The sequence below is a fragment of the Phyllostomus discolor genome, chromosome X, assembly GCF_004126475.2.
Source record: "Phyllostomus discolor isolate MPI-MPIP mPhyDis1 chromosome X, mPhyDis1.pri.v3, whole genome shotgun sequence".
NCBI classification, from domain to species: Eukaryota; Metazoa; Chordata; class Mammalia; order Chiroptera; family Phyllostomidae; genus Phyllostomus; species Phyllostomus discolor.
Genome location: NC_050198.1, coordinates 24873815 through 24945903, shown reverse-complemented (window position 1 = coordinate 24945903; position 72089 = coordinate 24873815). Strand labels below are relative to the sequence as shown.

The 72089-nt window shown below is 38.8% G+C and overlaps 1 protein-coding gene and 1 long non-coding RNA gene across 2 annotated transcripts; both read left to right on the top strand.

The window, feature by feature from the left end:
- Positions 1-32563: 32563 nt before the first annotated feature.
- On the top strand, positions 32564-46034 carry LOC118498409. The gene is made up of 3 exons (XR_004900894.1): positions 32564-32575; positions 35136-35137; positions 45792-46034. It is a non-coding gene; the product is annotated as an uncharacterized LOC118498409 (long non-coding RNA).
- A 6256-nt stretch (positions 46035-52290) lies between these two features.
- On the top strand, positions 52291-53959 carry LOC114505675 (40S ribosomal protein S3a-like). Its single transcript, XM_036016414.1, has one exon. The coding sequence runs from the start codon at positions 52717-52719 to the stop codon at positions 53257-53259; it is 543 nt and encodes a 180-aa protein (XP_035872307.1). The 5' UTR covers positions 52291-52716; the 3' UTR covers positions 53260-53959.
- The last annotated feature ends 18130 nt before the right edge of the window (positions 53960-72089 follow it).

Genomic DNA, 72089 nt, shown 5'->3' with positions numbered 1-72089 from the left:
ACAACTCTTCACATACATAGTCTGCTAACGAAATAATGGCAGTTTTACTCCTTACTTGCTAGACATGATTTCTCATTTATTCTTTTTTACCTTACGTGCTGGCTACATTACAATGGTGATTAAATATTCAGAGTGGACATCTTTGTCTTCTTGCAGTTTCAAAGCCTTCAATATTTTATCACTGTGTATAATTTTTGCTGTAGGGTTTTAGTAGGTGTCACTTTAAGAAAGCCCATTTCTATTTGGAGCTTTCTAAGAATTTTTAGCATGAATGAATGTTACTACTATATTAAATGCTTTTCATGCACTTTGAGATACTCATAATTTTCTCCTTTATTAATAGAGTGAATAGCATTTATTTTCAAATTACACACCAATCCTGTATTTCTGAAATAGGCATATCTCTTTTCATAAAAACAAAAGGCAGCCTTTGCCATTTTACCCAGACTGCGTCATGATGACTCACAGTATCAGCCTCCTAGAGCTTTAAGTATTTTTGATGTTATGTGCTGAAATTTTGTGGAAAATGCATTCTCTAAAAGGTAATAACCTGAATAGGGAAAATCTGTAAAAAGGTTTACTGGTTTCTTGCATAAGGGAGTGTGTGTGTGCACGTGCATGTTTGTTTGCTTTAAAACAAGATTCATAACTATCCATCCTTATTAATGTAGGTATATTATCTATTTTGGTTATGCATTACTATATAACAAACTACAGTGAACTTAGTGACATAAAACAACTAGTATTTTATTATAGCTCACAAAGGAATTCACAAAGGACAGTGTGGGGTTGGCGTGTCCTATTCAATTATGTCTGGGAGACGGAACTGTCTGGGGATGACTTGAACAGCTTGGGAAAACAACCACTTGGAGGCTTTTTGTTTAAATGTCTGGTGCCTGGGATGTGGTTCTTTGAAGTCTAGGCTCAGCTGGGATTATCTTCCAGAGTGCCTACATTTGGGTCTCCTTGTGGCTTGGGTACCACAGCCTGGTAGCTTTAGGGTGGTTGAACTTCTTACATGGCAGCTCAGGGCTCAAAGAGAGAGTATTCTAGTGAGCAAGGTGGAAATTGCATGGTATTTTATGGCTTAGCCCACGAGTCAGCAAGTTGTTTCTGTAAAGGGTCAGATAGTAAATAGTTTAGCTTTGTAGGTCATATGATCCCTCTTGCAACTACCCAACTCTGCTGAAGCATGCAAGTGGCCATATCCATTACATAAATGAATAAGCTTGGTTGTATTGAAATACAAAATAAACTGTACCCATTAACAGTTTATTGATGGACACTGAAATTTGAATTTCATATAATGTGCACATGTTCTTTTTGAGTTTTTCAACCATTTAAGAAAAATAAATGTAAAAGACATTCTTAGCTCACTGACTATACAAAAATAGACTATCACTCAGATCTGGCCTATGGGGGTGTAGTTTGCCAATCTCCAATACAGAACATTTCTATCCTTCCAGAACTTCCCTTGTTCATTTATTGAGTTAATGCCTACCTTCACCTCTGGCCTCAGGTAACCATTGGCCTGCTTTCTGTCATTGTAAATCAGTTTTGCTCATTCTAGAATTTGATATGAATGGACTCAGAGCATGTCTGGCTTTTATTCCTCATAATGTTTCTGAGATTTGTCTATGTTGTATGTATAAATAGTTTGTCCTTTTTTATTGCTGAGTAGTAGTCTACCTTATGAATATACCATAGCTTGTCTATTTCTCTAATGATAGACTTTCATGTTGTTCCTAATTTTTGGCTACTATGAATAAAGTTGCTATGCACATTTGTGCACAAGTCTTTGTATGTTTTCATTTCCTTTTTTAGAAAAGATTTTATTTATTTATTTTTAGAGAGAGGGAGGAAGAGAGAGAGTAACATCAATGTGTGGTCATCTCTCACACACCCCCTACCAGGGACCTGGCCCACAACCCAGGCATGTGCCCCAACTAGGAATCAAACCGGCAACTCTTTAGTTTGTAGGCCAGCACTCAATCCACTGAGCCACACAAGCCAAGGGTATATGTTTTCATTTCTTTTGGGTAAGTACTTAAGAGTGGAATTGGAGGATTATATAGTAAGCATATGCTTAACTTTGTATCTGCAAAATTGTTTCCCAAAGCAGCTACACCATTTTTTAAATTCCCAATAGTGAGATATGAGGATTCTAGTTACTTCACATCCTTGTCAAATCTTAGGATTGTTAGTCTTTTAAAATTTTATCTATTATAGTGAGTGTGTGATAGCTTTAATTTGCATTTTCCCCATAAACTAATGACGTTGAACATTTTTTGATGCATTTATAGGCCATTTGTATATTTTTGAAAGTATATGTCTGAATTTTTTGCCTGTATTTTGTGAGATTGTCTTATTGTTTTAAGAGTTCTTTATGCATTCAGTGTACAAATCATTTGTCAGGTATATGTATTGAGAATATTTTCTCTCACCTTGGCCAGGTCGCTCAGTTGGTTAGAGCATCGTCCTGATATGCCAAGGTTATGTGTTCAATCCCTGGTCAGGGCACATGAAAGAATCAACCCTGGAATGCATAAATACGTAGAATAACAAATCTCTCCCTCTCAAATCAATAAATCAATGAAAAGAGAATATTTTCTTCAGTTTGTGGCTTGTTTTTTCATTTTCTCATTAGTGATTTGCAATGGGCAGTATTTTTAACTTTTATTACATGCAATGTATGGTATTAATTTTTCTTGTACAGTTCACATTTCTTGTGCCTTATCTAAGAAATCACCTCTTACTCCAATATCACAAAAATTTTCTCCTTTGTTTTCTTATAAAGGTTTTACATTTAGGTCTATCATCTATTTTAAGCTAATTTTTGTGCATTGTGTAAGGTAAGGTAAAACTGCATTTTTTTCCATATGGATATCCAGTGGTTTACCAAGTCTTGAAATCAGATAATGTAAATCTTGCAACATTATTCTTCTTTTTTAAAACTGTTTAGGCTATTCTAGTATTTTTTGCATTTCCATGTAAAGTTTAGAAATGGCTTGTCAATTTCTTTAAACAAGGTTGATAGGATTTTTATTTGGATTCCATTGAATATATAGATAAATTTGGGGAGAATCAGTATCTTAACAATGTTAGACCTTTCAATTCATGAATATGGTGTATCTCTCCATTTATTTATGTCTTCTTTAATTTCTTAATGCAATATTTTGAAGTTTTTGGTGTATAAGTCTTGAACATATTTTGTTAAATATATTCCTACTTCATATATTTGGATGCTATTGTAAATGGTATTTTAAAAGTTTTAATTTTCCATTGTTCATTACTTGTATATAAACATAATCAATTTTTGTATCTTATAAACTAGCTAAGTTCACTTATTAGTTGTAGTAGTTTTCTTGTAGATTCCTAAGGATAGTCTATGTACATGATTATATCATCTATAAATAAGTGTAATGTTATCTTTTACTTTCCAATCTGTATGCCATTTATTTTTTCTCCCTGACTTATTGCACTGGCTAGCACTTACAGTACAATATTAAATAGAAGTGGTGAGATTGACATTTTGGTCCTGTCCTTGGTCTCACTGGAAAAACCTTCATTCTTTACAATATGATGTTAGCTATAGGTTTAGCATCTTCTTTATCAAGTTAAGGAAGTTGTTTTTATTCCTAATTTTCTGAGAGATTTTATCATGAATGTGCACTGAATATTCTCTATTGTGTGGGGGTTTTTTCTTTTGTATTGAGGTGGTCATATGATTTTTAAAAGTCTATTAATATGATCAATTTTATTAATTGATTTTCAGATGGTAAACCAACCTATATTCCTTAGATAAATACCACTTGGTCATGTGTATTATCATACATATATGAGATGAGGTCTGTCCCGAAAGTTTCCAGCCATGCAATATACCATGTAATATGAAAAATAAAAACATTTATTGAAGAAGATACAAGATACAAGAAACATTACACACAGGACAATGACACCTCAAGTCCCCTTTGAAGTAGGCACCTTGGGAGTTCACATAGTTTTCCCAATCGCCATCAGCTGCCCCGTTGTACTTTCCTGAATATCATCGGCAGTCTGAAATCTCTTCCCTTTCAAAGGTGATTTTAGTTCTGGGAAAAGCCAGAAGTTGCAGGGTGCCAAATCTGGGCTGTAGAGGGGCTGAGTTAACTGGGTGATTTGATGTTTCATAAAAAAATCTCTATACTAGATGTGAAGCACAATGGGTACATTGTCATGATGAAGCTGCCAATCACCAGTTGCCCACAGCTGTGGCCTTCTGAATCATCTGGATAGTTTCCACGGAGGAATGTTCAAGCTTAACATAAAATTTGATGTAGATTCATTGCTCTACTTGCTCAATCATTTTGTTTTTTCCTTTTTTTAAATTATATTTTATTGATTATGCTACTACAGTTGTCCCAATTTTCCCCCCTTTGTCCACCCCCCCCAGCATTGCCAATTCCCTCAGGCAGTTCCCACACTATTGTTCATGTGCATGGTTCATGTGCATAGATCATATGTATAGGGTTTTTGGCTACTCCATTTCCTATTCTGTACTTTATTTACATCACCACAGCTACTCTGTAACTACCTACTTGTACTTATTAATCCCCTCACTTCTTCACCCATTCCCTCATACCCACCTCTCATCTGGCAACCATCAAAATACTCCCCATATCCTTGACTCTGTCTCTGTTCTTCTTGTTTGCTTAGTTTGTTTTTTAAATTAAATTGTTAATAGATATGTATTTTTTGCCATTTTATTGTTCATAATTTTGATCATCTTTTTCTTAAATGAGTGCCTTTAATATTTCATATAATAATGGTTTGATGATGATGAACTCCTTTAGCATTTTCTTGTCTGGGAAGCTCTTTATCTGCCCTTCAATTCTAAATGATAGCTTTGCTGGGTAGAGCAATCTTGGCTATAAGTCCCTGCTTTTCATGACTTTGAATATTTCTTGCCAATCTCTTCAAGCCTGCAAAGTTTCTTTTGAGAAATCAGCTGGCAGTCTTATGGGAACTCCTCTGTAAGTAACTAACTTCTTTTCACTTGCTGGTTTTAAGATTCTCTCTTTATCTTTAACCTTTGGCATTTTAATTATGATGTGTCTTGGAGTGGGTCTGTTTGCACCCATCTAGTTTGGAACTCTGTGCTTCCTGGACTTGCATGTCTATTTCCTTCACTAAATTAGGGAAGTTTTCTTTCATTATATTTTTCAAATAGATTTCTAGTTTCTTGCTCTTTCTCTTTTCCTCTTGGTACCCCTATGATGCAAATGTTGGAACACTTGAGGTTGTCTCACAGGCTGCTTACACTATCCTCAGTTTGGGGGGTTCTTTTTTCTTCTTTGATTGGTTGTTTTTTTTTTTTCTTCCTTATGTTCCATATCATTGATTTGATTCTCGGCTTCATCCACTCTATTGTTGTTTCTCAGTAAATTGTTCTTTATTTTGATTAGTGTATCCTTTATTTCTGACTGGGTCTTTTTTATGCTGTTGAGTTCCTCATTAAGTTCCTTGAGCATCCTAATAACCAGTGTTTTGAACTCTGCATCTGATAGGTTGCTTATCTTCATTTTGTTTAGTTCTTTTTCTAGAGTTTTGATCTATTGTTTCATTTGGGCCATGTTTCTTTGTCTCCTTGTTTTGGCAGCCTCCCTGTGTTTGTTTCTATATATTAGGTAGAGCTGCTATGACTCCCTGTCTTGATAGCATGGCCGAATGTAGTAGGTGTCCTGTAAGGCCCAGCGCCATAGTCTCCCCTATTACCCAAGCTGGGTACTCAAGGTGCATTCTTCATGTGGGCTGAGTATACCCTCTTCTTGTAGTTGAGCCTTGATTGGTGTTGTCAGGTCAATGGGAAGGATTTACCCAGGCCAGTCAGCTGCAAGGACTGGCTGTTTCCACTGACCACCAACCTCCACCCTCCATGGAGAATCAGCTGTGTAGGAGCAGGGGGGTGGTGCTCTGACATGGTTGTAGCTGTCCACTAGGTGCACAGGCCTTGGGGTTTCCTGGGTAGTGCAGGCCAAGTTTGGTCCCGACCTGTGTTTTGCTCAGGGCCACCCAGCTTGAGCTATAAAACAATCTGAGATGGTTGCTACTTGTGCTGGGCTTGGAGATTCCCAGGCAAAGCCAAGGTGTGAATCTAGGCTAGTTGCTGCTAGTACAGGCCTGGGGCCACTTAGCAAGATATACAGGAGCTGGTACTCTCTGAGGCTGGCTGTTGCTTGTTTGAGAGGATTTAGGAGGACATGAAGCATGAGCCAAGACAAGCCATTGATATGGAAAAGCTCACTTAGTCATTTTGAATGTGATGGGCACACAGTATACATACTCACTCAATGTCTACTACTCCCACTGACTAGTACAATGAAGTCATCATTTTCCCTGTGTGGGTATTCTAGTTCACTCTCCTTGGCTGTCAGGTTACACTGATGTTGTGCAAACTATTCTCATTACATTAATAATGGCTCAACTTTTTCCAGACAGACCACATATACAGCTGGATTTGATTTGTTAATATTTTATTAAGGATTTTTGTGTCTATATTTATGATAAATACTATTAGCCTGTAGTTTTATTTTCTTGTAATGTCTTTACTAGGTTTGGGTGTCAAGACATTGTTAGTCTCATGAAATGAGTTGGGGAGTGATTCTTTCTCTTTTCTGAAATTTGCATTTTTTGAGATGACTAATGGATTTTCGTTCATGAGGCATGAAAACAGAGTCATAGGATTGGTAATATTTAACTCTGTAACATATATTAATAGTACTGAATGAGTGCATTGAAAGATGTGAGTAGGATTAGTATTATGTCTTCTTTATGTGCTTGTTAGAATTCAGTGAAGCCATCTGGGCCTAGAGTTTTCTTTGTGGAATTTTTATTTGTGACTTTAATTTTGTAATTGATATAGGGCTTTTCCTCTTTTCTATTTCTTATTTAATCCATTTTTATAATTTTTGTTTTTCAAGGAATTTGTCCATTTCATCTAGTTGTTAAACTTATTAAGTTATATATAGTCTTTATATTCTAAATGATATATCCTCCTTTATTCCTGATATTGACAATATATGTCTTTTCTCTCTTCTTGACCAGTCTAGCTAGAGGTTTATCAATTTTATTGACTTTTTTTCAGAGAACCAGCTTTTGGTTTCATTAGTTTTCTTTATTTTTTGTTAATTTGTATTTTATTGATTTCTGTTCCTATCTTTACTTTTCCCTTGTTTCTAATTACTTTGGGCATAGTATGTTCTTTTTCTAGCTTTTTATGGTGGAAACTTACATCACTGGTTTTAGACTTTCCTTCTTTTCTAATGTAAGTATTTAAAGTTATAAAATTTCCTTATGATTTCTTCTTTGACTTACGCATTATTAAGTATGTTTTTGGACTTCCAGCAAGATGGAGGCATAGGTGGACGCACTGTACCTCCACGCACAACCAAGATTGGAACAACAACAATTTAGAGGCAGAATAATACCCAGAACTGACAGAAAATTTGTCTGAATGGAAGTCAGACAGCCAAGAAGTTGAAATAGACCTGTTTATCCAGACCGGTAGGAGGGGCGGAGACAAGCAACCGTGCTCAGGGTTGTGGCACGTGGAGATCAGGGAAAACTGGGTGCATAAGGCAGCTGGGAGCGCATGGGGCATCGGGGGCATGCAAGATCGCAGCGGGTGGACCCTGAGTGCACAAATGGCAGCTGGCAGACCCAGTGAGGCAGTGATTGTGGAGCAGGGCAGAGCACACAACCAGGGATCCCAGGGAAGGGACTGAGGTCCCAGGAGAACGGAGCTACTGCCATTGTTCCCTCTCAACCCCACCCGCACATACAGCATTACAATCTAGCGACTGGGGTGCCCAACCCTGGTGAACACCTAAGGCTCCGCCCCTCACCATAACAGGAGCAACCAAACCAAAAAAAAAAAAAAAGAGAGAGAGAGAGAGAGAGAGAGACAGAGAGAGAGATGGCTCAAATAGAAGAACAAATCAGTGCCCCAGAACTCATCCTTTTGAGCAACCAAGAAATAGCTAACCTATCAGATGCACAGTTCAAAACACTAGTGATCAGGAAGCTCACAGAATTGTTTGATTTTGGTCACAAATTAGGTGAAAAAATGCAGGTTACCATAAAAGAAATGAAGGAAAATGCACAGGGAACCAACAGTGATGGGAAGGAAACGGGGACTCAAAACAATAGAGTGGACCAGAAGGAAGAAAGAAACAACCAAACAGGAAAGAATGGAGAAATAAGAATTCAAAAAAAATGAGGAGAAGCTTAGGAACCTCCAGGACATCTTTACACGTTCCAACATCCAAATTATAGGGGTACCAGAAAGGGAAGAGGTAGAGCAACAGATTGAGCATGTATTTGAACAAATAATAAAGGAGAACTTCCCCACTCTGGCAAAGGAAATAGACTTCCAAGAAATCCAGGAAGCTCAGAGAGCCCTAAAGAAGTTGGACCCAAGAGGAAACACACCAAGGCACATCATAATGACATTAGCCAAGGTAAAAATGAAGAAGAGAATCCTAGAAGCAGCAAGAGATATGGGGACAGCAACCTACAAAGGAGTTCCCATCAGACTGTCAGCTGATTTCTCAAGAGACCTTACAGGCAAGAAGGGGCTGGAAAGAAATATTCCAAGTCATGAAAGACAAGGACCTACATCCCAGATTACTCTATCCAGCAAAGCTTTCATTTAGAATGGAAGGGCAGATAAAATGCTTCTCAGATGAGGTCAAGTTAAAGGAGTTCATCATCACCAAGCCCTTATTTTATGAAATGTTGAAGGGATTTATCTAAGAAAAGAAGATAAAAAAAAAGCATGTTTTTGAATTTCCAAATATTTGGGCATTTTCCAGACATCTTTCTCCTATTGGTTTGTAACTTAATTTTGATGTGGTTAAGGAGCATGTGCTATATAATTATAATCCTCTAAAATTTATTAAGACAAGGCTCTGACTGGTGTAGTTCTGTGGGTTAGGCATCATCCAGAAATTCGAGAGGTCACCAGTTCAATTCCTGATTCCTGGTCAGGGAGGCAAATAAATATTTCTCTCCTTCTCTTTCTCCCTTCCTCCCCCTCTCTTTGAAAACAAGTAAAGGGAATATTGAAAAAAAGAAATGACACTTAACCCCCTTCATTGTCTGTCAAGACCTGCTTTTATTAACCCTTTCATAGTTTCTGAAGGAAAGTCTACAGTGATTTTTTACTTTTATATATCTGGTGCTTTTAAGATTTCTCTCTCTCTCTCTCTCTCTCTCTCTCTCTCTCTCTCTCTCGGTACAAACAAACTTTACATAGACCTCACGAAGTGGAAAGTCTCCTTTCAGAGAACTGCCAAGCTTTTTACCACTGTTTTTTTTTTTTAACAATTTGATTTTGATTTGTCCTGATGTGCTTTTCTTTGTGTTTATAATGTTTGGGGTTTATTGTGCTATTTGGACCTGTGGGTTTATAGGATTTTTAAAAATACTTAATTTTTAGAAAAGTTTTAGGTTTACAATAAAATTGACAAGGAAGTCCAGAGATTTTCCATATTCTCCTTGCCCCCATATATTCACGGCCTCTCCCATTATCAACCTCCCTCACAAGAATGGTACATTTTTTACAAAGGAATAACCATAGTTTACATTGGAGTTCACTCTTGGCTTTGTACATTCAATGGGTTTGGACAAATGTACAATGATATATATCCATCATTATAATATGATACAAAGTATTTTCACCACTGTAAAAAATCCTCTGTGCTCTGCTTGTTCAACCCACCCTTCTTCCCATCCCTGCCTGGCAACTACTGGTCTTTTCAATGTCTCTGTAGTTTTTCCTTTTCCAGAATGTCATACAGGTAGAAGCATGCAGTATGTAGAAGTCTCAGATTTTACTTAGTAATATACATTTAAGATTTTTCTATATTTTTTCATGACTTGATTAACTCATTTCCTTTTAGAACTGAATAATGGTCCATTGTCTGGATGTACCACAGTTTATTTATCCATTCACCTATTGAGCTTTATTGGATTTTAAAAATCAATTTTAAAAAATTTTGGCCCGGGGACTTCTGGCAAGATGGAGGAATAGGTGGAGGCACCGTACCTCCTCGCACAACCAAGAATAGAACAACAATAATTTACAGACATGATATCACTCAGAACTGTCAGAGGATTTATCTGAATGGAAGTCGGACAGCCAAGAAGTTGAAGTAGACCTGTACATCCAGACTGGTAGGGGACAACGAGCTGGGCGGGCGCGGGGCTGGCGTGGGTTGGCGGTGCGTGCGGAGGTCCGGGGAAATTTGGCGCAAAGTTGGCGTGACAGCCATCTGGGGCACAAGAACGCAGCGGTGATCCCTGAGTATGCAAGCAGCGGCAGGGGGAACCAGTGGGGCAGCGATTGCGGACCAGGGCAGAGCTCGCAGCCCAGGATCCCAGGGAAGTGTCTGAGCCCAGGAGAACGGAACTGCTGCCATTGTTCCCTCCTGTCCCCGCTCCCGCCCCAGCCCCTACCCCCACATATAACATCACAATCTAGCGACTGGGGTGCCCAGCCCCAGTGAACACCTAAGGCTCCGCCCCCCACTGTAACAAGAGCGACCAGACGGAAAAGAAAAAAAAATAATAGGAGAGATAGGGAAAGACATAAGATATGTTTCCAGCAGAACAGATCAGTCCCCCAGGACTCATCCTTTTGAGCGACCAAGAAATAGCCAATCTATCAGATGCACAGTTCAAAACACTGGTGATCAGAAAGCTCACGGAATTGATTGACTTTAGGCGCAATTTAGATGAAAGGATGCAGGTTACCATAAAAGAGATGCAGGAAGATACTCGGAGGAGAGCCAATAGTGAAGGGGAGGAAACTGAGTCTCAAAACAATACAGTGGATCAGAAGGAAGATAGAATCAACCAAGCAGGAAAGCATGATGAAATAAGAATTCAAAAAATCGAGGAAAAGCTTAAGAACATCCATGACACCTTTAAACGTTCCAATATCCGAATTATAGGGGTACCAGAAGGGGAGGAGCAACAAGTGGAAAAGTTATTTGAACAAATAATAAAGGAGAACTTCCCCAATCTGGCAAAGGGAACAGTCTTCCAAGAAATCCAAGAAGCTCAGAGAGCCCCAAAGAAGTTGGACCCAAGAAGAAACACACCAAGGCACATCATAATTACATTAGCCAAGGTAAAAATGAAGGAGAGAATCCTAGAAGCAGCAAGAGATAAGGGGACAGTCACCTACAAAGGAGTTCCCATCAGACTGTCAGCTGATTTCTCCAAAGAGACCTTACAGGCAAGAAGGGGCTGGAAAGAAATATTCCAAGTCATGAAAGACAAGGACCTACATCCCAGATTGCTCTATCCAGCAAAGCTATCGTTTAGAATGGAAGGGCAGATAAAGTGCTTCTCAGATAAGGTCAAGTTAAAGGAGTTCATCATCACCAAGGCCTTATTGTATGAAATGCTAAAGGGACTTATCTAAGAAAAGAAGATAAAGAAAAGACATGTATAGTAAAAGGACAGCAAACTCACAAATATTAACAACCACACCTAAAGCAAAACCAAAAGAAACTAAGTGAAGAACTAGAACAGGAACAGAACCACAGAAATGGAGGGCACATGGAGGGCTAGCAGTAGGGGGGTGGGAGGAGGAGAGAGGGGGAAAAGGTATAGAGAATAAGTAGCATAGAATGTAGGTTGAAAATAGATAGGGGGAGGGCAAGAATAGTATGGGAAATGTAGAAGCTAAAGAACTCACAAGTATGACACATGGACATGAACTAAAGGGGGAGAACGTGGGTGGGAGAGGGGGGTACAGGGTGGAGGGGAGTGAAGGGGGAAATGGGACAACTGTAATAGCATAATCAATAAAGTATATTTAAAAAAATTTGGCCCTTATTTCTTCAAGATTTTTGTGTTCCCTTCTTTCTCCTCTCCTGGTATTCCACATATGTTAAACATATATTTTCTCATAGATCATTGAGGCTCTATGTATTGTTTCTTAGCCATTTTTCTCTTTGTGCTTCATTTTGAATAGCTTCTGTTGCTATGTCTTCAAGTTCTTTGGTCTTTTCTTCTGTGGTGTTTAATGTAATGTTAATCTTATCCAGTCAAATTGTAAATTAAAGTATTATGTGTTTCATATCTAGAATTTCCATTTGGCTCTTTGTTTCATATCTTTCACTTATATTTTCATTCTGCTCATATTTTCTTTGATTATACTTATTTTTACTTTACCATATTGAGAATATTTATAATAGCCGTTTTATCACCCTTGTCTATTAACCCCATCATTCTGTGATTCTTGTGTCTGTTTCTGTTGTTTTCCTATGGGTCATATTTTCTGTTTCTTTCCATGCTAGGTAATTTGTGATTAGATGTCAGGCAATATAAATTATATATAGGTAAGTCCTATGAATTTGCCATATTACTTTAAATATTATTGGACTTTGTACTGGCAGGAAGTTATGTTATTTGTAGGTCAGCTTGATCCCTTTAAGACTTCCTCTTAAGATTTTTGAGGGTGGATCTAGAGTAGCCTTTCCTTTAGGGCTAGATTAGCTACACTTTTAATATATGACATTTCTGGGGTCAAGGTCTCTCTACTCAGGCTGGTAAGAACTTGAAGATCTTTGGCCTGTGTGAGCTCTGAGAATTGATTGAATACAACTTCCTGGTAGTTCTTGCTACATTAGTTGTTCTTTGCCCGGCCATGTAGAGTTTCATTCTATGAATGTGGAACTTCAGTGCAGATTTCTGGAACTTTTAGAATTCTGCCTACCATATTATGTTACTGACCCATAAATTTTATTTTGTAATCTGGTACTCTGAACAACAGTAAGGGTGGAATTTCACAAATGTCCTAAATTATTTGATTTGGTAACTAGACTTATTGTGGAAATCATTTCCAAGTGTACATAAATATCAAATTGCTATGATGTACACATGAAACTAATAGGATATTGCATATCAGTTATATGTCAATAAAAAATTAATCTCTATTCCAATGGTTTATACAGTAATGAATCATTCTGTTTGTTTTGCAGTTTTATTTAGATCTAATGTTTTAAGCATTGCTAGACTAAATTATATAGTACAATGAAAATACAAACAAAAATGTGTAATTGGTATCACAGTAGAACACTTTATTGGGGAAATTATCTTTAATAATTTAGAACCTCCATTTCACCAAAGAGCACATTTGTTATATTTGTTACTGCTGCCCCCATTGTTGGAATGGAACAAAGCCTGCATGTGCATAGGGCTCATGGACAGATTAACACATACATGAGCTCCCTGCCACAGTAAGGTGATTCTTACTGAAAAAAAAAAAAAGCAGATTGTTCCTAAACCAGAAGAGGAAGTTGCACAGAAGAAAAAGATATCCCAGAAGAAACTGAAGAAACAAAAATTTGCAGCTCAGGAGTTATATGCTTAAATTCAGCATAAAATAAAATGCTAATAAAAGTAAAAGAAGAATGTTGGTAATTTTTATTAGTAAATATATTTCAAGTGTCCTTATGAGATGAACAAATGAATTTTCTTCTGATTAAAATTAAAAACAGATTATTCTGTTAAAGATAAAGCACAGTGGCAGAGGCAGATTAATAATTAGCCAATTCTTAGTTGCAAGGATGAGGAAGTCAGCTGGAATTATGTATTTATATATATATATATATATATATAAATTGATATATATATATATATATCAATAGGCAAAGGATTATCTTAAAACATAAATTAAACTTATATTTTTTAATATTATCTGCATGGATGACTCCTTTGGTTCAACATGTCAGCACAATTTAGTGATACTTTAAAGAATTTTGCTGTGCTTATATGAGAGCATCATAACTTGGGCACTGTGTTTGGAGGAGTTTACTATTTTTGATCATGTAATCAATAGAAAGTACCTGGCTAGACACATGATTTTTTTTTATCCTCACCCAAGGATATACTTATTGATTTTAGAGGGAGGGGAAGGGAAGGACAGAGAAAGAGAGAGAGAAACTGATTGGCTGCTTCTCCTATGTGCCCCAACCGAGGATCAAACCTGCAACCTAGGCATGTACCCTGACCAGGAACCGAACCTGTGACCTTTGGTCTATAGGACGATGCTCCAACCACCTTAGCCATACCAGCCAGGGCTAGACACATGATTTTTTAAAAAAGATTTTATTTATTTATTTTTAGAGAGGGAAAGGAGGGAGAAAGAGAGAGAGAGAGAAACATCAATGTGCGGTTGCTGGGGGCCGTGGCCTGCAACCTAAGCATGTGCCCTGACTGGGAATGGAACTTGCGACACTTTGGTTCACAGCCCGTGCTCAATCCACTGAGCTATGCCAGCCAGGGTGACACATGATTTTAAGGGTAAGGACAATTGCTGATTTGTTTGTGTTTCTTAATCTAAATTTTTAAAATGTATTAAGTTTCCACTGTGAAAAATGCAGAAAAGGTAGCAAGGAATATCTTAAGTTCAACAGAATTATTGCCAATGACATTGTAGCTTTGAATTAAATTATTAAAATGTGAACTAGAAAAAATTTTAATTATCTGTTATTTTACTGAATGGACCAGAGGTTTTTCTGAAGTGTATTTTTTATTAATTACATTTTTGAAAATTACTATCCCCAATTACCATATAGATGCTCAATAAATATTTTTCTTCTAAATTGAAAGTAATTAAAACTCTGAGGAAACATGTATAATGGTTAATAGCATTAGCACTTAGCAGAGAATACTAGGCTGTTGAAAAATAGATGTTGTCAAAAAAAGCAATACATTTAATAATGCTAAATCACAACAATCATTCCAAAATGATCATGCCTTGCTTTATATTTTAAGGTTGTTTATATTGTATTTATTTATTACCAGAAAGACTACAATGATGTTGTGATGATTCTGGAGTAAAGATTCTTGTTCCATCACTTACTAGCTATGTGGCTTTGGGCCAGTCACATAATCTAGCTATACTGCAGTTTTCTCATTCTATATGTAGACCAGCCCCACCTGGGAACTTTTTAAAAGTACAAATTCTTGGCTGCACTCCAGACACACTGAATCGGAACCTCTGGAAACAGGGCCCAGTACAGCATACTTCAAAAAGCCCTACCTTCTGAAGCAAATGAAAGTTTGACAAGCACTATTTGCTTATAAGCCACTGTAATACCTTCCCTGACTTCTGTTAATCTGTTGTGATGGTGAGTGATTACAGTTAATTGATTTCTTGGTATTATCTTTAAAAGTTGAAATCTTAAGTCTCCATCAAATGTATATGTTGCCAATGAGTGAGAGATTATTTAAACAAAACTTCAAGCAGACTAAATTTTAGGGAGCACAGAAGACCCTCCAATAAGGGATGTACATTTTTACCAGTCGACTTGCTCCCAGTGTCCAGTTTGTCTGGTTTTGGGCAATGGGATGGGACACACTGGGAGGGGATGGGCTTCACCTTAGACCTTGTGCCCTAGCTCCAGGCACAAAGACAACATTCATTCCAGCAGGCCTAACACAGTATGGAGGTAATGACAGTAATAACACTAAAGAGTTTGACAGGGAACAACAAATAAAATGGTCAGGATGGGAGGACCATGCGCAGGAACAAAGCAATGGGCCCTTTCAATAAGAGGGCAGAACTTGACGACTAAGATTCCAGGGGAAGGTAATGTTTAGAGACTGAGGTGGACACACAGGCAGGGAGTCGATTTAAGGGACATCTGCCAGCAGATGCAAAGACTGCAGTACCTGGGACAAGTACCGACAAAAGCCTGGCAGGACTCTGTTCTATTGTGGGGAAATGACCAACACTGAGAGTTGGAGACCCAGACAAAGAATATGACCACAGGTCAGGAACAATGTGGGCATCTGCTTTACCAGTCCTTGCATAAGAGTCAAATAACAGTTGGGTCAATTTGATGCTGGGTTCCAAAATTGTGCTGGGGGTCTCTTACAGTCTCTTGTCCAAAGACAGTGTTTGGTTCTAGGGCTGGGGTCAGACTGAGGCTGTATGTGGGTCTAAGTAGCTGGAACTGTGGGGAGAGGTGAGCTACTGGCAGGGTCACACATAACCCAGAGAAGTGACTTTGATGGAGAAATTTTCCAGCCAATAAGGAGCAAAAGGGTGGCAACATGGACAAATGGTCAGACTCCTCCATGATGTATAGGCAACTGTGCTTTAAAATGAAATAGCTAAGTACAAATATACACATCGACTTTTTAAACATGTAGACATTTTGAATAAGTAACGAATTCACACAGTTGTAAGTTCAAAGTGTAAAAAGTGTATAGTGAAGTCTCCTTCATGCCCTTGTACCTCCAATGTTCCTCCTATAGCAATGTTGTTTGTTTTTGTGTATGTATATATTTTTCTTTATATATATTTTTTTCTCTTTTGTGTTGTATATGCATATATAATGTTTACCTAAATTGTAGCATGCTATATTGCCCTGCTTCTTGCTTTTGTCCATTAACATATATCTTAAGTATATTTCCTTTTTTTTAAGATTTTTAAATTTATTTATAGAGAGGGAAGGGAGGGGAGGGGGAGAGAGAGAGAGAGAGGGAGAGAAACATCAATGTGCGGTTGCTGGGGGTCAATGGCCTGCAACCCATGCATGTACCCTGGCTGGGAATCGAACCTGTGACACTTTGGTTCGCAGCTTGCGCTCAATCCACTGAGCTACGCCAGCCAGGGCATAGTATATTTCCATATCACGAAGAGTTTCCTCATTTTTCACAGTTGTATGGTATTCTATGGTACCATAATTTATGTAACCAGCCTTCCATTGGTGGATATGTAGGCTGTTTTTAATCTTTGGTGTTCAAAATAGCCTTATATATGCACATCATTTCACATGTGTAAATATTTCTGTCGGATAAAACTCAAAGTGGAATTGATGGGTCAAAAGATTTATGTATTATACTTGTGATTTTGATAAATTTTGCAAAATTAACCTTTGGGTTTATACCAATTACATTCTCACTAGCAATTTATGAGAACTGTCAACCGAATATTTTGGCTGTGTATTGTATCTGTGTGAAAAGACTGATGTGATAACTATAGAAAAACATTTCATGGAACTAGTTGCTAGCCAAAGTCACCAGACATGGTAATGCCAGGCAGATTATGTCTTTCACAAAGTTGTGGAATGCTGCTATTTTAAAGGGAACCTCATTAACTAAGTAATCTACAAAGATTACAAATATTGGACTGTTATATTTATGCCTTTTATAGAGCTGAAACATGAATTATAATCCCACCACAATAACTAAAATAAAGATGCTGCTTTAGCCTTGGCTGGTGTGGCTCAGTGGATTGAGTGCCGGCCTGCAAACCAAAGGGTCACTAGTTCAATTTCCAGTCAGGGCACATGCCTGGGTTGTGGGACAGGTCCCCAGTTGCGGGTGTGCTAGAGGCAACCACACCGACAATTTTCTCTCTCTCTTTCTCCTTCCCTTCTCCTCTCTCTAAAAATAAATAAATAAAATCTTGAAAAAAGATTTTGCTTTACAGTTTATGAAGTGTTTACCTACACATATTTTTTAAAACCTATCTTTCTCTGAACCTAAAATCTAGGTTTAAAATAATATAGTAAAATTTAAGAACTTTGCTTCAGAAATACTAGAAAAGTCAAAAGAGAACTAGAGCAAGAAAGCATTTGTTAAATTTATACCAGCATGTTCCATGTGTGCAGGCCAAGTTGTATACTTCAGAGCAGTTAATTTTCTCTCCAATAGTGTTTGGAACTCTCAGTGGTTCTTGAATCCAAGCCCATGTATTAAAAATGAATGACAGCACCATATTATCATGGCTGGTTTCTGCTTTAATCATTCCTGCAAAACCTTTTTGCATTCCAAGACAATGAAAAATGCAAAAAGCTATTACAAACAGCTGAGTCAAGATTTAATTCCCCAGTATGTTCACTCTTATTAAGTTCTACATAACCTATTGGCAAAGGAGATTGAATAACACATTCTGGCAGAAATGAAAATTACTGACAAACAGCTACATGGTGCTAGATGCAAAGGCATGACAAGAATCTTTCTATGGAATCTTTTACCCACCCATTTATTTAGCGCAAGTCATGTGACCATCTTTGCAGCTTGTGGGAGAGGAATAGAATTTGCTTCTGCAGTGCAGCAAGCCTTTAAAGAGTTTTTTCCCCCCTCTGCACAGTCCATGATCATGAGAATCCTGAAAAGCTTAACAACAGGGGACAGAGCTATTCATTTGGAAAACAACTAAAGCCCACTTTTCACCAGCACATTGTCCACAGATGTTTCATAAAATGATGGATCAATAGGTAATCAAATAATCCTAGCACTGCAAAAGATATATTTTTAAAGACCATTTTAGTAGAAGATTCCCATATCTGTAATGATATTGGTTATTTAAACAGTCTTCCATTTATACTCTGTGATGGTGTTGGCCTCATTTCTTCCTTGTTTTTCTTTAATAGCTGTGGATAAGAGCTCACCAATGACTTCCAACTAAGAACCATTCATCCACCTCACTAGTTCTAGAAGGAAATGTGGGTGAAATTCTTTAGAAAAGTGCTTTTCAAATTTTAATGTGCAAATTAATTCATTAGGGGAGATCTTGTTAAAATGCAGTCTTGATTCAATAGGCCTAGGTGGGGCCAGAGAGTTTGCATTTCTTATAGAATGCAGGTGAGATTTGTCTGTTGCTGATCTGAGGACCACACAAGGCTGCCCTAAAATCTGAGACAGGGTAAAATTTTGACAACTGTGACTCAAAATACAAAAAAACATAGAAAAAAAATAAACATGGCTACATTAAAATAACTGTTGTATGCAAAACCAAACAAACAGACCAAAACACCTTATGTTGAATAAAACAAATAAAGGACAAAAGGGGAAAATATGTGCAACTCGTACCACAGATAAAGGGTTACTATCCCTAATATATGATAAGCTTTTTAAAATAAAGACTTAACATATCTACAAAACAGGCTAAAGATATGAACAATCAATTTAAGAGAAATAAATGCAAATGCTCTTTACCATATGGAAAAGCTTGGTCTCCCTCATAATAGAAATGCAAATGAAAACTACATTGAAGAAACTTCTCTCATACCAGGTTAGCAAAAATCCAAGAGTTTGATAACATTTTCTTTTGGTATTCCCAAATATTCTGTTGGAATCTATCCCAGGGGTACAGTATAAAAAGATGAAATTATAAATATTTATTGCAGCATTAATTATAGTAGCAAATGATCAGAAACAACAATGTCTATTGGGGCTTACTTGCCTATTGGGGCTTACTTGAATAAATTGCTACAGCTACACAATGAGTACTATTAAGTGTAAAGGGGAACAGAGAATATCTCTATACACTGCTATGAAGCATTCTCCAGGACATAATGTTAAGTTAAAAGAAAACAAGGAAAAAGAAAAGGACATATTTACTAAGTTTATCTAAGAAAGGAGAAAGGATACAAATATGCATGTATTTATATTTAAAAAAGACAATGTAAGGATAAACTGTAAAATAAGTAAAATAGTATTAATACTTACAGAAGGAGGAAGGAAAGGGACAGAACATAGATTTTTCTGAAGATACCTTGAATGACAGATTTAACTTTGTCAACATTTTACATAACTCTAAAGCAAAATTAAATTAAAAAAATTAAAAAGACCAGTATCTAAAAAGCAAAAGCAAAATGAAACAAATGGATCTGCATATTGAGTTAATGGCTTAAATATGAATTATTTCAAGTGAATTTTAAAAGATAGTAATTTTACTCTAAGTTTCCAATGGGAGGTATCTTAAGGATAAAAAGAAAATACAATAAAAGACTTAAACTGAGAGTAATATATTGTCTTTGTTTTCTGATAATACAGGGTCTGGCACAAATAATGCCCCCTTTTTATTACAAAATCATAAGCATGATTTTATAATTCTATAACGTAACAATATCACATTCAAACATACCATATGACATTTTAGGTGAAATGTTCAAATTAAAACTATTAATTATTACACCCATATAATGGCGCTATGAATCACACTCAAGCAGGCATTACTTCTACTGGACCTTGTATTATATACATTAGGGTGTGACCCCCCAACATGGAATTATCTTCTGGAGGGTTGACTCCTTGTAGTACAGGCTTCCCTGGCTAGGTGAGTGTTCTAGGAATCCATCTGTATCAGTGCACCAACTGGCGTTGTACTGAGAGGCTCTATTTGGCTTCAGTGAAATTTTTTTGAAGATTGTTTCAACACATTTGCCCATTTCATGATGGGTGATTTACAAATGTACTTGCCCACACTGCACTGAGTTTTTTTGACCAAAAAATGGCATGACCCCTGTGTCCCATCCTCCCTATTCACCTGATCTTACCCTGAGTGACTTTTTTGTTTGTTTCCCTGGATGAAAAAAGTCCTCAAAAGGAAATGTTTTGCTAATATGGAAGAGGTAAAACAAAAAACAGCAGAATTACTAAAAGGCATCAAAATCTACGATTTGAAAACTGTTTTGAACAGTGAGAAAAGCAAGTCTCAATAGGTGTATTGCGTCAAAAGGAGAGTACCTTGAAGGTGACCAAAGTTTAAACATGTAAGAATGGATACACAATTTTTAATAAGTAAATTATATTTTATAGATATAATACTTATATCTATATAGATATAATATTTATAGATACCATTTATTAAATATATATTCAGTAGGTTAAAGCTTGTGATTAATTTTGTTAATGTCAATAGGAACCAAGATTTTCAGCATAGAAGAGAAAAAATATAAGATTAAGCTCATTAATCCTGAGACTAGAAACTATCAGTGTGAATTTTATGTGTTTTCTTTTTAAAATAATAATTTCCTAGCTATAGCTAATGGAAATGCATAGCAAAAATGACCAACTCAGTAACATTAAGCATTTGTATTAATTTGGGTCTAATAAGAGAAATTATTCAGTAATTTGTATATGGAAAACTTAATATAAATTAACCAAATTAATTAAAAATGGAAATTAGAGTAACAAGGGATTGGCTAGTAAGAAATAATAACTCTAGCCCTGGCTGGTGTGGCTCAGTGGATTGAGTGCTGGCCTTTGAACTGAAAGGTCACTGGTTCGATTTCCAGTCAGGGAACAGGCCTGGGTTGTGGGCCAGGTCCCCAGTTAGGTGTGTACAAGAGGCAACTGATTGATGTGTCTCTCAAACGTGGATGTTTCTCTTGCTCCCTCCTTTCCCTTCTTTCTAAAAAGAAATACAGTCTTTTGAAATAATAACTCTAAATATGGAAATAGCAGACATAAAGTATAATAGTACAATCTTGATTGGAGCATTCAACGAAGAGTGCACCTTTCACTCCCAGGCCTGAGATCCATACCATGTTGGAGAGTTCACTGCCATGGTTCACTGAATGGCAGAGATGTTGTGGTGCCCTACTATTGCTATTAATTTTCCTTCTGGAAGACAGCCCTCTGGAATATGGCAGAAATCCACCCTCTGGGGTGCTTGGGAAAGCCACTGATTACTGGGCCTTGGTGGCAGCTATACACTGCAGGAGCTGGGCACTGGAGAAGCTGCCTGTGCTGTAGGAGATTGTGTTGCACAATGCACCCAGGCTTCAGGTGCTTGCTGAGAGAGCATACCAGAACCAAAAGGCAAAATCTTTTCTTCCTGCAATGTCTCCCTAGCGCACTCTACTGACAAATATTCTGTGCCAGGTGGCTAAAAAAATAAGATTTGAAGGGCCCAGATTCATTTTCACACAGCAGTCTAAAAGGATGAGCCTGGATCTGAGAATACATCAATAGCTGGCACAGCATTTCCTAGCACCAAGATTATTTGTCTTTGAATACCAGTTCCTACTGAAAGAAACTAGGGCTCCTTAGGGAAATGGTTGATTCTAAGTCTGAGTCAGGAAAAGTACAGTATGAGCATGGTATATCTTGTCATACAAGAAGGCAAGGAAGTTATCAAAGATCACTGGGGTCATGCCAAAAGGTCTCAGTAGCCAATATGAAGAGGCTCCCATTAACAAATAATGGGACAAGTTAAGTATCAATAAAAAGAACTGCAATGAATAGGCACACATCAAATAAGTTAAATGCGTAAGTGCATAATGAAACAGACTAGCAAAAATTTTCTCATTGATCACTTTCAAAGGATGCTAGAGAACCATTTTTTTTTTAAGATTTTATTTTTATTTTTAGAGGGGGAAGGGAGGGAGGGGGAGAGAGAGAGAGGGAGAGGGAGAGGGAGAGGGAGAGAAGCATCAATGTGCGGTTGCTGGGGGCTATGGCCTGCAACCCAGGCATGTACCCTGGCTGGGAATCGAACCTGGGACACTTTGGTTCCCAGCCCGCGCTCAATCCACTGAGCTACGCCAGCCAGGGCTTAGAGAACCATTTTTAAAAAATATTTTATTTATTTTTTAGAGAGGAGGGAAGGGAGGAAGACAGAGAGGGAGAGAAACATCAATGTGAGAGAGAAACATTGATCAGTTGCCTCTAACACGCCCCCAACTGGGGACCTGGCCAGGAACCCAGGCACGTGCCCTGACAAGAAATCAAACCGGTGACCTTTTGGTTCACAGGCCTGTGCTCAATCCATTGAGCCACACCAGCCAGGGCAAACCATTAAAAAAACAACTGGTAAATAAATGGAAAAAAATAAGAATTTAACTTGTCCTTTTTTTATACAAACTGACTTCAGGATAACCAAATAGGGAATGAGGGAAAGTTTCTCTCTATGGAAGAAATGAAGAGGGAATGGTAGAATTGGAACAGTGCTTCTCAAAGTGTGAGTCCTGGAGTTTTTCAGGATCCATGAAGTAAAAACTATTTTCATAATAACAATAAGATATTATTTACCTTTTTTCACGAGGTTGACATTGCATTGATGGTGAAAAAGCAACAGTGGTTAAAACCGCTGGTGCCTTAGCAGGAATTGTTGGGAACCACCCTGACTGGTATCAGAAGCTGAAACCCCCGCCTAGGCTAAGGCTAAGGGAATGCCCTTGGAACCATAAGCCAGCAAGGAGACAAAAGCTTATCTCCCTGGCAGGAATGCTGCTTCTGCTGCTGAACCCCAAAAAGCTTGGTCGGTTAGCCAAAGACGGGTAAGATTCCCCACGGGGGGAACGACCTAAGGCAGGCACGATCACTTTGGGAGGCCCCCCAAAAGAAGGACTTTGGGGGCTGCAGCAATAGGGGGTGATGGACCCTCACTCCTCGGCTTTGACATAGCCTGAGTTCTCATCTGGGAGAAAATCTCCTTATTGCCTTAGTTCCCATGCTAAGCCTGAAACAATGACAGGGTGGTGCAGCTCAGTGCTGAAAGGGCAGATTCCCTGGGTGATCAGGCCTAAGAAAGAACATGTAAATTACTGTGAAACCTTCTTTGTTTAGATTGCTCTCAGTTGAATGAGAGGGGTCCAAGGAGGAAGTTTGTTCCTCAAAGTCTTACAGCTCTTTGACCCCGACTCAAAATAGACTGGCAGAGTTCCTTGTTTTCTATAGTTCCTTACTTCCCCCTGATAAGTACTGTACTTTACCTGAATTATTATGCAAAATGAGCCCAATAAAAGCAAGTGTGGACGGTAAATCAGGCCCTCCCCACTAGGGGGGGTGGCCATTTCTGTCCCTACTTCCCCACAGAAACTAGTCTTGTCTCTGTGCATGTGTGTTTGTTTCTCGCGTGTTTTTCGGCGAGCCATCCACAGCGTTCCGTGGTCACTGCTGGCCGGTGACCCACGCGCAACAAGGAATTAAAGCAGTGATACTGGTGTATTCTGTATTTTTCACGGCCACATTTACAGTAAAAAGAATTATCAGTTTCACTTAAGAATCTCCTTGTTTTTGTTTTGTTTTGTTTTGTTTTTAATTTTATTTTAATCATTGTTCAAATACAGTTTTCTCCTTTTTACTCCCAGTCCAGCCCCCCCCCACCCCTCCCCACTTCCCTCCCATTACCACCCTCCCCCTAGCTTTTGTCCATGTGTCCTTTAAGTTTGTTCCCGTGAACCCTTCCCAATGTCCCCTGAAATTCCCTCTACTGTCCCCTGTGGTCACTGTCAGCCTGTCCTCTATTTCAGTGTCTTTGGTTATATTTTGCTTGCTTCTTTGTTTTGCTGTTTAGGTTCCTGTTAAAGGTGAGATCATATGGTATTTGTCTTTCACTGCCTGGCATGTTTCGCTTAGCATAATGTTTCCAGCTCCATCCACGCTGTTGCAAAGGGTAGGACCTCCTTCTTTCTTTCTGCTGCATAGAATTCCATTGTGTAAATGTACCATAATTTTTTGATCCATTCATTTACTGATGGGCATCTTGGTTGCTTCCAGCATCTAGCTATTGTAAATTGTGCTGCTATGAATATTGTGATGCACAGGTTCTTTTGGATTGGTGTTTTAGTGTTCTTAGGATAGAGTCCCAGCAGTGGAATCGCAGGGTCAAAAGGCAGATCCATTTTTAGTTTTCTGAGGAAGTTCCATACTGCTTTCCATAGTGGTTGTACCAGTCTGCAGTTCCACCAACAGTGTACTAGGGTCCCCTTTTCTCCACAACCTCTCCAACACTTGTTGTTTGTTGCTTTGTTTATGATGGCCATTCTGACTGGTGTGAAGTGGTATCTCATTGTGGTTTTAATTTGCATCTCTCTGATAGCTGGCAATATTGAACATCGTTTCATGTGTCTTTGGATTTTCTGTATGTCCTCCTTGGGGAAGTGTCTATTCAAGTCCTTTGCCCACTTTTTAATTGGATTCCTTATCTTAGAATCTCCTTGTTTATACAGTAAAAGTTATTAATCTTATTAAATCTCAACCCCTGAGTACATGTCTTTATAATATTCCATATGACATATTTCCTTGGTGGAGGAAACAAAAGAAAAAATAAACAAATATAACTACATCAAACTAAAAAGCTCATTCACAGCAAGGGAAACCATCAACAGAATGAAAAGACAACCTACTGAATGGAAGAAGATGTTCACCAGTGACATATCCAATAAGGGGTCAATGTCCAAAATTTATAAAGAACCTGAACAACTCAACACCAGGAAAACAATCCAATTAAAAAGTGGGCAGAAGACCTGAATAAACACTTTTCCAAAACGGACATACAGATAACCAAAAGACATATGAAAAAATGTTCAACATCACTAATCATCAGAAAGATGCAAATTAAAACCACAGTGAGATACCACCTCTTACCTGTCAGAAAAGCAATCATCATCAAATAAACAATAAGTGTTGGTGAGAATATGGAGAAAAGGGAACCCTAGTGCACTGGTGGTAGAAATGCAGATTGAAGCAACCACTATTGAAAATAGTATGGAAGTTCTTCAAAAACAAAAAATGAAACTGCCTTATGACCTAGTGATTCTACTTCTGGGTATATATCCAAAGAAACCCAAAACACTAATTTGAAAGTACAAGTATATATGCAACCCCATGTTCCTTGCTGCATTATTTACAACAGCCAATATGTGGAAGCAATCCAAATGTCCACTAATAGACAAGTGGATAAAAAGTGATGGTACATATATACAGTAGAATATTACTTGACCACAAAAAAGAATGAAACCATTTGTGGTTCATACCATTTGTTGATAGCATGTAAGAACCTACAAGGTATCATGCCAAGTGAAATAAGCTCCAGACAGAAAAACAAATAACTTATGATATCACTTATATGTGGTCTCCAGAACAAAATAAATGAGCAAACAAAAAAGACTTAAATACAGAGAACAAGCCCTGACCATAGTGGCTCAGTTGGTTGGGAGCCACCCCTCAAAGCAAAGGGTTGACAGTTTGATCCCCGGGTCAGGGCACATGCCTGATTGCAGTTTTGGTCCCAGGTCAGGGTACATGTGGGAGGCAACAGACAGATGTTTCTCCCTCACATCCATGTTTCTCTCCCTCTCTTTCTCCCTTCCTCTCACTCTAAAAATAAATAAAATCTTAAAAAAATAAATACAGAGAACAAATGGAGTCCAGAGGGGAGCAGTGTTGGGGGATGGGATAAAAAAGGTGATGTGATTAAGAAGTACTAATTGGTAGTTACAAAACAGGCATGGGGATGTAAGGCAAAGCATAGAGAATATATAGTTAACAATATTGTAGTAACCATGTATGGTGCCATGTGGGCACTTGAATTATCAGAGGGAACACTTCATAACCAATATGAATGTCTATCTGCTCTGCTGTACACTGAAACTAATACAAAAAAGTGTTGAATGCAAACTGTCATCAAAAAATAAAATTAACTATCCCCAAAAACCTAATGCTATGATATTCTGTATGATGAAATGGGAAACATGAAGAAAGCACTTCTGCTGCACACTGAAGTATAGTTGTACCCCCAGTGGATGCATGAAACCACGGATAGTACCGAACCCTATATTTGCTGGGTTTTCCTATACATACATACATACATACATACCTATGATAAAGTTTAATTTATATATAAATTAAGCACACTAATAGATTAACAATAGTAACTAATAATAAAATAGAATAATTCTAACAACATATTGTAATTAAAGATGTGAATGTGGTCACTTGTTTCAGGGGATTTCTTGCTGAAGTCTTTACATAGGTGCAATACTTTCTGTCATAACATGTTTTCTGTTTCATGTCTTCCACACACACATTTAATGCCTTTTCCATCTTAACTAAGCACTCATCATGCTTAAAATGAGCATGAATTTCTTTTTTTCCTTCTTCAGAATTTCCCAGATAGAAGATTTGTTCTTACCATAGATCTCATCAACCTCAGCATATGATTTTTTCTTTCCTTATTAATTTGAGCACTTTCACTTTTTCTCTTAAAGAAAGAACTTTAGGGCATCTCTTTGGCATATACAAATTGTCAGCATCACTAGCCTTGCCATGTGGAGCCACTGTTAAGTAAAATAAGGGTTACTTGAACACAAGCACTGCAATGCCACTACTCAGAAAAGTGTGCAATTTAAGACTTATGAATTGTTTATTAAATTTTTTAGTATGGCATTTTCAATTTAATATTTTGGACCTTGGGTACCTAAAACTGTGGAAAGCAAAACCACAGGTAAGGGGAGCGACTACTGTGTGATGGTTGTCTTGAGGAAAAGTAACTGTACAATTATTTGAGTGGAGAGCTGAACTATCTACTTTTTTTGTGGAACAGTATTTTTATTTAAAAGAACCATGACAGGCAAACTATGGTTGTTCATTCAGCAGTATTTGGCAAACACTTTCATGAAAATTAAGACAAGAGCCTGTCACTTCAAGGAAAACAAATTGACAGTGTTTATTGCCAATGATAAATTCAAGCTTTCAACCAAAAATTGGAATTTGGGAAAACTTGTATCCACCACTGTGAGTTTCACATCATCTCAATATTTAAAGACTTTTCTGATGAGACTGGTGGTGCTATTAACAAACGTGATTTTTTTTGGAGATTGTGTAATGGAACATGTCAATATTTGCAATATTTGCATAATTCAGTGAACCAGTATTTTAAAAAATGACTAATGCATGATGTTATAAAATCATGGATGGGTAAAAGATCTAGTCAGAGTCCATAACGGATTTAAGGAAACAGAGTATAAAAGTACATTGATGTGGTTTCAAATTTCACATCACAATTAACCTTTAACCTTTAAGAAACTACCAATTCTTTCTAAAAAGAATATCCAGAATTATCTCTAGAGGCTATCAAAATGCTCCTCCCTTTTCTAATTACATGTCTGTGTGAGACTGGATAGTCTTCATATACTTCAACCAAAGTAACATATTATCACACATTGAATATAGAAGAAATGAGAATACAGCTGTCTTCTATTAAGCCAGACATTAAAGAGATTTACACAAATGTACAGTGTCACTTTTCTCACTAATTGTTTTGGAAAATATGGTTATTTTTCATAAAATACATAATTTATGCTATACTTATTGTTACTTTAAAATGAACTAATATATACATTCTAAAACTTCTCAAGTTTAATAATGCATATAATAAATATTAATAGAAATAACCCACATAAACAAAAGCTCTTTGGGGTCCTCAATAACTATTAAGAATTCTGAGTTCAAAAAGCATGAGAATTTTTTAATTAGAATATCATTATTTTCTAAATAGTTAGTGAAGTAATGAATCTGGGCTTGATCATCAATGGCTACTATGTCACAAAAAAGAAGATATTATGTACCTCCTGATGGAGATTTACAACATGACCTATGAAGTATTCTTGCCAAAAAAAATCAAACCTGACTTTAACAAAGCTTACAGATTCTACTACTAGTTTATATGAAATACAAGGGCAAGAAGAACTTGTTAAAGACACTCTGGAGATGCAATAAGCAAAATTTAACCTAGCAGGTCATTCTGCAGGAGAAATGACTCCATTTCTTCAATGAATAAAGTGCAAGGGAAAAAAGAGGGAAGAGCAAGCCATGGGCTTCTATTTCCATTGTTTGGAATGCTCCATCCTGCTTTACCATTTGGTGAACTCTTACTCATTTTTCAAAATAAAACTCAAATGCTACCTCCTCAGAGAAGCCTTTCTTGCCTTACTCAGGCAGAATCCATTATTCTCTCTTTTGTACTCCAATGGTATTTTGTACAAATCTCTAGTTTAGTGCTCTTCATACCTTATTGTCTGCTTACATGTTTATTCTGTACTTGAGTATCAGCACTGTCCTCTCTATGCTTATGCATTTCCTAGGGCTCAACACCATAATTTTGGTTTTTAGTAAGTACTCAACAAATGTTTGTTAAATGAATGAATGGGATGGTGGTTGGGTCCATGCTCAAAGTCCATGAATCTACTTTTCATTCCTTTTCTAATACATTCCACTACTGCAATGAACTAAATTGGGTCCCTTTACTCCAAATCTATATGTTAAAGCCCTAATCCCACCCATATGATAGTATTTGGACATAGGGCCTTTGGGAGGTAATTAGGGGTCATGAGGTTGGGGTCCTCAGGATGGGAATGTTGTCCTTGTAAGAGGAGATACAAGAGAGAAAGTTCTCTCTCTCTTTCTCCCTCTGTCTGTCCCTCTGGTTCTCTCTCTCTCTCATGAAGATACAGTGAGAATGCTTACAAGAACCCAGTCATGCTGGCTCCATAATATCACACTTCCAGCCTCCTGAACTGTGAGAAAATAACTTTCTGTTATGTAAGCTACTCAGTCTATGGGATTTTGTTATTGCAGCCTGAGTTGAGTAACACAACTACTTTTGCTCCTCCTATATCTTCAGGTTTTTCACCATTTTCTTTTATCCAGGAAATCAGACTTGACAGAATGTTCTAAGGTTCTGATCATGACTAAGATTGACAGAAGGCAAGCTTAACAATAAGCACATGTAGTTCCTGAGTACCCACTCTATGGCAGGCACTGCTCTGGGTGCAGGATGGTCTGAAAGTCAAGAAATCAGGGCCCTGCTGTCCTGAGCTTATATGCTACTTGGGAGATGGCCCATGATCAAGTAAATCCATGAAAATAATTCTAGCTGTGGTAAGTGCTATGAAAAAAAGAAACAGAACATTGTGGTGGAAAATAAGGTTATGTGGGGGGAGGGGAGGGGAGGGAACTTGGGTTAGGGTAGTGAGGGAAGAGGTGACAGTTAACCTGAGATACAAGGGAATCAGCCATGCATGAAAATGGAGACGAACTTGACTTACAGATTTGGAGGTCGGTAAGTATGAAATACCCAAGGCAAGGAAGAGCTTGTTGTGTTCTAATTGTTGGAAGGTGAAAGGTAACAGAATTTGCCACCCCCAAATATGCCTTTTGGGCATAAGGATTATCTTAAACTGACTATTTTTAAGAAACAGAAGACACTGGAAAGCTCTGAAAACCTACTAGAAGTTACTCTTTCATAAGAGGCATTAACATTTATAAGGGAAATCTCCATTTGTAAGGGTATCTCCCTCTCTGTACCAGGAAAAGGAAGATGACTAAATCTCTAGAAACGCTTACATATGCAGAAAGCAGGGACTTAAATGGACCTAACAACCACACCCCTGCTTTGAGTGATAACCTACATTACTGGCTCCTCCCCTTGCTACCCCCAACATCTTTTGTCTTTAGCTGGAGTTTGTGTTTAACGTGGTGGCTTAGACCATTTCAGGGATTTATTCAGTTTTCCTGGGTATCTCCCAAGTATACAGGAGTATACATGTTATTAAACTTGTTTTTCTCCTGTTAATTTATCTTTCATTACAGGGGGTTCTCAACCAAGAACCTAAAAAGGTAGAGAGAAAATTATTTTCCCTCTTCTACAAAGGCTAAGGTAAATGGAGAGTAGTGAGTGCAGATGAGAGAATGTGAGATGAGAGCAGAGTGGTACAAAAGCTCTCAGTGCCTTGCGCACAAGGGTAAGGGCTTTAGATTTCATTCAAAGAGCAATGGGAACTCTTTGAAGGGCTTCATGCAGATAAATGACTCAGTCTGATTCAGGCTTCTCGCTGCTGTGTGGAGAATGAATTGTAGTGCAGGCAAGAGTAGAGCACAGAGAACAGTTAGTAGGCTCTTATAAGAGTCCAGGCAGGAGATGATGGTGGTAGCAAAGAATGAGAGAAGTGGACCTATTGCAGATCTATTTGGAGGGTAAACAGAAACTTGCTGGTACGTTGGATGGCAGTGGGATCTCTATATACTGCAATGTTACTGTATCCCTACAGTCCAGGACTCCTAACCTGGGATCCATGTGTCCTGGGAGATCCATGAATGCACCTTAGGAGTCCATAATCTCCCTGAACACAATTGTGTGTCTGAGCATTGTCTTGGTGGGGGTTGTGGTGGGGTAGGGGTTCATGGTTTTAAAGATCCACTCTCCATTCTTTTCTTCTCTGTTCTCAGTCCTTGGGTTTGGCCAATGGGGATCCCCAGCAAGATGGAAGAGGATAGAGTGAAGCCAGGGATCATATTTCCCTGATTTTCTCTCTGGAAGGTCATCTCAGTCTGGCTGTGTTCCTTGAGAGAATGTCACAGATCTTATCAAGGCAGCCCTCTGTGTGGGAATTTTCCCATCTGGGTTCCATTTACCACTCTGTCTCCTTGATCTTTGGACCTAGGAGTGATAGTAGCCTCAGTGTACTGCATTGACCCTAGTTGGCATAGCTGGAAGCTTTCAGAGGGATCTATTTCTTGGTTGGCTCCTTACTTCTCATTGGCTTGGGCCTTTAGGGCATCTCTCCTTACAAGGACTTGAGGAAATAATTCAATGAAATACTACTGCCTAGAGTACTTTGTTCACAATAAAACACTGTATAACTACAAGGGTTTTATTACTACTATGAGCTGACTGAGCCATAGCAGGTGAAAACCTGACTAAAAGTCATGTAGGAAAATCATCTGGTAACCTGTAATATTTACCTTTGGCCTCTCCTCCTATTTACTTATTTAGATTATAATTTTAAAACACAATATATCAAAATGGTGCACAACTCTCACTGAGAACCTGAAAAGGGAATGGTTTCAGGCATCTGTTTTAGCCAATGGGCCCCTATGGTGGCCTGTGTCTTTTCTAACATATGAGCTGAGGAATTAAAGGTCTATTTCCTCTTTAGGCTGCAGCTGCACAATCTCATTCAGGATTCCACCTGCTCTGTTTTGGTCACTGACACATCGGTCTTACTAAAAGGTGAGGAAGTTTGATCTAGAGGGGCTTTGCCTAGTACCTGAATACGCTTTGACACAACTTAATATACACACCAGACATTTTCATTTCTGACCTCTTTTTCTCTCAGGTTTTCTGACTAGCTCTGAGAGCTGGTGGGTAGAAACATATAACCCCTTTTGGCACAGGCTCCAGGCCAAAATGAAATTTTTTGGCATCCCTGTCCTTAGAGCTAGCAGCTTCTATGAATTGTGCATTCCGATATCTCTCAACAAACAGTTCTATCTTTCAAGTGATATCAGTGTTTCTGCAGTCTCTTCTCTTAGCTAAATCCCACCCACCCCTTCTTGATTATCTTGGCCAACTTCTTGCCAATTTCTACTAATAAATGTCCCCTCTGGTTCTGACTTTTCTAAGACTCCCATGTGCCCCCCTTCTCTTCTTCTCTTAAATATCATTCTCAAGGACATGCTCTTACCTTGTTTTCCAGAAGCCTCTCGGGTCAGTATATGTCATTGTCACCTTTACATCCCAAATTATCTTAGTTATGATGCAGGTATAATAACAGTTCACACAATGGAGAGTCCATCATACTGTGGGAAAATCAAGTTGCCTTGTGTCTGTAGCCACAAAATTTTGGCTGAATAAGTTCTGAAGTGTTATAATGTGTAGGACATATGGCCACTACTTAAGGTTAATTTTAATCATTCACTCATTTTTTCCCTAAATCGGTTCAATTGAACTGCCTACTAGAAATTGCTTCTTAGGACTCCCAGCCAAGATGGAGGCATAGGTAGATATACTTTGCCTTCTTGCACAACCAAAAGAAGGACAACAAATTTAAAAATAAAAAAATAACCAGAACTACCAGAAAATTGAACTGTAATGGAAGTCCGACAACCAAGGAATTAAAGAAGAAACATTCATTCAGGCAGGTAGAAGGGGCAGAGATGGGCAGCTGGGTGGAGAGGACTTGCGACAAAATGGCAGATGGAGGATCAGGTGGGCGAGGTGACGACTAATGGACCAGGCGGTCCCACATCTACATGCTGGTAAACCAGGAGAAACAACCACGGAGCGAGATAGACCGAGCAACCTAGGGTTCCAGCATGGGGAAATAAAGCCTCAAAACCTCTAGCTATAAAAACTTGTAGGGGTCGTGGCAGCAGGAGAAGCTCCCAGCCTCACAGGAGAGTTCATTGGAGAGACCCACACAGTCCTAGAACATATACAAGCCCACCCACCTACCCAGGAATCAGCACCAGAAGGGCCCAATTTGCTTGTGGGTAGCAGAGGAAGTTGCTGAAAGCAGTCAGCCGAGTGCCAAGCAAGAGGCATTGTTCCCTCTCTGACCCCTCCCCCACAGACAGCACCACAATGCAGTGATGTGGGTTGCCCCACCCTGGCCAATACCTAAGGCTCTACCCCTTACAACCTAACAGGTGCGCTGAGACAAAGAAACATGGCCCAAATGAAATAACAGATCAAAGCTCCAGAAAACATACAACTAAGTAATGAAGAGACAGCCAACCTATCAGATGCAGAGTTCAAGACACTGGTAATCAGGATGCTTACAAAATTGGCTGAGTATGGTCGCAAAATAGAGGAAGTGAAGGCTGTGAAAAGTGAAATAAAGAAAAATATACAGGAAACCAACAGTGAAGTGAAGGAAACCAGGACTCAAATCAATGATTGGAGCAGAAGGAAGAAAGAAATATTCAACCAGAACACAATGAAGAAACAAGGATTCAAAAATATGAGAAGAGGTTTAGGAACCTCTGGGAAACTTTAAATGTTCCAACACCTGAATCATAGGGGTGCCAAAGAAATTGCAAACTTATTTGAAAAAATAATGAAGGAGAACTTCCCCAATCTGGCAAAGGAAATCAACTTCCAGGAAGTCCAGGAAGCTAAGAGAATCCCAAAGAAGTTGGACCCAAGGAAGCACACATCAAGACACATCATAATTACATTACTCAAGATTAAAGAGAAGGAGAGAATCTTAAAATTAGCAAGAGAATGGGAGACAGTTACCTACAAAGGAGTTCCCATCAGACTGTCAGCTGATTTCTCAAGAGACCTTACAGGCAAGAAGGGGCTGGAAAAAAGTATTCCAAGTCATGAAAGACAAGGACCTATATCCCAGATTATTCTATCCAGCAAAGTTTTCATTTAGAATGGAAGGGCAGATAAAGTGCTTCTCAGATAAGGTCAAGTTAAAGGAGTTCATCATCACCAAGCCCTTATTATATGAAATGTTAAAGGGACTTATCTAAGAAAAAGAATATGATAAAAATATGAACAGTAAAATGACAATAAATTCACAACTATTAACAACTGAACCTTAAAAAAAAAATGAAGCAAACAACTAGAACAGGAACAGAATCACAGAAATGGAGATCTCATGGAGGGTTATCAGTGAGGATGAAGAGAATGGGGGAAAAAGTAAGGGAATAAGAAGCATAAATGGTGGGCACAAAATAGATGGGGGGTGGGGCATTATGAATAGTGTAGGAAATAGAGAAGCCAAAGAACTTCTATGTACCACCCATGGGCATGAACTGAGGGAGAGGAATACTGGCGGGAGTGGGGTGCAGGGTGGAGGGAATAAAGGGGAGAAAAAATGGGACAACTGTAATAGCATAATCAATAAAATATATTTTTTAAAAATAGAAATTGCTTCTTGATTAGGTTGATTTGTTCTGGAGAGAACATCAGGAGAGAGAAATTCTAACCATTTTAAAGAACTGACATCCCAGGGTGACCCCTTTTCTGAACACAATTATCTTTCATTATAGCCTGTGTTGTTTGCCTCCATGCCTGTGATTCTATAGTCATTATCTCCCTGAAAATACAATTTTTGTTCTTGCTAAGGTCAGTATTAAAAAACAAACCAAACTACACTCAAAATAATGGCAGGAAATGTGCTTTAAAATAACAAGGTAACAACTTAAAATTGCTAACATAATCATTGTGAACCCTGGCTGTCCACTGACAGTTATGCTTAGACAGGGAGAGCTGGAATGATCCAGAAACCTGATGGACATAAGTGAAGGGCAGAATGCTATAACTAGCACCTGGTTGTGGTGACATCCTAAACACTCAGGAACAGGGTCAGGAATTCAGCTGGACCCCCAAAGTAACAAAACCATCTGGTTTGACACATTCGAAGTTTTGTTAGAATTAGCATGAGACAGGCGCAGTAAACTGCCTTTTCAAAGAAATGGAAGCACATTGGCTTAAAAAAACTTCATTGAAGTAAAATGTATGCACAGAAAAGTGCACAAATCTTAAGTGTATGCTCACTGAATTTCATAAACTGAGAATGCACATGTAACCAGCACCTAGATCAAGGAACAGAAAATGACCAGTGAACCCCCCAAAATTCCTCTTTTGGTTCTTTCCAGTCACTATCCAACCATTCTTCCCTCCTTAGCACTTCTATCTAGCATACTTTATATTTTACTTGTTTATCTTATTTATAATTTATCTGTTCAGCCAGAATGTAAGCTTCATGAGGGCAGAGATTTGTGTTCTGTTTTGTTAAGTGCTACATCCCTAGCTGTGCCTAGCGCACAGTTATCATTCAGTAAATATTTTTGAAAAGAATGGATGAAATGTTATAATAAGAAATACAAAAAATAGACACAACCACCAACAGATGAATGGGTAAAGAAAATGTAGTATATCTATACAATGAAATATTATTCAGCTATAAAAAGGAATGAAGCATTGACACACACTACAACATGCATAAACCTTGGAAACATAATGTGAAGTGAAAGAAGCCCAACTTAAAAGACCACATATTATATAATTCCATTTATATGTAATGTTCACAATAGGTAAATCTATAAAAATAGAAAATAGATTAGTGGTTGCCTATGGCTGGGGGAGTGACAGAATGGAGTGAGTGCTTAATGCATAAGGGCTTTCTTTTGGAGTCATGAAAATGTTTTGGGACTAGATAGAGGTCATGGTTGCACAACATTATGCATATACTAAATGCCACCGAATTGTACATTTAAGGATGGCTCATTTTTGTTAGGTGAATTTCACCTCAATAAACCAAATTTTTAAAATATCCTAAAAGGAACAAAACTTGTTGAACACTTTTCCATTCTCCATCAGAAAGAGTGAATTCTGGTAACTGGACAATCCTTTGTGTGAGGAGGGTCATAGATATGTAGGCAAAAACCTAGTAATTTGGGTAGGCTAAATTGCTCTGTGCAGCAAGGAGAGGGAGAATTTCTAGTCATAAGAGCTGGAAGACTGGAGCCAGCACAACTGAGTGAAGGTACATGAGGAAGGAGAAAAAGATACAGAGGCTGCAGGGCCAAGAGAAGAAAATTTGGATGAACCAGTTAATGGGATTCTTGAGTGAAATGCAACTTTTTGTGGTGTTAAGGATCATTTCTGAATACAATAGGCAGTGTTAATAAGTTTGGTACTTTTGAGACAGGTTTTAAACTTCTTAAAAAGAAGGGAGGAAGGTGGGTTTGGCTGGGGCGGGGGGAGTGGTGGGGGGAAAATTCAAACAACTGTAATTGAACAACAATAAAATAATTTTTTAAAAAACTTCTTAAAGAGAAAGATTCCTGAGTCTAGGAAGCTAAGGCATGGTAGGGGTTGAATGTTGGCCCCCAAAATATGTATCCATGTCCTAACCCTTGGACCCTGTGAATGCGACCTTTTTTGGCCAAAAGGTGTTTGCAGATGTAATTAAATTAGGGATCTCAAGATGCCAAGATTACCCTGGATTATCTGGGTGGGCCTATAATTCCAATGACAAGTGTCCTTAGAAGAGAAAGGCAGAGATTTGAAACAGACAGAAGAGGAGAAGACACAGGCACATCGAGCTGAAGATGTTAGGATGGAGGAAGAGATTGGAGTAGAGTGATGTGGCCACAAGCCAAGGAACACCAAGGAATGCTGGTAACCACCAAAACTCAGAAGGTGTATGGCCTTGCAGACACCTTGATTCTGACCTTCTAGTTTCCAGACTATGAGAGCATAAACTTTTATTTGAAGCCACCAAGTTTGCAGGCATTGTTATGGCAGCTCCAGTAAACTAATACAGGCCTCCAGGAGTAAATCCAACAAGTTGGAGGTGAAAACACATGCAGAGCCAAGAGTTTGGGTCCTTGGGGATCCAAGGAGTGGAGAAGATGCCCTCTTTGTGTCCATGAAATGAGCTGGTGGTTTTCTGGCTTCTGGAGTGGCCCCTATGCATGTGTGTTCACGTGACACAGGGCAGTAGAGGAAGCCATGGACTGGGGCTGACTGGCTCCAAGCATTTTACATCCTTTGGCCATTGTCAGCATTAGTGCTGAAGAATAGATGGATGCTCTGGACACAAGTGAAAGTGAGAGACACTGAAACGGCAGCCAAAGAGAAGGCAATCTATATTTGCTTGGTGGAAATACAATTTTCCTGCTCTGTGAGCCATGCTTATTAATTTAGAGTAGGGAGGGAAAATTGGCAAAATCTGCCATCTTTTACTTGATAAAGTGATCAACAAGCTACCTGAGGTGGCCATGTTTTAGCAACACTGGATGAAAATGCTTACTGAGAGAGGATGGAAGGAGGGGGATGAACAAATTTGATTTTGAAAGAACAATGCCACAGAATGTTTACATATGTGAAATCCACTATAAAAAGAGCATCAAATTTCAAAATTCTTATGGTTTCAAATCCACTTGTTTACAACTTTAGTGAAATTGTTTTAATGTACTTGTTTATGACAAAGGCAAAAAAAGTTGCTTTGATATAAGAATGAAGTCAGTCGTGCCAGGATGTCATCATTCTACATCTGTTGTTGTGGATAAGAAGTTAGCAGTCCAGCTGCTGAGGGGCCTGCTGGGGGCTTACTGATAAGAACATATGGAGAAACAACCATGGCAAGGGGACATTTACACTATAAACACTGACAGTTTGTGAAGACTATTTGAGAGTTTTGGTTTGGGAAAGGTGACTCGTCACTAACCTAAAAATTCTCTGAAGACCCTTGAAACATTTGTTCCTACCATAATCAGGACAACTCATTGGTCAGTAGTGATATTAAACTATGCAGCAGTCTCTGGAGTGATAATCCTCACAGCAACTCAGCTTGTCTACTAACACTGGAGTCTCATTCCCTAGCAACAGCTCCAGCAAAAAGGGACTTTTACTTTTTCACTGCCAGCTGGGAATCAGCTCTAGGTTAGTTGCCAACTCTCCCTATTGCCTCTTCATATAACATGGTATACCTCCATGTCTTAGTTATTGTAAATAATGCTGCAATGAACATAGGAAAAACATATATCTGTTCAAGTAAGTGTTTTCAATTTTTTTCAGGTAGATACTCAGAAGAGAGATTCTTGAGTCTTAGGGTAGTTCTATTCTTAACTTCTTAAGAAACCTCTCTACTGTTTTCCATAGTGTCTGTACCAAATTTACATTTTCAACAGCAGTGTATGAAGCTTCCCTTTTCTCCACATCCTCACCAACACTTGTTATTTCTTGTCTTAATGATAATAGCTATTCTAACAGGTGAGAGATGGTATCTCATGGTTTTGATTTGCATTTCCCTTGTAACTAATGATGTTGCAAATCTTTTCATGTATCTGTTGGCCATTGTATATCTTCCTTGGAAAAGTGTTTATTCAGATCCTCCACCTATTTATTTTCTATCCTCATACAAGGATGTTTATTGATTTTTGAGAAAGAGAGAGAGAGAGAGGAAGTGGTGGGGGGAGAGTGAAGGGGGGAAGAGAGAAAGAGAGAGAGAGAAAGGAACATCAATGTGAGAGAAAAACATCAATTGGTTGCCTCCCATATCTGTTCTGACCAGGGATCAGAACTTTTGATGTACCAGACGATGCTCCAACTGAGTGATTCGACCAGGGCCTTTGCCCATTTTTTAATTGTATTGTTTGTTTTTGTTGTTGTTGAGTTGTGTGAGTTCTTTATATAATTTGGATATTAACTCCTTAAAGAAGTGGTACATATATACACTGGAATACTACTCAGCCACAAAAAGATGAAATGTTGCCATTTGCTACAACACAAATTAATCTTGAGAGTATTATGCTAAGTGAAATAAAGTCAGATGGGAAAGTACAAAAACCATATGATTTCATGCATATGTGGCATATAAAACAAAAAGTAACAAATTAACAAATAAAAGCAAACTCATAGATAGACAAGCAGAATGGTGGTTACCAGAGGGGAAGAGAGGGTGGGAGGAGGGCATAGAGGGTAAAGGGAGCCAAATATATGGTGACTATATTTTCTGTGGTGATCACACAATAAAGTATATAGATGTATTACAAAGTTGTACACCTGAAATTTATATAATGTTATTAGCCAACATTATCCTAATAAATGTAATTAAATAATATTTTTAAAAAGGTGTACCTCATATTAAATTTGGACTTTATTTCTCTTGTCTCCCCTTGCCTGGAACAATAGTATAACTGATCAGCCATTTGACTGGAGTATGTCATTTCTTTATTTGGCTATTAAGAGATATCCTGTGTACCACTGACTAGAGAAATGATTATAATTACCACAGCAAACCTGTGCTAAATAAATTGCCGGCAAAGATAGACTCAGTTTCTGAGCATAACTTTTGCTGCCACCCAAAACAAAAGGAAAACAACTGTTTTAAAACTTCCTTTCTCTGATTGCTGCAAAGAGAGAAGATAATATAGATGGGAGAAAGGAGAGGATCTTTGACATAATTATTTATTTAGCCTTAAAGCCTTGAGTATACACTTGAGTGATACCAAGATCTTATCTTTTTGGGTTTTATAATGTTTAAGAATCCTTGGAGCCCTGGCCGGGTAGCTTAGTTGGTTAGAGCATCATCCCCATACACCAAGTTTACAAGTTCGATCCCCTTTCAGGGCACATACAAGAATCAACCAATGAATGCATAACTAAGTGGAATAACAAATAGATGTTTCTCTTTCTCTCTCTAAATCAATAAATAAAAATAAAAAAAAAGAAGCCTTGGAAATTAAATTGTCTTTCCTCCTGTTCACATGTAATTGTACATTTTATGTTTTAAAAACTGTATTTCCTATGTAAGACTCACTACCTTCTCTTTTGATTCACAGAGGATAGTTACTTAGAGAATATAGACTTGGCTGATTATTTTCTTTAACTATATCTTAAGGAATTATGGTAAAACTTAATTGAAAATTTCCGGACTGCAAAAATAACTTCACTTCCATTTCCTTCTCCTCTTCCATTTATTTATCTCATAAAATCAAGATAAAGTTGTATCTTCTCAATTCTTCCATTACCATCCCCTTCCCCACCTTGGTCTATATGTAAGGTATACATTATTCATCCTCCAGTTCCTTTAATAATCTCTCTTCCTCTCCCACCCACTCCCCAACACCCACAGTCTATAAATCAAGCACCTGGGATACAGATACTCAGTATAAGGTAGAATTCTTCCCTACAATCTGGGATATTTCTTTTCTTATGTATTTTTCTTTTAAAGTGAAGCAAAGTATTGTTATCAGTCAGGATTTAGACAGGAAAGCAGAGCCACAATGAGTATTCTAGGAATGAAACCTTTCACAAATGTAGGAAGAACTTGGGAAGTGAATGTCTGAAAGGGGGAAGCAGAAGATCAGAGAGCCAATAGCCACTACTGGAAGCATTTGTGAAGTTGGACAAATCAGAGCTTTCAGGAAAGTTCAAGGAGCCAGGTGAATCCAGTTGGCCAAGTGAAGCTGCAAAGGGGGAGTTCATGGAGAGGTTTATGGGAAGCTGTGGCCTCTGTGTAACTCCTGCCTGTGTGGGTCCACAGCCATGCCCCTGGTGGTGGGCCTGAAGCTGTTGTTGGCTAGCAGAGCCAACAGTAGGAAATGAGAGCTGGAGGTGGAGCAGGAGAGAGCTGGATAAGCTAGGACCTTCAGGGCACCCCTGTTTCTGTCCATCACTCTATCTGATGAGAAATCTACCAAGAGTAGTGATTGCTGCTTGCTTTCTGCATTACAATTCTCACACAAGCTCCTCTTTTGGCCAACTCTAATCCAGAATCATACAAGGGAGAGGCTTCTAGAAAACATAGTTCCTTGCCATAATCAAGTTTCCACAGCACAACACCCACCATGGTAAACAAAATGGCATCACAAACAAAAGCCATTTTCAAATCGCTCTTCCATTCTAATGTCCCTCAGCTCAGAATTCAGGATGCATAAGTGTGTCATCCTTTTTATGATGGTCAAATAAACCTAGTTTTGTTGCTGGTGGACCTGACAGGATACTGTTGTCCAGAGTGGGTGGCATCTGCTGAGAAGCTCATAAGATTCCTAGTTGTGGCTCTGACTCACATGTTATATGTACTCACATGTAATGTATAACCCTGGGCAAATTCCTCCCTGTTGTGCCTCTTATTTCCTCAACTGTAAAATCGGCAGAATTGTACTCAGTTGGTATTTGGATAATCCAAATTAGATAATGGAAGTGAAAGTACTTTATAAACTGCTAAATGCCATGATGATTGTAAATCCCATTATTTCTTTTTTTTTAAATATATTTTATTGATTATGTTATTACAGTTGTCCCATTTCCCCCCTTCTCTCCCCTCCCCCCTGTACCTTCCTCCCACCCACATTTCCCCGCTTTAGTTCATGTCCATGTGTCATACTTATGAGTTCTTTAGTTTCTACATTTCCTGTACTATTCTTGCCCTCCCCCTATCTATTTTCAACCTACATTCTATGCTACTTATTCTCTATACCTTTTCCCCCCTCTCTCCTCCTCCCACCCCCCTGCTGCTAACCCTCCATGTGCCCTCCATTTCTGTGGTTCTGTTCCTGTTCTAATTGTTTACTTAGTTTCTATTGGTTTTGCTTTAGGTGTGGTTGTTAATATTTGTGAGTTTGCTGTCCTTTTACTATACATGTCTTTTCTTTATCTTCTTTTCTTAGATAAGTCCCTTTAGCATTTCATACAATAAGGCCTTGGTGATGATGAACTCCTTTAACTTGACCTTATCTGAGAAGCACTTTATCTGCCCTTCCATTCTAAACGATAGCTTTGCTGGATAGAGCAATCTGGGATGTAGGTCCTTGTCTTTCATGACTTGGAATATTTCTTTCCAGCCCCTTCTTGCCTGTAAGGTCTCTTTGGAGAAATCAGCTGACAGTCTGATGGGAACTCCTTTGTAGGTGACTGTCCCCTTATCTCTTGCTGCTTCTAGGATTCTCTCCTTCATTTTTACCTTGGCTAATGTAATTATGATGTGCCTTGGTGTGTTTCTTCTTGGGTCCAACTTCTTTGGGGCTCTCTGAGCTTCTTGGATTTCTTGGAAGACTGTTCCCTTTGCCAGATTGGGGAAGTTCTCCTTTATTATTTGTTCAAATACGTGCTCAATCTGTTGCTTTTCCCCTTCCGATTCTGGTACCCCTATAATTCGGATATTGGAACGTTTAAAGGTGTCTTGGATGCTCTTAATCCTTTCCTCAATTTTTTGAATTCTTATTTCATCATGCTTTCCTGCTTGGTTGATTCTATCTTCCTTCTGATCCACTGTATTGTTTTGAGACTCATATTCCTTCCTTTCACTATTGGCTCTCCTCCGAGTATCTTCCTGCATCTCTTTTATGGTAACCTGCATCCTTTCATCTAAATTGCATCCAAAATCAATCAGTTCTGTGAGCTTTCTTATCACCAGTGTTTTCAACTGCGCATCTGATAGGTTGGCTAATTCTTGGTTGCTCAAAAGTATGAGTCCTGGGGGACTGATCTGCTCTGTTGAAAACATATTTTTCCCCCGTCTCTCCTTTTTTTTTTTTTTTTCCCGGTCTGGTTGCTCCTGTTATGGTGGGGGGCGGAGCCTTAGGTGCTCACCGGGGCTGGGCACACCAGTCGCTAGATTGTGACGTTATATGTGGGGGTGGGGCGGGAGCAGGAGCGGGACGGGAGAAAACAATGGCGGTAGTTCCATTCTCCTGGGTTCAGACGCTTCTCTGGGCTCCCGGGCTGCGAGTTCTGCCCTGGTCCACAATCGCTACCCCTCTGGGTCCGCCAGCCGCAGCTTGCGTACTCAGGGATCACCGCTGCCTTCTTGCGCCCCAGATGGCTGTCGCGCCGATTTCACGCCAAACTTTCCCCGACCTCCGCGCACCGCTGACTCGAGCCAGCCCCGCGCCCGCCGGGCTCGTCTTCTCCTACCAGTCTGGATGAACGCGTCTACTTCAACTTCTTGGCTGCCCGACTTCCATTCAGATAAATCCTCTGCCAGATCTGGGCGTTATTCTGATAGTAAATTATTGTTTTTCTAATCTTGGTTGTACGAGGAGGTACGGTGCGTCCACCTATTCCTCCATCTTGCCGGAAGTCCCCCCATTATTTCAAGGAATATTTTTCAGCTTGACAAATGTTTAGAGCTTAAGAACAAAAGAGATGCTGAAAAGTAATATTGAAGTGAATCAGTTAATGAATGAACATAACTTGGCATCGTGGGAAAAAATTTTAAGGTGTTGGTGGGGACATAATTTCAGATATGGAAGCTGCCAGAGAATATATTTACTCCCAAAAGTCAGTATGCTCCATAGACCCTCATCAGTGGCACGATAACCCAGAAGTTTCCCTCCCTCTACTGATGCCTGTTTATTTTCTAGTTAACAAATAGTAAGGGGGATATCATCATCATCATCATCATCATCATCATCTGCCTGAAGACCCAGAACACCCTGTAGCAGAGCACTACTGATAGGACAGGGATTAATGTTGGCCTCTCTGGAGGGTAATTTGGAAGTTTGGCTTATGACCTACTAATTCCACTTCTGTGAGTTTATCTGAAGGATGTGTTCTAATATGTATAAATGTATAACTGCTAGGCTCTTGCATTCTATAGGTGAGCAAACTTCATCTCAGAGGTTTTGCATTGAAGAAAGCACCTGTAGGAACCTTCATGATATAGCCTAATTGGGGGGAGGCACTCTGATGGACAAAGGTAAACTAAGAGTTAACAAGACTGTGTGGAGTTCCTTCTCTGTGTCAGTCCCTCATCCAGATTATGAGAATATTGCAATAAATAAAACAGACCAACTTCTTCCCTAATGGAGGAGAGAGGCAACACAAAAGTGGACAATGTAATCAAATGTCAAGTTAAGTATCTGAGGAAATCAAAGCAGTGTCAAGGATCAGAGAATGATGCAGGTGCCTTTTTAGAAAATTTGGTGAAGGAAGACCTCTTTGAGGAGGTGCCATTTACTCAGCAACATGAATGAATGGAGGTAGGAAGCTATGCTAATATTTATGGGCAGAAAATTTCAGGACAAGGAAGAACAAATGCATAGGCCCCAAGATGAGAAAGAACTTCTTTATTCAAGAGACAATGGGGAGGCCAGTGTGGCTGCACCACAGAAAGCAAGGAGGGTAGTAGCTGAGGTAAGAGGCAGGTTGATGTGGGTCAAGTCAGGTGAAAAGTTTTGAACTGAAGTGTCACTTTTGCTGGCTTAAATATTGAAAAGATACTCATGGAGGGTAAATTAAAGATGGGAAAGAATGAAAGCAGAGAGACCTGTTAGGGTCTACTGCAGTGGTCCATAAGGGAAGCTATCAGGATGCTAGAACCAGGGCAGGTTAGTGGTGAAGAAAGTGAAGAGTAGTCAGAGCCAGCATGCACTCTGAAGGCAGGGCTGACAGGATCTGCTACCAGATCAAATGTGAGGTGTGATAGAAAGACAAGAGTTAAGGATGGCTCCACAGTATTGACGAGAGCAAGTGGAAGAATAGAACTGCTACTTATTGAGATGGAGACTACCAGGCAAGGAAAACATTTGGGACTGACACAAAATATAGTTTTGGAAAGATTAAGTGTGAGATGCATAATAAGTATCCAAGTAAGGATGTTGAGCAGTCAATTGGGAATATGAGTCTAGAGGTGAGGGCAGAATATATAAATTTGAGAGTCATTAGTAGATAGAAGGTTGTTGTTAAAGCCATTAGACTGGATAAGATCATCCAGGAGTGAGTAAAGATAGAAAAAAAGGTCTAAAGTCTGAGTCCTAGAACATCTCAATGTTTAGAAGTTAGGAACAGGAGAATGAGCCAGTAAAGACAGACTGAGGGGTGGCCAGTAAGGAAGGAAGAAAATCAGGAGAAGGCAGTGTTCCGGAAACCAAATGAAAAAATGTTTTAAGGAGTAAGTGGTTTCTTGGGATGTGGGAGGGATTAAATAATAAAGTAGGAGGCATTTGGAATTTTCAGGGCTACTAGATTGAGGAGGTGAAGAGTTTAGGTACAGAGGAAAGAGAAGACAGGAGGAGGTCAATGGACATAGCAGAAGTTCCAAGGAACGTGGCAGGATGTCAGGGTCCATAAAGAAATATCAGTGGGAAGTTCCCATGTGGTGAAGAATGGCCAGCACCTTTCCAGAAGGTCAGTGCAATCTCTACCAAAATTCTAATGACATTTTTTCACAGAAATAGAAAAAAAAAACCCTAACATTTGTATGGAAGCCCTGGCCAGTTAAATCAATCAGTTAAAACTGTCATCCTGATACGCCAAGGTTGCATGTTTAATCTCTGGTCAGGGAATATACAAGAATCAACCAATGAATGCATAAATAAGTGGAACAACAACTTGATGTTTCTCTCTCCCTTCCTCTCTCTCTCTAAAAATCAATGAAAAATTTTAGAATTTATATGGGTCCACAAAAGACCCTGAATAGCCAAAGCAATCCTGAGAAAGAAGAACAAAGTTGGAGGCATCACACATCCTTATTTCAAACTATACTACAAAGATATAGTAACCAAAAATGGGCAGGTCCTACATCCATGTGTGGTGGATAAAAATTCGGTCCTTTTTTATGCTGTTGAAGTACTCACTAAGTTCATTGAGCATCCTTATAACCAGTGTTTTGAACTATGTATCTAGTAGATTGCTTGTCTCCGTTTTGCTTAGTTCTTTTTCTGGAGTGTTGATCTGTTCTTTCATTTGGGCCATGTTTCTTTGCCTGCTCATTTTGGCAGCCTCCTTGTGTTTATTTCTATGTATTAGGTAGACCTGCTAATGACCCCTTGTCTTGGTAGCATGGCCTAATGTAGTAGGTATCCTGTAGGGTCCAGTGGCACAGCCTTCTTGATCACCCAAGCTAGGTACTCAGGGTGCACCCCTTGTGTGGGCTGTGTACACCCTCCTCTTGTAGTTGAGCCTTGATTGCTGTTGGCACCTCAGTGGGAGGGATTATCCTCAAGCCAATCAGCTGCAAGGGGATCTACCCCACAGAGCAGGATTTACTTCAGCAGGGCTCTGGTGCCCGCTGAGTCTGCCCTTTGAGTGTGTCACTTGTGGAGCTGGTTAGATGGTGGTACTTCGACACTGTCTGAAGCTGTCCTCTGGGTGCACTGGCTCTGGGGAATACTGTGAGGTGTAGGCCAAGGTCAGCTACCACTTGGGTTCTGCCTGTCACCCGGCCCCCTCCCAGGCATGAGCTACATTACACAATGATCTGCAGATGGCTGCTACTTGTGCTGGGCTTGGAGGTGCCCAGGTGAGGTCAAATTGTGAACCAAGTCTGGCTGCTGCTAGTGCTGGGCCTGGAGATATGGGGCTCGCCAAGGCCAGATGCTGCTTGTTTGAGAGATTTTAGGAAAATCTAAACATTAGCCAAGACAGGCCTTTCCTATGGAAAACTGAACGGAACAAGCTTGGGTGGGCCTGAAAGTTGGGTGCAGCAGGGCCTCAGGGAATTGCCAGGGTAGGGCAAACAGTGTGAGCCAGGTTGATGGAGTGTCAGATATGGTGCGGGCCTGGTGGCTCTGTGGGGGAGGGCCCATCAAAAGAACAATGGTGTCTACTAGAACTTCTGTCTAGGAGAGAGCTGCCCGGCCAGCTCTTGCCCTGATGCTGGACAATTCAGTTCCTCCTTGTAGGTTTCTGGTGCCTTTCAAGCTGCTGGAGGTCAGAGGGAGTCCAGGTTAGTCCTTACAGAGGCTCTTTTAAGAGGAACTGTCTGAGTCCTGGCTGATGTAGCTCAGTTGGTTGGAGCGTCATCCTGAGACAGAAGGGTTGCAGATTCAATTCCTGGTCAGGGCACATACCTAAGTTGTGGGTTTGATCCCCAGTCTGGGCACATATGATCCCTGGTCTGAGCACTTATGATCCCTGGTCTAGCATGTACGGTGGCTGATCAATGCTTCTCCTTCTCTCTAAAGGCAACAAAGAGAGTGTACTCAGGTGAGGATAAAAAAAAAAGAGGAACTACCCGGGACTCCAGAAGCCTCTGTCTCCCTCAGCTTCAATCCCTGCTGGTTTTCACATCCAGACAGATGTTATGGGAACTTTTTTCCTGGCACTGGAACCCTGGGCTGGGGGACCTGGTGTGGGGCTGGGCCCCCTCGCTCCTCAGGAGGGACCTCCACAGCAGAGATATCCTTCCCAATTTTAATCTATCACATGTGGGGGTGGGACCAGCCCATTCTGTGTCCCTGCCAGTCTCAATGTGGCTTCTTTTAAAAAATTCACTAGTTGTAGGTCTTCCAGTCAGCTCAATTTCAGGCAGTTCTGAATGATGGTTGTTCTGTAGTTTAACTGTAATTTTGATACGATTGTGAACTAAAAGAAGATGTCACACACACAGAACTAAAATCAAAGGGAAATATAAAATTAATTAAAAAGCTAGATGGGTAATTCAACCAAGTTCTACTTATAAAGCATGTTAGCCATTTCATACTCTAACTCAGGACACTTTCTGAGCACAGGAGAGGTGCAAACAGTTGATAATTTTCTCCCTTTCTTTTAGGGCAGTGATGTAGGATCTAGAATTAATCAGTGTCAGAGAAGATTTGATCACTGTTTAGTTTATCATTCATTTAATAATTCCTTATGAAAAATTAATTTCCTGTTACCAACACAAAACTAATGTAATGCATTATGATGCAGAGTGAGAACTGCTATGTGAGTCTAGTCATCCTCAGATTTGTGGACAAAATAAAGTATTGTATTTGTTAAGTCACCATATTTGGGTGGTTTGCTCACATCAATTGATAACCCTAACATGCCCCAAGTCCCTCAACCAGAGGAGTACCTAGGGAGGAAGTCAACTTCCCTCTCCTGTTACCTCCATTTTTCAGTGGCTTCACCATCCTCCTAGGTTTGAAACTTACGAAGTCATTTCTTTCATACTTTTTTCCTCATCCCCCAGGACTGGTCAATTGCCAAGTCTTGTCAGTTCCATACTGCTTGTCTCTGTTTCCTCCCCTCCTGGCTCACTGTTATTATCCTGCTTTCCCTCTTGCCTGAATTATCACAGTAGTCTCCTAAATTCTCTTGCTGCCTCTAGGCTGCCTCATTCCAACCCTCTGGCCTCTAAATTTTTATTGGTTTTCAAAGCCTAAACACTAGCATTCAAAGTCCTTCCTATAATGCAGTGGTGTCAAACTCATTTTCACCGGGGGCCACATCAGCCTCATGGTTGCCTTTAAAGGGCCGAAATAATTTTAGGGCCATATAATGTAACTACTCCTTAACTGTTAAGGAATTGAAATTACATTTGGCCCTTTGAAAGCAACCTCAAGGCTGATGTGGTCCTCGGTGAAAATGAGTTTGACACCCCTGCTATAATGGTTAACTGTATGTGTCAACCTGGTTGGGCTATGAATGCCAAGATATCTGATTAAAAGTTATTCTGGTTGTTCCTGTGAGGGTGTTTCTGAATGAGATTAACATTGAAATTGATAGACTTTGAATAAAGCAGATTGTCCTGTAAGTATGGGTGGGCCTCATCCAATTAGTTGAAGGCCTTGATAGAACAAAAAGATCAGCCTCCCCGGAGCAAGAGAGAATTCTTTAGCAGACTGCTTTCAGACTTCATTGCAACATTGGTATTCCTGGTTCTACAGTAGATAGCCTTTAGACTAGAATGGTACCATTGGCTCTGCTGGATCTCTAACCTATTGGCTTCTGGATTGGAACTGCATCATTGGCTCTCCTGAGTCTCCTGCCAGCTCACCCTGAAGACTTTGAACTTGCCAGCCCCCTTAATCATGTGAGGCAATTCCTTATTATCTATCTATCTATCTATCTATCTATCTATCTATCTACCTATTCATCCATCCATCCATCCTCCTATTGGTGTCCTATTGGTTCTGTTTCCCTGGAGAACCCTGACTGAAACACTCCTAATCTTGTGTCCCACTAAGCCCCTTTGCAAAACAGACCTTACATTTAAATTAGGGAACACAGGTAGTAAGCAAAAAATATACTAATAAGTAAATTCTCGAGTATTTTAGAAAGTGAGAGGTATAATAGAACAAGTAAAAAAGGAGTATGAAAAGGATCAGGAGTTGAAGAGTGTGGATTGCAATTTATAATAGGGTGGTCAGGGTAAGCCTCCCTGATAAGGTGACATTTGAACAAAGCCTTAAAGGTGAGAGAGTTAGTTATGCAGATATGTCAGGGAAGAGAGGTCCAGGCAGCATTATTTGTTTTACAATGAACATTATTTATTTGTGTTAAAAACACAAATAAATTACCCAAAGGTAATTATTTTGACTTCTATCACAATCTATTAGTTTTGCCTGTTCATGAACTTGATATAAATGGAATCATACAGTCTGTACTCCTTTGTGTTTGGCTTCTTTCACTCATCATCATATCTGTGATATTCATCCATATTATTGTGTGTCAGAAATGTGTTCTTTTTTGTGGCTGTGTATTATTCTATTGTATGAATATACCAGCAATGTATTTATCCATTCTGTAGATGGACATTTGGGTTGTTTCTAATGTTGACCACTACAGTGCTGCTATGAATATTCTTATACATGTATTTCTCTTGAGTATTTCTGGGTCTTAAAATAGGCACAGGTTTAACTTTATTAGATGGAATAAAACTCTTTTCCAAAGTGGTTGTATCAATTTATATTCTCATCAATGACATATCAGAGTTCCAGGTGCTGTATAACTTTTGGTTATCAGAATACACACACACACACACACACACACACACACACACTACTCTGATAATATATATTACTCAGAATATATATTATATATAACATATATAATATATGTATATTATACAGGATCTAGCACAAATAATGCCATTTTTAATTATAAAATCTTTTATTACAAAATCACAAGCACGTAATTCTGAAACATAACAATATCACTCTCAAACACTCCATATAACATTTTAGGTGAAATGTTCAAATTAAAACTATAAGTTATTACACCCATATTATTACCCTACCAACCACACTCCAGCAGGCCTTACTTCTGCTGGACCCTGTATATATTATATATACATCTATTTAAGGTGTACAATATATAGATTTATACATTTATATTGCAATATGATTGCCATTGTAGTGTTAGCTAAAACCTCTATTGCGTCACATTATTATTGTTTCTTCTAGTGTTGGGAACAATTAAGATCTAACTTTTAGCAAGTTTAATGTTTATAATACAGTTTTGTTGTCTATAATCACTGTACTGTATTTTAGATCTCTAGAACTTATTTATATACTAGTTTTTACCCTTAGACATCTCTCCCATTCTTCTACCTCCTTCTTCCCCCAGGTCCCAGTAACCACCATTCTATTCTCTGCTTTTACAAGTTTGTTTATTTGTTTGTTTGTTTGTTTGTTTGTTTAGATTGCCTATATAAGAGATATCATATATGTGAAAGTCAGCTTTAGGACTGGTGCACTTCACATACTATAATGCATGTATATTATACCTCAATTTAAAACAGTTGATTCAATAAAGTCAAGTTTTGAATGTGAAGAAGTCCCAGGAATACTTTCACCATTTTATCCTGTCATATAATATTTCTTTTTTATGTATATCCAAAGGTGATATATGATAAAAACAGATGTCTACATGACTCCAAAAGAACTCTCTCAATAAATATGAAATAAAATTCTAAGTGCTCAAAGACATATTTGTGTCCACACATATTCAAATTCAGAGGGACTGCACATCATCCCCCATTTCTCAATAAGATTAAAAAAAAAACCCCAACCAACTCATTAAAATCCATCCCAGAGAGCACAATGCTGAAGTGTCATCTGTGAGGACTTTAACACACTGTACACAGAGGGGTTGGCTAGTGGATTACTGGGTCTGTAAAGGCTGACCAAGGTCACTGACAAGTACTTGATGAAGGTCAATGGTCAAGTTACCTTGACAGCTTTTAACCTAGTTAATTTCTAGGCTTCAGGCTCCTGGCTCCACCCTGGAAGACATTTCTGTTGTGGCTTCATGGCAATGACCAGCTTGACTCTGCCCCTGCCTATGCCCCACTCACAGGATATACTGTACACTGGTACTCTGACTCACCCTCTGACCTCTAACTACAACCAGCGTCACAATTCTCTTTCTGCCATGTTCTGTCTTTCTTCAAGTGCCCTGGAATCAGACACCTCAGCAAACTCTTTCAAAAACAGTAGAACATTGACCATATTTCACAACCTTGGGGCCCAGTGTGTAAAGTCACTACTTATTCAGGATTTGAAAAGAGAGTCTTACCTCAAAGTCTTAGCCAAAGACAGGGCATTGACTATGGAGTTCAATTCTAATTGGCCCCCATGAGCAGACTGTTGCGATTTAAACTTAATTTGATCATTCTTTTTAAAATCAAGATGATTAAAAAAAATCAAGATAATGTTCATTTAGTTTTACATAAGCACTAGGGGCCTTTCTTGCATCTTAATCCAATTCTCCAAATCATTATTAGGCTTTATATTGGATTCACAGATGCAATGTTTGGATAATTTTTTCTCACTGAGATTTGGTATATTATTTGTTCCTGATCCATGTGATTTCCAGGTATCTAAAATGTATAAGTCATTTATCATCTAGACACTACCCTGCATCTCCAAATGTTTTGTACTTTTGCATGCACAAGTGCTCAATTACAAAGTTCAGGTTGGTCTTTAGATACCAGTGTAATAGCCCAAGGCATTTTTTATTACAAATAAATCAGTTTTCAGCAACCTTTTCTTTCCCTTTTCAGCTTTCATTGCTTAGAATTAAAAACTATTCTTCTCTGGGAGCTACTAAGCTAAAGGGGATAAAAGAGGAGAAAATTCCATTTATTTCTCTTGGCAGAGGGGAAGGTTTTTTTTTCTTGTCCAAATAAAAAGTTTCCAAGTTTCAAAATGGAGGCTGTGCATAGATTGCTAATTTCCCCCCAGTACTCTTTTTGTCTACTTTTTTTTGTAGTAATAGAAACCCTGAAGTTAAGAAGGTAAAATGGTTTCCCAGAAGAGAGACTACTTTGTCCAGCTTCCTTTATAGCTACGTATGGTCATGTGGCTGTATTCTGGTCAACCATACATGAGCAGAACTGATACGTGCAACTTGTAGGCCATGATCTTAAAAGGGCAGTGCTACTCCACTGCTCTTCCTCTTTCTTGCTGGCTGGCAGAGGGATGTGTTAATGAGCCATCTTGGACCACGTGCACAAAGCTTTACCCAGGCATGGCAATTCCATAAGACAGAGGAGTCTGGGAACCACCATGGTGCTGACAAAGCAGTCCTAGACTACATATGCCCAGATGTTAACATGAGGGAGAAATGAATTGCTTTCTATCATATAAATCATTATTATTTTGGCTACCCAAGACAACAACTAAAATTATATTCTAGTGAAAAACACTAACACATAAGCAGAATTTTTGATTAAAAGACTAAGAAAATTATCAACACAATTCTCCATTTTCTGTTTGCACTTGAGGGTTGGAAAGAGCACTGATGTATTTTTCTTGATATATGGTCACAGACATTTCTTGACTAGATGCTTGAAGAAAGGTCCTTGTAAGTCTGAGGTTAATGGTCTTTTCACCTCCTCTTAAGACTGCACCAGCAACCAATTTACCACAAAGGATCTTAACTACACACTAAAAAGCATTGCAAACATATCAGAAAGGGTCTCAAAAAAGTCAGGAAGGCTCTCAATGTCATCAGAGAGTCTTGAACAAAACAGAAAGGGTCTTAAAGGTGTCAGAAAAAGTTTCAATGTCCTTATGGATCTCAAACAGGTCAGGAAGACACACATTTGTCAGTAAGTGGGTCACACAAGTCAGGAAGAATCACAAATAGGTAGGGAAGGGTCACAAACATGTCAGGATGGAGAAGCAAAAAAGAGTCTCAAAAAAGAAGGAAGAGCTCTGAGCAGCACAATGGGACTTGGGAAGAACAAGTGCCTTACCAAAGGCAATGAAAAGGGAACCAAGAAGAAAGGGGTAGGTCCAATTTCTAAGAAAGATTGGTGTCATGTGGATGCACCAGCTATGTTCAACATAAGAAATATTGGAAAAACACTAGTCACAAGAACTCAAGGAATCAAAATTGCACCTGATGGCTTCAGGGGTCATGTTTTTGAAGTGAACCTTGCTGATCTGCAGAATGATGAAGATGTATTTAGAAAATCTAAGCTAACTACTGAGGATGTTAAGAGCAAAAACTGCTTTACTAAATTCCATGGCATGTTCATACCCTGTGACAAAATGTGCTCGATGGTCAAAAAATGGTGGCCCATGATGGATGCCATTGTCAATGTTAAAACTACTGAGCATTATTTGTTTCATCTGTTCTGTGCTGGTTTTACTAAAAAATTCCACAGATCTGGAAAAACTCTTACACTCAGCGCCAAGAGGACTGCCAAATCTGGAAAAAGACAATGGAAGTTATTAATAGAGGTGCAGACAAATGACTTGAAATGATTATGCAATAAACTGACTCCAGACAGCATTAGAAAAGACATAGAAAAGATTTGCCAATCTATTTGTCAATTTGATGATGTTTTTGTTAGTAAAGTAAAAATGCTGGCAAAGCATGAGTTTGAATTGTGAAAACTCACGGAGCTTCATGATGAAAGCAGCAGTTCCCCTACAGTTCCTAGGCTACAAACCTGTATAGTATGTTACTATACTGAATACTGTAGGCAACTGTAACACAATGGTAAGCAGTGTATTTGTGTAATGCATTGTGCTACAAAGTTAGCATGGCTACAAAGTCATTAAGCAATATGAATTTTCAGCTCCATTATAATTTTAAGGGACCCTCATTGTATATGCAGTCTGTTGTTTACTGAAATGTCATTATGCAGTGCATGACTACCCACAGAATGAGTCTCACACATACAGAAAGTCTCTACTATGTCAGAAAAGGTCTCAAAAAGTCAGGTAGGAAAAAATTCATCAGAAATGTTGTCAAACATGTCATAAGTTTTAGCATGCTGTACTTTGATTTTCATTCAACTGAAAGTATTCTCTAATTTACTTTTTGATTTACTTTTTGATGCATTAGTTATTTAGGAGCATGTTGTTTAATATTTCTTATTTGTGAGTTTTCCAAATTTCTTTCACTTATTGATTTCTAATATTCTACTGTGGCTAGAGAACATACTTTCTATTATTACAATCCTTTCTTTTTCTTAATCCATCTTTTTAAATTGAGGTTTGTTTTATGGCCTAACATGTGGCCTAATTTGGAGAATGTTTCATGTGCACTTGAGAAGGATTTATATTCTGCTATTGTTGGGTGGAGTCTTCTATGGGTATCTATTTAGTTTAATTGGATTATAGTGCTGTTCAAGTCTTTTATTTCCTTGTTGGTCTTCTTCCAGGTAGAATTTGTGCCTAATTGTCTTATCCATTTTTTAAAATTACATTTTTTGTCTTTTTAAGAAACTTAAAAAGATTTTATTTATTTATTTTTAGAGAGAGAGGAAGGGAGGGAGAAGGAGAGGGAGAGAAACATCAGTCTGTGGTTGTCTCTTACATACCCCCCACCAGGGACTTGACCTGCAACCCAGGCATGTGCCCTGACTGGGAATCGACCAGACGACCCTTCAGTTCACAGGCTGGTGCTCAACCCACTGAGCCACACCAGCCAGGGCTGTTTTATCCATTATTGAATGGGGGCTATTAAGGACTTCAGCAATTATTGTTGACTTGTCTATTTCTTCCTTAATGTTTGTCAATTTCTGCTTCATGTATTTTGGGTTTTTTAGGTGCATATATGCTAACAATTGTTATATATTTTAGATGTATTAACCCTTTTATCATTATAAAACATACCTTTTTATTTCTAGTTACATTTTTGTTTTATAGTGTGTTTTAATTTTTTTATTTATTGATTGATTTGAGAGAGAGGAAGGGAGAGGGGGAAAGAGAGAGAGAAACATTGATTCGTTGTTCCACTTATTTATGCATTCGTTAGTCACTTCTTGTATGTGCCCTGACTGGGGATTGAACCAATAACTATGGTGTATGCAGATACTACTCTAACCAACTGAGCTACCTGGCCAGGGCTTCTAGTGTATTTTGTTTGCTATGATTCATCATTCCTTTCCACCACCAGCCAGTGGCAATAACTAATCTACTTTCTGCCTCTATGGATTTGCCAATTGTAACATTTCACATAAATGGAGTCTCATAACATGTAGCCTTTTTGTCTGGTATCTTCCCTTTAATAAAATGTTTTTCAAGATCAATCCATGCTGTAGTACGTATCAGTAATTCATTCCTTTCATGGCTGAATAATATTCCATTGTATGGGTATATCACATTTTATTTACCCATTCACCAGTTGATGAATATTTGGGTTGTTTCAACCTTTTGGCTATCATATAATTAATGCCACTATGGACATTTGATCACAAGTTTTATATAAACAATTTTCATTTCTCTTGGAGTAAATACCTGGGAGTGATATTGCAGGATCATATGACAAGAAAGGGTTTTAATTCCTTTAGGAAGGGTCATAGATAAAACAAGAAGGGTCTCAATCATATAGGAAGGGTTCTGATACATCAGGGAGTGTTGCAAACATATTATGAATGCTCTTAAAGAGAGAGAAAGTGTCTCAGATACATCAGAGATCATCTCAGACAAGTTGGTAATAATTGTAACATAGGAAGATTTCAAAATATGCTAGTAAGGGCTCCAAACTAAGGTGAACATCTTTTTTTTTTAAAGATTTTTATTTATTTGTAGAGAGGGAAGGGATGGAGAGAGAGAGAGAGAGAGAGAGAGAGAGAGAGAGAGAGAGAGAGAGAGAGAGACATCAATGCGTGGTTGCTGGGGGTCATGGCCTGCCACCCATGCATGTACCCTGACTGGGAATTGAACCTGCAACACTTTGGTTTGTAGCCCGCGCTCAATCCACTGAGCTACGCCAGCCAGGGAGGTGAACATCTTAAATACATCACAAAGGGTCTCAAACCTCAAGGAAAGGTATCAAATAATCAGGAAAAGTCTCAAATATGTTTAAAAGGATCTCAGAAAGTAAGTAGGGTCTTTAAAATATGAGAAAGGGTCTTAAATAGTTAGGAAGGATAGCAATAAGTTAGAAAGGGTCTCAAATATACCAGGAGTCATCTTACCCAATCAAGAAGAGAATCAAATAGTTGGGAGGAATATCTAACACAGTAGGAGACTCAAACAAGTCAGGAAGGATGTGAAGCGGTAGGGCAGGGTCTCAAATTAATCAGGCCCAGTTTAAAATATGTCTCTAGTCATCCTAAACAGGCGGGTAAATTAGAAACGTTCTCAAATACATTAGGAACACTCTCAAATCTGTCATAAAGAGTCTCAGACATGTCAGAAGGGGTCATAGCCAGACAGAAAATGTCTCAAACTCATCATAAACCATCACAAACAAGTCAGAAACAGTTTCAGAATAGTTAGGAAGAGTTTCTAATAGGTCAGAAAGTATCCTAAACTCAGAGCAACAGTCTAATAGTCAGAAACTTGTCAGGAAGAGTTTCAAATAAATACATAGGGGTCTCAAACATATCAAGAAGGGCCTCACACAAGTCACGAAGAGTCTCATGCAAGTCAGAAAGAGTTTCAAACACATCAGACAGTGCCTCAACATCATGAAAAAGGTCTGAAACAGCCCTGGCTGGTGTGGCTCAGTGGACTGAGTGCCAACCTGAGAACCAAAAGATCACTGGTTTGATTCCCAGTCAGGGCCCATGCCTGGGTTGCAGACCAGGTCCCCAGTTGGTGGTGTGTGAGAGGCAACCGATCAATGTATCTCTCACGTATCGATGTTCATCTCCCCCTCATTTCTCCTTCCATCCTCTCTCTTAAAACAAACAAATAAATAAATAAATAAATAAAAAATTTTAGAGTTTTAAACAGGAAGAGCCTAAACTTTGTAATGGCTTCTTGAAAGAGAAAGAAAAGATCTGAAATACATTGTGAATCCTTTCAAACCAGACTGGGAGGTTCTCATAATAGTAAGGGAGAACTTTAAGATTTGTCAGTAAGGTTTACAAACAAGTGGAGAATTATCTCAGAGAAGTCAGAAAAGGTTGATAATATGTTACAGTATCAAAAAGTTTTGAAGACTCTCAAGCCTGCCAGGAAGAATCTTAAATATATAGGGAAGTTTCTCAGATACATTAGAAAAGTCTCAAATACATCAAGAGGAGTCTCAAACATAATAGGAAGAAACTGGAGCTTGTCAGGAAAGATCCAGAACAGGGAGGAGAAAGTTTGATATACATGAGGAAGTATCACAAACAGATCTGGAAGTTTGTCGAAGTGGTAAGGAAAGATTATAAATAAGTCATTAGAGTTGGGAAGGGTGTAAAGTAAGTCAGAAAAAAATCTTATAAATGTCAGAAAGAATTCCAAAAATGTTATGAAGAATCTCAAATATGTCAGGAAGAATCTCAAATAGGAAAGGAAGGCTCTCAAATCTGTCAGGAATAATTATAAAGACATAGGAAAAATCTCAAATATGTCATGAATGGTCTCGAATACTCAGGAAATGTCTCAAAGTTACATCAGGAAGATTATCCAACATATCAGGAAGAATAGAAAATGTGTCATATTTGAGAACCTTCCTGTCTCAGACAGAGTGAAAGAGATCTAAATATCTCTGGAATGGTCTCAAACTTGTGAGGAAAGGTTTCAAGTAAGTTGAGAAGGGTCTCAAGCAAATAAAAAAAAAGATTCCTAATATGTCAGGAAGAGTCACAAAGAAGTCATGGATACTCTAAAACATGTCAGAGAGGGATTTAAATACATCAGGAAGGTGCTAAAAATGTGAGGAAGAGTCTCAAACATGACAGAAAGGGTCCTAAACTTCTCAGAAATAGTCCAGAGAAGAAGAGTCTCAGATTGGACCTCAAGGATTCAAAGTAGTCAGGAAAAGCTTTAATTTTGTCAATAAGGGTATCAAAGAAAAATAAAGGATCTTGAATACATCCAGAGGGGTATCAAAGATTTCAGTAAAGGTCTCAAGTAGAGACGTGTCTCAGGCATGTCACAGAAGTTCTCAAATATGCTATGAAGAGTCTGAAACAAGTCATGAAGACTCTTACATTTTTCAGGAGTCTTAATATACAAGGAAGGTTCTTAAATACCGCCTGAAGGGACTCAAACACATAAAGATGAGTCTTAAATATGTCAGGAAGTGTTAGAACAGAGTGAAAGAGTCTCAAATACATGAGGAAATATCTCAAACAAGTCAGGAAGGTTCTCAAAGTAGTTAAGAAGAGTAATTACTAAGTTAGTAAGGGTCTCAAACAGAAAAGAAGTGTCTCAGCTATAAGAGTGTCACTATGTTAAAAATGGTCTCAAAAGTCAATAAGGGTATCAAATACATCAGGAAGAATCCAAACTACATCAGGAGGAGTAGCAAACATATTAAGAATGGACTCAAAATATCAGAAAATGTCACAGAGAGGACAGGTCTCAAATACATCAAGAATCTTCTCAAACAATTCTGTAAGTGCCTCAAAGTCTTTAGGAAGAGCTTTAAAGACATCAGTGAAGGTATCAGCAGAGATAAAGGGTCTCAAATTCCTCAGGCACAGTTTAAAATACATCTGGAAGGGTCTCAAAAATGTCCAAAAGATTTTCAAACAAGTCAGGATGAGTCTCAAAAAGTCAGGGAGGGTGTCAAATCAAGGAGTCTCTCAAGATGTTAGAATGAGTCTCAAATAGGATAGGAAGAGTCTCAAACATGGTCTCCAAATTGTCATGGAGAGTTTTAAATATGTCTGGAAGGGTATTTCCTTCCATACAGACAGGAAAAGTTTCAAACATGTTAGGAAGCATGTCAAAGTCCTCAGGACTAATCTTAAATACATCAGGGAGGGTTTCAAAAACATCAGGATGGGTCTCAAGTACCTCAGGAAGTATCTCAATCAAGCCAGACTATTTCAAACATGTCAGGAAGGGTCTCAAACAAGTTAGGAAAGGTTCCATACAAATCAGGAAGGGCATCTAATTCCTCAATGTCTGAAAGAAGTGAGGAAGGGCTTAAAAAAGTCAGAAAGAGTCTCAAACAAGTCAGAAATCTTCTCAAATATGTTAGTAAGCTACACTGTTGTGTAGCTTAGACACAACAGTTCATTTCTAAGGAAATGTTTTCAAACACTTTCATTACCATGATGATCCTGAGTCTCTGGTTGTATGCTCTGATGTGCTCAGAATTTCAGAAAGGGCCAGAATCAGAAATATGTGGCTGTTTTTTTCTCCTCCATCCCCCTCCCATTGTTGCTTTATGGCCAACTGATAGCATGCCAGACTCTTCTGACATAACTTCCAGGTCATGGTCAAAGAGCCAGAGCCAGTGTTTACTTCTTCTCCATGTATTTATATCACAGCTGTCAGCAGGGATCTTTTCAATAGCAAAAGGAATCTAAGATTAGAAGTACCTATGATTTTTCTAAAGGACCTTTTTGACTTTGTTTGTTTTTGATAACCTATGTTATAACAAACTTTTTAAAAAATTTTATTTATTTATTTTCAGAGAAGGAAGGGAGGTAGAAAGAAACATCAATGTGCGGTTGCTGGGGGTCATGGCCTGCAACCCAGGCATGCACCCTGACTGGGAATTGTTATAACAAACTTAAGAATTCTATGCAAAGAAATTTAGTTAGGAGAACTGCCATCATTTTTTAATACAAAACCAGGAAGGGGTCTTGTGTAGAAATTAAACCATGTCATGCCTGTGATTAGCAGTTTACACCCTCTTTCAGTGGAAAATAAACAGTGTTAACCATAGCTGGATTCTCCACTTTCTTGTTTATAAACATGACTGGGTGTCTTTATCAATCATTTATTTACTGTAAATGCTCCAGTTAGAAGCAAATGTCTGTCTTTATGTAAAACTCACATTGCCCAGACTTGCCACTAATTTTGTGCTTTATAGCTCTCTGAAATATCAACAAGAAGGACAACAACAAACCCAACTCTCCTGGACTGTGTTTTAGATAATGTCAGAAAAAATGTGAGAGTCCATAACTGTTGGTTAAAGGGTAAGAGAAGGTATGTGGAAAAGTGTTATGTCTTAAAAGTGAAGAATTAAGGAAATCATACCTTGGAAAAGAATACTAATAGTTTCTCAAGTCTCAAGAATTATTGCATGTAAGAATTGCATGTGACAAATTGTATTGTATTACAATTTGTCAAAATAATAACCACAATAATTAAAAATAGTTGATCTAATTTGTTCTCATAAATTATTTTTGAGAAACACTGACTCATGCCAAGGTGTTTTTGCAGTGAACGTTTAGTTCTGCCCTGGTTTCTCCTCCCATCCAGCCTCCAGGTTGGGGGCTAGGCTCTAATTCCCCAGCCCCTGGCTTAGTCAGCTAGGGTGGTCCAAAGACATATACTGAGTACTTTTTTGGTATATTTCTTTGAAATCTCTATCTTTATCTATGCACCAAGTATTGGGAAAACTAATGTGGTGAATTAAAGATCGCTACAAATTCTTTGCCGCTCTCCTCACTAAGAGGTGGAGTTTATTTCCACTCCCATTGTATCTGTGCAGGTATTGTGATTCTTTTTTTTTTTTTAAAGATTTTTATTTATTTATTTTTAGGGAAAGAAAGGAGAGAGAGAGAGAGAGAGAGAGAGAGAGAGAGAGAGAGAGAGAGAGAGAGAGAGAGAAAGAGAGAAACATCAATGTGCGGTTGCTGGGGGTTATGGCCTGCAACCCAGGAATGTACCCTGGCTGAGAATCGAACCTGGGACACTTTGGTTCCCAGCCCGCGCTCCATCCACTGAGCTACGCCAGCCAGGGCTGTGATTCTTTAACCAATAGAAATGTGGTAGAAGTGACACTGACTCGGTCACAGGCCCTGAGAACTAGCAGCTTCCATTTTGCTTTTGGGGCACTTCCTCTTCGAACTCAGCTACCATGAAGTGAGAAGCCCTAGTATCACGGAGAGGCCATGTGTAGTCAATGCGAACAACAGCCCTAGCTGAGCTCCTAGCTAATAGTTGGTGTCAACTGCCTAGCATATGTGTGATCCATCTTGGTTCGAGCCCAATTCAACCACCAAATCGCTATAGACCCAGATGATAGGAGATAGAGTAAAAGTGTCTCCCAGTTGAGCCAAATCAACCCACAATAGATAACTGAAACAATTAAGAATTAGCTGCCCCTAAGAGTTCTAGAACACTTCCAGGTATTGTGCCAAGTGCTTTGTATTCTGTATCTTATTTAATCCCCAACCAACCTCAAGAAAGAGCAGCCATTGTATTATGAGTTTGACCAATGAAGAAACTGAGCTTCATAAAATTTAAGTAACTGACAAAGTGAGTGAATAGTGGTGCCAGAACTCAAACTCAGGCCTGATTTCAAAGCATGCTTCTCTGCCCTCCAAATGATCTGCTTTCGTCAGATTAATCGAAAGGGAATTCCCATGCACTTTGCTAGGCAAAACATATTGATCTACACTTAAAAAAAACATACTCAGGGCTCAAAAAATGTTCCAAAGAACATTTTAAAAAACTCTTTTTACTCTGGAACATTTCCAGACATATATATTTTAGTAGTACAATACAGGAACCACCATGTACCTATCACCTGGCTTCAACAATTATGAACAGATGGTTAATCTTTTTCAAAAGATATTATATTGTTTATGTTATTACCATCATCCCAATGTCCTCTATTGCCTACCTCCACACATCCCCACCCCTCATTCCCACAATCAGTCCCCACGCCATTCATTGTGCATGACCCTTGGGCATGGACATGCCCATTGTCCATGTTCATGGGTCATGCATATCTATTCTTTGACTAATCCCTTTACCTTCTTTCAACCAGTCCCCACCTCCCTCCTTCCCTCTTACAGCTGTCAGTGTGTTCCATGTTTCTATCAGATGACCAATCTTATTTCATTTGTATTCCCAGTTACTTCTCTCACCCCACCATGAGATTATCTTAAAGCAGATCCCACATATTATTCATCTGGAAATATTTAACTATGTATCTCTAAAAATAAAAAATATTTTTTCAAATATAACCATTATCATAACTACAAAATATTGAGTTTCTTAATACCATTTATATCCAGTCAGTGTTCAAAGTCTTCCACATTATCTCATAATTTTTTTACAGTTGGTTTTGTTAAAAAACAAAATCCTAAGTGTTGAATTCTTATTATTGTTTACAAGACTTCATTTGAGCCAAACTGACAACATATGCCAGCAAGCAAAATCTCAAATATTCCCCGATTTCCTATTTTGAAACACAAGACACTGGGAGGAAAAAGATAGGCCCACATTCTCTTTGAGGGTGCTAAATTGAACCCACATTTCCCACAGAACCAGACTATTCTTAGGTACAATTCACAAAATAAAATCAGTTATTCATGCAGCATTCCTGGGAATCTATGCCCATTTTAAGTGTATTCGAATATTTTGTATTTTGCAATAAAGCCTTTAAATGTTTAAAAAATAATTTTAAAAATTTTATTTATTTATTTTTAGAGAGAGGAGAAGGGAGAAAGAAAGAGAGGGAGAGAAACATCAATCGGTTGCCTCTCAAACACGCCCCCAACTGGGACTGAACTGTATCCCACATGTGTGCCCTGACCAGAAATCGAACCAGCAGCCTTTTGCTTTGTGGGACAATGCCTAACTGCCTGAGCCACACCAGTCAGGGCAAGTCTTTTAACACTTGAAACAAAAATCAAAAATAAAATTCAACCAAATTAATTTGTTCCAATTGTTTTTATTAAGGGATACATGAATTGGACAGTATCCCGTCTCACAACTAGAAGAGGGCTCCGAGGGCTTGTACAAATGGAAAGTTTTTTACAGGGAGAAGGGTGGAGCAAGGCAGCTATTAACCAAAGGAGAGAAAGGATTATTTTTGGTCCCAGACAACTTTTCTTTGGGACCAAGAGAACAAGAAAAGTTTTTATCATGCAGATTGCCTCTTCTTTCTATGGGAAATTAAGAGGGCCCATGTGACAGAATAAATTTATATGACCAGAAAATTCTACACTGGCTGATTAAGGTGTTTCTGGGAGAGGTTGAAACTGCAATTAGGTCAGATATAGAATCTAGGTTTACTACCATGGACTTTTAGCATGAGTGATGCCATTTTTGGTTTGTGGTTTTCTCTTTTTAAAATTTGTTTAATTTTTATTTATCATTTTTTTAGAGAGAGAGAGATATCAATTTGTTGTTCCATTTATTTATGTATTTATTTATGCTTTTATTGGTTGATTCTTTTATGTGCTTGGGCCAGGGATCAAACCTGCAACCTTGGAGTATCAGGACGACACTCTAGCCAGCTGAACTACCTGGCCAGGGCTGTAGTTTTCTCTTTTCAATTTCATTTCATTTTACTTTATTTCATTTCATTTTATTGTTGTTCAATTACAGTTGTCCCAATTTTTCCCCTGTTGCTCTCCCTTGTCCTGTCCACCCCCTGTTCCCTCAGTCAATCCCCACCCTGTTGTCCACGTCCATGGGTCATTTGTACATGTTCCTTGATGACCCATCTCCCTTCTTTACCCTGTGATCCCTCTCCCCTCTGGTCACTGTCAACTTTAACAATTTCTTCAAACTAGGAACCAGATGAGGTCCTTCACTGCATGTGGTTGATATGTCTCTTAAGTCTTTTTGATAGTTACCCCTTCCTCTTATATTCTTGCTACTTGTTTGCTACAAAAAAAAAAAGTACACATTTCCTCTGGAAAATTTCCCACAGTCAGTATTTGGCTGATTGCATCCACCTTTCTATTGTGGTTTAATATATTTTTTAAATGCTGTATTTTCTATAAATTGGTAGTTAGATTTAGAGGCTTGATCAAATCCAGGTTTGATTCTACTGGCAAGAATACCTTGTAAGTGGTATGGCATACTTCCTATTGCATCATATCAGGAGGCCTGTAATGTCTGGTTGTCCCATTTTTAGTGATGCTAAGATTAATCATTGGATTCAGATGTTATTAGTTCCTCTTTTAAAGTTCCCATCAAGCAGCAAAAGAACTTCCGGCAAGATGGAGGAATAGGTGGTCGCACCGTCCTCCTCATACAACCAAGATTAGAAAACCAATAATTTACAACAATAATTTACTATCAGAATAACACCCAGATCCGGCAGAGGATTTATCTGAATGGAAGTCGGGCAGCCAAGAAGTTGAAGTAGACGCGTTCATCCGGACTGGTAGGAGAAGACGAGCCGGTGGGCCGGGGGCTGGCTCAGGTCGGCAGCGCGCGGAGGTCGGGGGAAGGTTTGGCGCGAAATCGGCACAAAAGCCATCCGGGGGCGCAAGAAGGCAGCGGTGATCCCTGAGTACGCTAGCTGCGGCTGGCAGACCCAGAGGGGCAGCGATTGTGGACCAGGGCAGAACTCGCGGCCTGGAAGCCCAGACAAGGGTCTGAGTCCAGGGGAACGGAACTACCGCCATTGTTTTCTCCCGCCCCGCCCCCACATATAACGTCACAATCTAGCGACCAGGGTGCCTAGCCCCGGTGAGCACCTAAGGCTCCGCCCCCCCACCGTAACAGGAGCAACCAGACCGGGGAAAAAAAAAACAAAAAAAAACAAAAAAAAGGAGAGACGGGGGAAAAAAAAAACAAACCATGTTTTCAACAGAGCAAATCAGTCCCCCAGGACTCATCCTTTTGAGCGACCAAGAATTAGCCAATCTATCAGATGCACAGTTCAAAACACTGGTGATCAGAAAGCTCACGGAACTGGTGGATTTTGGACAAAATTTAGATGAAAGAATACAGAGTACCATAAAACAGATGCAGGAAGACTCGCGGAGGAGAGCCAATAGTGAAAGGAAGGAATATGAGTCTCAAAACAATACAGTGGACCAGAAGGAAGATAGAATCAACCAAGCAGGAAAGCATGATGAAATAAGAATTCAAAAAATTGAGGAAAAGATTAAGAGCATCCAAGACACCTTTAAACGTTCCAATATCCGAATTATAGGGGTACCAGAATCGGAAGGGGAAAAGCAACAGATTGAGCACATATTTGAACAAATAATAAAGGAGAACTTCCCCAATCTGGCAAAGGGAACAGTCTTCCAAGAAATCCAAGAAGCTCAGAGAGCCCCAAAGAAGTTGGACCCAAGAAGAAACACACCAAGGCACATCATAATTACATTAGCCAAGGTAAAATCAAAGGAGAGAATCCTAGAAGCAGCAAGAGGTAAGGGGACAGTAACCTACAAAGGAGTTCCCATCAGACTGTCAGCTGATTTCTCCAAAGAGACCTTACAGGCAAGAAGGGGCTGGAAAGAAATATTCCAAGTCATGAAAGACAAGGACCTACATCCCAGATTGCTCTATCCAGCAAAGCTCTCATTTAGAATGGAAGGGCAGATAAAGTGCTTCTCAGATAAGGTCAAGTTAAAGGAGTTCATCATCACCAAGCCCTTATTTTATGAGATGTTAAAGGGACTTATCTAAGAAAAGAAGATAAAGAAAAGACATCTATAGTAAAAGGACAGCAAACTCACAAATATCAACAACCACACCTAAAGCAAAACCAAAAGAAACTAAGTAAACAATTAGAACAGGAACAGAACCACAGAAATGGAGAGCACATGGAGGGTTAGCAGCAGGAGGGTGGGAGGAGGAGAGAGGGGGAAAAGGTATAGAGAATAAGTAGCATAGAATGTAGGTTGAAAATAGATAGGGGGAGGGCAAGAATAGTACGGGAAATATAGAAACTAAAGAACTCATAAGTATGACACATGGACATGAACTAAAGGGGGAAATGTGGGTGGGAGGGTGTACAGGGTAGAGGGGAGAGAAGGGGGAAATGGGACAACTGTAATAGCATAATCAATAAAATATATTAAAAAAAAAAAAAAAAAAAAAAAGCAGCAAAAGAAAAGCAGTTAGTTACCTACAAGGGAGCTCCTATAAGACTTTCAGGTGATTTCTCAACAGAAACTTTGTAGCCAGAAGGGAGTGACACAAAACATTCAAAGTGATGAAAAACAAGGATCTACAATCAAGATTACTCTACCCAGTAAGGTTGTCATTTAGAATCAAAAGAGATAAAGAGCTTCCCAGACAAGTAAAAGCTGAAGGCGTTCATCACCACCAAACCAGTATTACAAGAAATGTTAAAGGGATTTAAGAATAAGAAAAAAATTAGAAATATGAATAAGAAAATATCAGAAAGAAAAATCTCACTGACAGAGGCAAACACATAATGAAAGCAGTGATTCAACCAACATTAAAGCTAGCACAAAGGTTAAAAGGCAAAAGTAGGAAGATCATGTATAATTACACAGTAACTTTAGGGATACACATAAAAGAATTAAAGAATAATGACAAAAACATAAATGTGGCAGGAGAAAATAAAAATGGTAGTGATTTTAGAATGTGTTTGAACTCAAGCAAACATCAACTTAAAATAGACTGCTATAAACATAGCTTGGTGTACATGAAGTACATCATAACCACAAACCCAAAAGCTACAAGAGATATGCAGAAAATAAAGGGAAAGGAATCCAAACACAACACTATAGATGTTATCAAGATATAAGAGAAGGGATCAAGAGAACGAGAAAGGAACAGAGAGCTATAAAAATAATCAGAAAACAATAAAATGGCAATAACTACATATCTATCACTAGTTATTTTAAATGTAAATGGATTAAGTGCTCCAATCAAAAGACAAATGGATAAAGAGGTCTTGGTACACATATACAATGGAATACTACTTGGCCATAAAAAATGAAATCTTACCATTTGCAACAACATGTGTGGACCTAGAGTTTATTATGCTAAGTGAAACAAGTCAGAGAGAAAAACAAATAGCATATGATTTCACTTATATGTGGAATCTATAAAACAAAATAAATGAACAAACAAAACAGCAACAAACTCATAGATACAGGAACAAACTGATAGTTACCAGATGGGAGGGTTGGGTGAAAAAGTTAAAGGGATTAAGAAATACAAATAGGAAGTTACAAAATAGTCACAGGGATATAAAGTACAGTTTAGAGAATATAGTCAATAATATTGTAATAACTATATATGGTATCAGGCAAGTGCAAGACTTATCAAGAGGTGACAGGGGACTCAAGAGTTGGAAAATTTTAGTTTAAGGTAAATAGTTATAAGCCTAGTAAGTAATGAATATATTAAAGCTGTTGTTTCAGAAACTATAGATAAGGCCCATCCTGGCTCAGGAGAGAGACAGCCAACCTCCTGGGGCACTGCTAAAGATGGGGACAAGTGGAGGCATCTGGGCCATTGTGTTCCAGGGAGAGACAGACAACTATGTGCCCCATGGGAACAGCTAACTGCCCAGGGCAAAAATACTGTATTTTTTTTTATCTAATTTTCCCTGAATTTCAAAACCCCTCACCTCACTTTGTTCTCTGTTATAAAAAGGCTGGCTTGGAAGAAAATATAAGACGGTCCATTAGGGTATGAACCTGCCATCTCCTCAGATCACTGACCATCTGAATAAAGTGCCCATAAAGATTCAATACCCGTCTTGGCTTCTTGGGTTCAGTATGTGACAGGCAGCAAGAATGCCAGTCTTTTCTGGTTTCAGAGGAACACTTTGTACATTATATAAATGTCTAACCACTATGCTGTACATCTGAAACTAATATAATGCTATATTATATGACAACTGTAATTGAAAAATTAAAAAAAAAATTAAGTTCCCATCAGTCTTTCACCTAATGAAAAACATTGCCTCGATCCATTATTTCACTGTCTTACAAATTTGTGAGATTCTATTTCTGTCATTTCTTCTAATTCATTAGTGAGAACTTTTCTATAATAAAGAATTTTCTCTTGTCCACTATATATATGGATACCCTGAGCCACAGTTCATATACCAAAGGTGGAATAAGTGCTTGATTCCTCATCTTATTTTTTAAAGGTGACCAAAGAACGTTTTTAAAAAACTCATTATGAGCCTATGGACTTTAGCATATTTGATGTATTTCAATCCATTACATTCATTATTTAATTTTTAATTCCTCATTTTTAACAGTTTCATGGAGATATAATTCACATATCACACAATTCACCAATTTGAAGTGCACAATTCAATGTTTTTTAGTATATTCATAGAGCCGTGCAATTTTTACCATATTATAATTTTAGAACATCTTCATCATGCCAAAAAAACCTTATACCTATTAGCAGTCACTCTTCATTTCTCCTAAGACTCCCATAACCTAGACAACTACAGATCTATTTTCTGTTTCTATGGATTTTCCTATTGTGGACATTTCATATAAATGGAATTGCACATGTGGCCTTTGTCTGGCTTTTTCCCTTAGCATACTGTTTTCAAGGTTCATCTGTCCTTTGGTGTTCATCTGTCCAAAAGTCACCTTCATTACATAAATCCAGTTGTGGTGGAAAGGAGATTGTTATGAATAACAATACCCATTTCACCTTCATGACTCTGACGTGTTTTTTTTTTTTTTTCTTTAAAAACTGAGGATAAAGCCCTGGCTGGTGTAGCTCAGTGGATTGAGTGCGGGCTGGGAACCAAAGTGTCCCAGGTTCGATTCCCAGCCAGGGTACATTCCTGGGTTGCAGGCCATAACCCCCAGCAACTGCACATTGATGTTTCTCTCTCTATCTCTCTCTATCTCCCTCCCGTCCCTTTCTAAAAATAAATAAATAAAATATTAAAAAAAAAACAAAAACAAAAACTGAGGATAAGAGGCTAAATACCATAACAAAAGATGCTCCCATTGCTCTTAATGGTCAGGAAATTCCAAGAGTTTGGGGAGCTGTGGACTAGGAACTATGAATGAAGGCCAAATATATATGAGAAATATATTTTGGCCATCTGAATAACCAAATATACATACACACACACACACACACACACACACACACATATGTATATATATTTATAAATCACAATATTACAGAAAACAACATCAAACCCAAGCTTTTCCAGATGGTCTGTGTGCTCCACCACCAAAGACACAGTACAGCAAAGGAACAGCTGCAGATAACCCAGCACTACCAATCTACTCACATGAAATTTCCTTTGCCAAAAGATACAATCATTGGCTGAGTTCAAGTTCTTCAGGCAATGATTTCAGATTCAAGTGACTTAATCATTACCTTAGGAAACCTAACATTTCTACCATTTTTCTTTAGGTTAATTCATAAATGAAGTTTAAAACTTCCCCAAAATATTATACTTCATTTATGATTCTTGGTCAACATATTGGTTAGGATTAGGTTCTATAGCATGTAAATTACAGTGATTTGAACATGATAGGGGTTTATTTTTTTTCCTATAAAAGGACTTCAGGGGTAGGCATCCAGGGCTGATATGACAGCTCTACATGCATCTAAGACCCAGGCCCCTTCTTTCTGGGTCCCATCATCAAGATTGCTTCACAGTTCATGAAGCCTGCTCCAACTCAGCCATTATTACACATTCTAAGCAGTAGGCAGGAGGAAAGGGCAAGAGCAAAAGGATAAATTACTCATATTAGTCAGTTCCCTTTACAAAGCTTACTTAGGAGCCTCACACAATGACTTTTGCTTTTACCTTATTGGCCACCAACATGTGCAGAAAAAGCTGGAAAAGCATTGTTTTAAAGCTGAGCATGATGCCACCCCAAACAATATAGTGTTTCTGGTTAGTGATGAGGAAGGAGAGAATGAACAGTAGGTAGGCAAGTAGCCATCTGTACTACAATCTGTAAATCTCAATATTTGTCAGTTTGTGAATTGCTTGTAATACTCTAAGTACTGCCACTTTAAGACAACAGAGGTCACCTTGAGGGGTAAGGATGGAGGATCTTCCATAGGGTTCCCTTGCATAAGACGGCTATCCACCGCACTTTGTCCAAAGCCATCCAGGATGCTTCTTATTTTCTGCTACCTTGCTTCTTGCCAAGACTGTAAGCTCCCATGACCTCTCACAAGTCAGTTGTCTTGCTTGAATTTGGTGACTCTTCAGTCTGTTTCCATGCTAGGCTCCTGTCTGTGTCATTTGGCTTGATGACCTACTCACATCCCCTCACATCTGATCTTAACTCCTATTTCATTTCCAACTTCTCCACTCCCAGCTAGTCCCTACCCCCTGAAAGGGTCCAGCCTTCCATAAGGAATAAATTCCAGTGTGATGGCTGACTATTACCATCTTAATCTATGTGTTTATCTATTAAATTGTAGCCCCAAAAGTTGTGGACTTTTTAATAACAAGGATAAATTGCTTAAGTGGAAAGGACACCAAAGTAGTAGGCAGGAAATATGGGTTATACACCTTCATTCTTTATTCTTATAAAGATTTTATTTATTTATCTTTAGACAGAGAGGAAAGGAGGGAAGAAGATAGAGAGAAGCATCAATGTGTGGTTGCCTCCTGGGCACCTGGCCCACAACCCAGGCACATGCTCTGATTGGGAATTGAACTGGCGACTCTTTGGTTCACAGGGCAGTCTCAATCCACTATGCCATACCAGCCAGGCCATTCTTTATTCTTTAACCAATAGTTTATTGAGCATTTACTTTGTGTGAGTCAATCACCCAACTGGGCTACTAATTATCTGTGGGAGCTGGGGTATATCACTTCACTTCTCTGAACATTTTTCTCCCTTTACTAAATGAATTCAAAGGCTATTTGTGTGTGTGTGTGTGTGTGTGTGTGTGTGTTCTAGAAGGAGACCCTGAGATAAGGATTCAAGTAAGTAGTTTATTTGGGAGGTGAAGGAACACTAATAAAAGAATAGGGAAGCGGCCCTGGCTGGTGTGGCTCAGTGGATTCAGTGCCAGCCTGCGAACCAAAGAGTTGCTGATTTGATTCCCAGTTAGGACACATGCCTGGGTTGCAGGCCAGGTCTCCAGTAGGGGGTGTGCGAGAGGCAACCACACATTGATGTTTCTCTCTCTTTCTCCCTCCCTTCCCCTCTCTAAAAATAAATAAATAAAATCTTTAAAAAAAGAATGAAGAAGTGAAGGCAGTCAATAAAGGGTGCGCTATCAAGTAAATAACCACTGTGGGCAACTGGGGTTTAATCCTGTTGGGGCTTTATAGTGGGCAGTGTGGACACATACCACAGAGTTATTCCACCTTAGGGGCAGGGAGCTTTCATATCAAAACTCCACCTCCAGTCAGTCATTGATTGAGGCTCTTGGGTGTAGGCGCTCAGAATGAGTCATCCCAAGATGTGCCTCTGTGTTATGAGGATTATTTTTGAGCTAAATGCAATGGAAACCCTGTGAGCTCAAGAGAAACTTCTCTCTCCTGCCCCCTAACTACCTAGAAGAATTTAAAGATTTTAAATTAGGGGCTTTCCCCAGAATAAGAGATTATCAGAGATCAACTTTTTTACCTGTCAATAGGACATGGGAAACATCTATTACTCAACATCTGCATTTTTTATCACCTGCCTCCCTTCTGAAGCCCCAAGGCACCTTACCTTATCTTTAGCCCAGAATGCCAGATATACCTCATTTTCCCTGTCTCTGAACTTCTCTGGTATTGTGGAGTTCCTGTACATACATATGCAAATTAAATTTGGTTACTTTCTCTTGTTAATCTGTATCATGTATATTTAATTACTAGACCAGCTGAAAGAACCTTGAAGGGTAGAAAAAAATGTCTTCCTCTCCCTCATGGGGCAGTGGTATTTTCTGATACCTCCGCCGGCCTCTTGGCTAGCAAAGTAGGCTCTGGGGGCCAGAGAAAGCCCTCAGGAGAAATGCAGGTGATGGAAGCTGAATGTTAGGCTTGTGTACACTGATGCAGTGAGGTTGAGGGAATAAGAGCAGGGCATCCACAGTGTCTGCTATAAGAGCCTTCCTAGCTCTGACATTCTAAGATATGAACTTACTTTGCAGATGAAGAAAACTGTGACATTGAATGAGTTTCTCTCTTAAAACATAAAGAGCTTCACGGGCAAGTCTGCTTATAATACTTCTGTAGTATAATGGGAATTATTGGGGTCAGTAGAATGAAAACTTGCATCATTGCATTAAAGGAAAATCACTTAGCAAACCTATGAAATATTTAGGGTCTGTGTTTTCCTATTAGAATGTAAGCTCCTTGAGGGCTGACATAAATTTTAACTTATAAAAGGGTCCCTTACAAACATCAACAAAGTTGCTGATATGAAACAAGTGCTTATTAAATACTTGGATTAATCATTATTGATTAATGAATTGATCACTTAATCTCTAAAGTATATAATACAATCTTTACAACTTAAAATAAACCTTTTATTTTAGAATAGTTTTAGTTTTAAAGAAAAGTTGTAAAGATAGCACTAATGGTTCCCATATACCCCTTTTATACTGCC

Coding starts and splice junctions, on each gene's coding strand:
- LOC114505675 (XM_036016414.1), top strand. CDS start 52,717: ATGGGACTTGGGAAGAACAAGTGCCTTACCAAAGGCAATGAAAAGGGA.